Genomic DNA, 50775 nt, shown 5'->3' on the forward strand with positions numbered 1-50775 from the left:
CAGCTTCAACTGCATTTCTATTATCACCTTTATGTTACACAGCTTTCTCTTCACCACCATCGTTTTTGCTAATGCTAGTATTACAGTGATCATCGCTTCATCTTTTAACATCATTCTTTAATCTACAATGGTTTCTAAAACAGATTCATTAATTCAAAGAGCAGTATGACTTCACTGCTATAAATTAATGCTGGTCTTTTAAAATAAGGTATAGTCTTTATTATAATATTGATGCTAAACGCCGGTCTATTATAGCTAAGAGGTCACATCAAAGAGTACGTTCTAGACCGTTCCTCCTGGTAAAGTGTCTTTAGATGACTTCTGTGATGAATGGCGCTATACAAACAATGATTTAAAAAGACTGAGTGATCTACACCGCGTTCCAGATTATTATGTAAATGATATTTTTCTCTGATTTTCCTAAATATTAATGCAAATGACAGTCAGAATATTTTATATTATATATAAAATATATATATATATGTTTTATATTTTATATATATAAAATATATATATAATATATATAATATTTTTATTAAAACTTTAGTTGTGGAAAATTCACACACTCTGATGTCTTTTTTATCAGTTTTAATTTGTGACTCTACTCAAATGTTTGTATTTAATGTTTCTAGATATGCACCTTTTTTGTCCATCCAAATAAATGGATATAGAAGTTGATAATAATATTGTACCTTTAACTGATAATAAGGTTAAAGTCCCATTTCTTGTCTTAAATATGCATATGTGAAATTAGTTTTGTCTGCATTTGACCCATCCTCTGAGGAGCAGTGGGCTGCACCTGTCATGCACTCTGGGTGATCTTCCAAATCTTGATGATGAGTTCCAAGTAGGGATGTATTGGTGCCCCTTTTTTCAGTTAAATTTCAAACATAAATTATGCTATGAGCTTAAATCTAGCAAAAAATAATTAAGGTACAACGATATAAACTTTCAAACTAAAATTTATGGTCACTCCCGCAACAGTATAGTCACTACCGAAATAGTGCAGTCACTACCAAAATAGGTTATTTTGTCAAAAATAAAATATCTTTCATTATCAACCAACATTTTATGATAATGACTGTTTAGGTGTATGTCTAATTTCAACTGTCAAAAATTCTTAAGGCGATGTAATCAAATTTAGAAATTTTACAAAAAAGATGATATGGAGATTTGAATGAAGCTTAAAAATCAATTTTAAAAATTTGTTAGAAATGTGTAAAAAAAATTGATTTAAATTATTTTGAACAATTATTTTTAATTCTGAATAGAAGGTGATGTTGCAGTAGGGACAAATTTAGGGAAAGTAAAGTTATAAAGAGATAGTTTGAAAAACAAATGAGCATTGAGTCCATTTTTACTAAATATGTATCCCTTAGATATATATTGCAATAGATGTATGGTAAAATTGTTGAATGGGGCTAATTCCTTTAATATTATATATTACGTCACAATGTATTTCAAAAGTTTCCTATGTTTATTTGTTTTTTCTTACTTGTAAGAATGATGGTGGATGAATTATAAGAACAGCATAGATTTATAGGGGAGTTAAAAAAAAATTTAAAACAACAAAAAAATGACTATATCCTATGGAAATATCCTACTACTACTTCTATTTTAATGTTGATAAGACTAATTATGTTTAGTGTTGTCACTGATGATATTAACAATCAATGTTACCATTATCAATGTTGGTTTTGTTCTTGTATTACCATCACATTATTATTTTCTTCTCCTATTTCCCGTTCTATTTGTCCTTTTCCTCCTCAACCTCCCGTTGTTCTTTGTCTTAGCACCATCATCTTACCTAGTGTCCTCCACTTCTCCTCCTTTGACAATCCTCTGGGGAGAGAAAAAAACATTAATACATGAATGGATAATTGAATAAATAGCTGAATAAATTAGCTACATAAACTGAATTAAAATGAATAGTGATTATAGATAAATGATGTAATTCTCCATCCATGTGAACAGACTCCCTCCTAGAGGGTCTTCAGGTTGTTCAAGATGGTTTGGGGACAGTGAACACATCAGCCAGCTCTCTCTGAAGGGCCAGGGGGCGGTGGATGTAGGGTGACTTTCCCCGCACATTGAAGCTCATTTTAAGCGTCCAATCAAAATATGTTTTCAATACAAAATTGTGTCAAACAATAAACCACATCGAGAATCTCTGGGGAAGTGTCAAGTGGAAGATGAGCAACACAGGACTCAACAATGCAGACGAGCTAAAGGATGATAACAGAGCAACCTGGGCTTCATAACACTCCACCAGTGCCACAGACTGATTGGCTTCATGCCACATCACATAGATGCAGTAATCTTTGCAAAGGGAGCCTTGACCAATTACTGAGTGCATAAATAAGCATAATTTTCCAGAAGGTCAAAATTCCATATTATAAATCCTTTTTTTTATTGACTGATGTTTTGTGTTACTGTAATACTTTGAGATAGTGGATTTTTGATTTTTATGAGCTTTAAGCTGTCATCAGAGCCGTTTCCAGTTATATGAGGCCTATGCAAATGCATAGGGCCCCACAAGCCACTAGGGACCCCCAAAGATGAATGTTCTGCCTCAGCTGAATAGAAATAAAATTACCTGTCTTCATCCCTTATATGCTTAAAAATAAATGTAGGATACAATAATAAAATAAGCTGCAGTAATAAGCTGTGGCTTGTGTTTTTGAGGCATAATTAAGTCAAAATAGTTGAACTCCACTGTCAGTGAGTGATGTCGGCCAACAGGTAGGACAGAAGTGATTGACAGGTACCCATCATTCCCGTTAATGAGAAAATGGACGGCAAACAGCGTTATGGCATCAAAAAGAAGTTATCCTAGTGAGACAGAAAAGGTAAGAAGAATGGATTATTTATGATTAATTTATCAAGTTTAGTGTGTATTTTATAGGCATCCGATTAGAAATATGCTACTGCTTTACAAATAACATTAATTATTTAAGTGATTGATAAAAATTAGGCCTATTGTTTATTATTTTTGACAACTGTGGCCATGGATAATATCACAAACTGAAGTAAGTGTAATGTAAACTCTGCTATATATGACTGTTAGCTCTGCCCACAGAAAAACATCTAGGTTAAGACCATAAATAATTTGATATGACTGTAGCCTGTTTTGCTCATTAAGCAGAACAGACTGGCATATTCATGGACCATCTAATGGATTAGGAATCTCTAAATTGTAGTTTGGCAGACTAGGGGCCCCCAAAAAGATGGATGATATCAAAGTTAGTCAATCCAGTCTAATTTAGGTAAAGATTTTAAGAAACAAAAAGGTGCACGTCAATAAACTGTCATGTCAAAGTGTTTGTTTACAGAACTACCACAGCGGGTAATTCATAACACCTTCATGAACTGTAATTTTTTTTTTTGTTTTTTCTTATTAGCAGACGAGTATAGTTTTGTGTTACCTTTCCGGACGAGCCCCCAAGGTGACACAAAAATATTCGTCTGTCAATAAGAAAACACAGATAGAATGTACAGTCAGGCACGAGCATCATGTTCTAATGAGAGCCATTTTTCATTTATGTTTTAGAGTTTGCTGCGGGCCTATTAAGAATGGGCCAAGAGCTGCATTTGGCCCCTGGGCCATAGTTTGGACACCCCTGCTCTAAGCAGTCACACATCAATGTATTTTTTTTATTCTTTTACCATGGTAACAGGTACATCCTGGTTGTTTTCTCAAGATGTCAACTTATTTATTTCATTATCTTTGGATAATATTGATGGTTTCTCATAATAATGTTTGAAGTTATCATGATGTTTTAAAAGCAACCAAAAATGTGTAAGTTATCATGAAAAATAGAGCAAAATATACATTTTTTTTTCAATCGCATATCCTGCCAGGGCTTCTGATGTACTTTTTAAACATGTTTGTTTTATTCTGCCCCTTTGTTAGGTCAGGTTTTGTTTCAGCTACTCTCACAAAATCAATTCAATAGTTGAGAAATTCAGAAATTTGGCTCACAATTTCTCATCAAAGAGGTGGTGGTGGTTCCTGAGACCAGTGGAGACAACAGGTCTAGAGATAAATAAATCCACTGATGATTCACTCTGAGTTCAAACAAGAAAAAGTCCAAAGGTAAATCATCATTTTACAGATATGCAGTGTCAATATTATACAACTCTATAAATCAGCGGTTCCCAATCTTTTTTTCCTTTGAGCACCCCCTGCTTGTAGCTAAGAAAACTTGAGCCCCCCCTAGGGCTGACACAGAAAAAAATAGTGATATTTTGTGGCCAACATTAACATAAACTTTAATCATTTTTTGTGTAAATCCAAAGTAGCCCTAAGCATAAATTCTCTTACCCCAAAACCACTGTATAAACTATCTATACTACGCTATGATTTCTGTTAATATGTGCAGATCTAATCTTAACCTCAGAGCAGACAGAGCCTTGTGCCCCCGAGATCTCTGGCGCCCCCATAAGGGGGTCCCGGACCCCAGGTTAGTTACCAAGGCTGTAAATGTTTTAAGGGTTTTTATTTAATATGGTACAAAAAAGTAATTCTAAACCTATGCCACAACAAAGACATGGATTATAAACAGATGTTTTATGAGGAGTTTATGCTATATATCTCCAACCTCATGTTTTGGTGCATTTATAGTAAGTAATTAGTGCCACATTAAACCAGAATTTGCATCTTAGGTTGCTGTCGAACAGTAAAGACATTATTACTCAACTGATAAATATTTGACACACTGAAACTCTGTATCTAAACTGCCAGTGATAGATAACTCTGAGTCTGCTAGTATTTAACATTTTTATGTTTCAATCAAAATGCAGTGACTGCAGTTTATAAATAATTAATGTATCAAATTTAGCTTGGACTCTACAGCTTCAACAGGCACCATGAAGAAATAAAACAGCACCTGTCATTTAAAAATGAACCAGTAAATCTTTTCTGCTGAAACATGATAAAGATTGCCCAATTTTCCGTTAAGTTTAACAGAATGTCATGACAACTGTGGTCATCCTGACTATTAAACAAAGTAAGTAAACATCCATAATCATGGTGCCCTCCATGAACTTTGTAACAGCATGTGAAGCAATGAAGTTAAGCCCCAGAAAATGTCATTCACAAAAACAGTAAACACCGGTGACACAAAAACTAGAAAAATACAGAGATCTAATAAATTACATTTATTACACTTGAGTATTGCAGAAATGATCAAATATAAATCAACTTGTACTTGTTCACTTATTTTCTAGTTTTCAGACATGTCAAAGTGATTTTACACTACATGTCACACTCGCTTCACACCACATAGACAGGAGCAGATTTAGTGATTTGGAGGCCCCAAGCAGAGATGGATAAAAGGTAGCTAGAAGCAGTCATGTTATTTTTTTCTTTCTGGCAGCAAAGCCAGAGAACTGTAGAACAAACCCAAGTAAGACATTTGAAGATGAGGGGTGTAACTGGATCTCGTGGCACGAGATCTCGTAAGACAAAAACATTTCTTGTCGAGGTGAAAAATGTGTCTCAAGATTAACAGGTGGTACAAATGCAGAGCAGCAGCTGCTATGATCAAGTCCAATTGAAGTTGATAGTACCATTCTATTGCTGCTGACGATTTAAGATACTTTGTGTGGCAGCTTGTAAAGAAATGGAGCACAGCTGATCCTCCATGACACATGTGTGTTCGAGCCGCACATAACTGGTGGACTTAAGAAAATAAATCATCATACAGGGAAATTAGTCTGCTGTTGCTTAATACTTGTGCAAAGTAAAAGGGAGAAGAATACAGTATTTTCTAAGTACACATATACACACAGATTTTAGCAGATGGCTAACAAAGTGATTATGTTCCTTACTTTGTTTCTCAACTTTCACTCCTTTCATCTCCTCACAGACTCAGTTTTCCTCCGTTTATCTCATTGTGTCAGTCACTCATCTTTCAGCTGTTGGCTTCATGTCACATAAATCAAAAACTTATAGTGAGTAACATAACAACCCATTGTATACTGCCTGGGTACGTGTGTGTGTGCGATATATCCGACACTGTCAGAACTCACAGGAGAAAACAGACCACAAAATGACTGCAGACAAAAAATATCCTGCATATTATAGCAAACGTGTTATTTGCAAACACTTTTCCTTTAGTGTTTTTTATGTTGATTATCCCTGATAGAGGGTGAGAAATAGTTTAATTGAATTAATGCAGTTTTTAAAGTTTCAGTCCGTTACACTCAAAGAATAAATACAGTATAGTTCAGGCTTATCAAACTGCTTCTGTTATATTTATTTTCATTGGAATTGTAGAAATGAAAAGTGAAGTAATGAGGATGTAACAGTTTAAACATGCATGAATATTTGATATGAAGTGCTGTTAAATGCCTGTTTGAGTCATGGCTAGACAAAACAAACTATATGAAAGCGGTGATATTCAATGCAAGAGGATAAACAGTTAAAACTTTTTAAAATGGACCTGCAATCTTTGCATCATATTCTGTTATCAAAGTTTAAAAATGTGTTAAATCTTGTCTCATCTCTTGGCTAAGTGTCTCGTCACACCCCTAATAAAGACTCAAAAACCCAACAGTAATCCATTATCGGAAGCATCCTAATTTAAACTGATCACATCTTAACATTCCCCCAATGTCTGTAGGCCAGGTGTAACTTATGAAAATAAAAATATATGTTAATTCATGGTGCAATATCTGTTCTTCTGCTTTATCTTTTTATTTTTTGGATGCCATTATCACACAATAATCCATTCTGGTGCTTTTTTAGGGGCTTGGGCCTTGGTGTTGGGGTCTGGGGTCCTCCTCTGGGACTCTTTTGGATAAATAAATCAAATTATGATGCTTACTTTTCACTCTTGCCCTTTGTTTACATTCAAACACAGGTTTTTATATTTTAATGGCTAACAATCATTTTAGATGTATACCTTATAACTCTGTACATATACAATGACAATACCTTGAGGCCCCTTGGAGAACAAGGCCCCTGGCAATTGCCTACCTTTGCCTTAATGGTAAAATCGTCTATGCACATGTACACCCATGGCAGATGCTCCATAAGCTGGCCAAATGTCCATGAGTACTAATCCATTCACACATGTCTGACCATGCAGCAGGAAAAGTTTTGGGTTAAGCGTCATGCTCAAGGACAACTCAGCATGTGGTTGGAGGAGCTGAGGATTAAACTCCAAAACTTTCAATTGTAAATGACAACTCCAGCATGGAGCCACAGCCTAAGCTTGATATAAATCATGTAATCACTTTTTCCTCTGTCTTACCCTAAAAATATGTTATTTGTGTGTCTGTTTTTTTCAATCTATTTGTAAAGTATCTAAGATTACGCTTGTTATGGATCTGGGATAAACATATGTTGATTGATTGATGATATTTCTTTATATTCTATTGTGTCAAACTATCAAAATTTGTAAATACAAGGTTCAGTAATAAGCCTCAAGATGAAACATTTTCATGTAAAGTTAGGATAAAAGTGGGTATATTTGGTTTGTTTAACACATTGTTATATAATAACTTGAGAGACACAGAGCACACTGGAACATTAACTCAGGAATGACATGTTTTATTTGAGAACAAGGGCAGGTGACCTTAACTTTCCACCAATTGATACAGGTCCTGTCACCTTCTCCAAGCCAAACCAAGTTTACTTTTCACTAAAAGTTGACATAACCTGCCAATCCAACAGACTGCATTGACCAAACATGACAAAAACTCAAATCTTAGCAGGTGTTTGTTTAATGTCAGGTCAAAAAAATCTGAGTACACTTTTTTTTTTAACACACATTCACCTGATTTGAGCTTTTGTGGTGCCTGCCAAGATCTTACCAACCCAAATGACCTCCTATTTGACTTTGTCAGCAGAAATTTCCCTTTATAAGGCCAGCATGACTGCAGACGATCACAGCCTCAAGATCTCAGCCATGAGAGTGGTAGTGCTTGCCCTGGCTCTGGCCCTTGTGGGTGAGTATGAATCCTATTTTTATAGTAGGAATCTTTTTTTATTATTATTATTATTACTTTTGTGGTTCTTTGCTTATGCACTAGAAACTGGAAACTAGAAATGAGAAGAATTTTTTTATTTTCTAATTTAGTGCTAATGGAAATGATAGTGAGTACAGCTGTATATTTGACAGTTTTACAGTGCTGTTTAGCTCACTGAAGTTTCCAGCAATCCTGCTTATACAGGAAAGTAGAACAAAATTTGCTATGAAGTAATTACAGCCTATTTTCATAGTTAGTGAGAAAAAAAAAAGTATCCTGTGCAACAGAGAACTCAAAATTTTAATTTTTATATAGTTCATTTAAATGGAAAAATTCAAGCAAAAATCTTTAAAATTGATTAAAAATGCTTTTTTTCCTTTATGTTATAGACTTTATGTCCCAAAATAACAAATTGTTAAAAATAGAATCATGATTAACTGCTTGTTTCCATGTGTCTTTGTTTCACTTCAGCTGGACAGCCTCACAACCTTGGTAAGTTTTATTGTTTATTACAACTGACAATAGACAGCTTTTTCCACCAAGACAAAGCAACCTTAAGTTAATCTCTATGTGAAGATACCCTCTGTTGCATAACTTAAAGTTTAATTAATATCATCCTTAACTCAGTTATGAAGCAGATCACTTCTCACTGAATTAAAATGTTCTCCCAGCTCCTGAATTTGCTCCCAGTAAGACCTATGTGTACAAGTATGAGGCGCTGCTCCTCAGTGGACTGCCAGAGGAAGGTTTGGCAAAGGCCGGGCTCAAAGTCAGCAGCAAAGTTCTCCTCAGTGCTGAGGCCGACAACATCTACATGCTGAAGGTAAGATCAGTTTCATGCCACCTATGTTTTTTAAAACCTGTATAATACAAACGGCTTTGTAAGGAATTTAATTTGTACCCTCCAGCTTGCGGAAACAGAGCTTTATGAGTACAGCGGCATCTGGCCAAAGGATGCTCTTGTCCCAGCAACCAAGCTCACTGAAGCCCTGGCCCCTCAGCTCACGACTCCCATCAAGTTTGAGTATGCAAACGGTGTTGTTGGAAAAATGTTTGCACCCGAGGGCATCTCAACCTTGGTACTGAATGTATACAGAGGTATCCTGAACGTCCTTCAGCTCAACATCAAGAAGACACAGAATGTCTACGAACTGCAGGAGGTTTGGGAGAAATCTTTGACTAATAATTGCTAATCCACTGAAACAAGTTGAATCTCCTAAGTAAAAATTTTGCCTCTCTTATAAGGCCGGAGCTCAGGGTGTGTGCAAGACACTCTATGCCATCACTGAAGATGAAAAGGCCGATCGCATTCTTCTGACAAAGACCAGGGATCTGAACCACTGTCAGGAGAAGGTTGTCAAGGATATGGGGTTGGCATACACTGAGAAATGTACCAAGTGCCAGCAGGTATGTTCAGACTTATTTTTTTTCATGCAATAAAAGTAGAAAACATTACAAGCTTTAACAGCTGTTTTGGTTTGTTTTAACAGGAGTCAAAGAACCTGAGAGGAGCTACAGCTTACAACTACGTCCTGAAGCCAGTTGCTAACGGTATCCTCATCTTGGAGGCAGCAGTCAATGAGCTGATCCAGTTTTCACCTTTCTCTGAGATGAATGGTGCTGCTCAGATGCAGACAAAGTATGTCAATGAATAATGGAAATGTAAAAGGGGCCAGGTTGGATTCGATGGATCTATAAATTAATCCTTTTCACTTACTTTCAAGGCAATCTTTGGTGTTCCTTGAGACTCAGAGGGCCCCTATTGTACCCATCAGTACTGAGTATCTTCATCGTGGATCTCTGAAGTACGAGTTCTCCACTGAGCTCCTTCAAACACCCATTCAACTTATCAAGATCACCAACGCTCAGGCTCAGGTAGTGTTTCAAAGTGTTTGTACAAAAAGAAAATACAAAAATGTCTACAGCATAAAATGACCCCCCTTCAATGCTATGTTTTAGATTGCTGAGGTTCTGAATCATCTGGTCACCCACAATGTTGAGAGAGTCCATGAGGATGCCCCTCTGAAGTTTTTGGAACTCATTCAGCTCCTTCGTGCAGCTCGTTATGAAGATCTGGAAATGCTCTGGAGCCAGTACAGAACCCAGCCCGCCTACAGGTAACTTGTAGCATTTAAAACTTGAAAACATTGCAAAAATACAGGATATACCGTCTCAACAAGTACATTTCATCTTTCAGACAGTGGATCTTGGATGCCATCCCTGCCATTGGAACTCCTGCTGCTCTAAAATTCCTCAAGGAGAAGTTTTTCGTTGATGACCTGACTGTTGCTGAGACAGCCCAGGCTTTGGTTGCATCTATGCACATGGTGACAGCAGACATTGAGGCCCTCAAGGTTGTTAAGGTAGGTGAACCAAAATGTAGGTATTTCTTCTGCTCTAAGAAGTGGAGATATGATGACAGATTTCTTCTCAATGCTCTCCTTTAGACACTGGCAGTCAACGAAAAAGTAGCAGAGAACCCACTTCTGCGTGACATCCTCTTCCTTGGTTATGGTACCATGGTTTCAAAATACTGCACCGAATTGCCTGTCTGCCCTGTTGATCTTATTAAGGTGGCAAAACCTTGATGTGTACATCAAAATCATTCCACTGCACATTTCTGTACTTGACAAAGAGATCTTAATGTCTCAACTTTTCAACAGCCCATCCAGGACCTCCTTGCACAGGCCGTTGCCAGAGGAGAGACCAAAGATATCATCTTGTATGTGAAGGTTTTGGGTAATGCTGGTCATCCTAGCAGCCTTAAGCCAATCACAAAGGTCCTGCCCATCCATGGCACAGCAGCTACATCTCTGCCCATGAAAGTTCATGCTGATGCCATCATGGCCCTGAGGAACATTGCCAAGAAGGAGCCCAGAATGGTGATCCTCAACCCTAATGAGCACTTCAACATATATAAACTTTTCTTCATAACTTCACACTTAATATCCTTTGTCTTGTGAAATAGATCCAAGAATTGGCTCTTCAGCTCTACATGGACAAGGCTCTTCACCCAGAGCTTCGTATGCTTGCATGCATTGTGCTGTTTGAGACTAGGCCTGCGATGGGATTGGTGACAACTCTTGCTAATATTGTGAAGTCAGAGAAAGATCTGCAGGTGGCAAGCTTTACGTACTCTCACATGAAATCCCTGACCAGAAGCACTGCTGCTATCCATGCCTCAGTGTAAGAGCACTCTTTCATCCCCCTTAAACATCTAAACCATATACATTCACTGATATCTGCTCACTCAGTTCTTCAATGTCGACATTACAGGGCTGCTGCTTGCAATGTTGCTGTCAAAATCTTGAGCCCAAAGCTGGATAGAGCAAGCCTCCGCTTCAGCAAAGCCATCCACATGGACATCTACAACAGTAAGGGCAACTTCATCTGTCATCCACGCTTATTTAATTAAATGCATGTTCCTTGTAACACCCAGTTTACTGAATCTTATCCAACTTAAGGTCCCTTGATGCTTGGTGCTGCTGCCAGCGCTTTCTACATCAATGATGCTGCTACCATTATGCCCAGATCTATTGTTGCCAAAACCAGTGCCTACCTCGCCGGAGCAGCTGCTGATGTTCTGGAGGTAAAAAGGAAAAGAAAAATCCAGCCTCCAAGGTGTTCAATCAATCAATTATGCTTTTAACATGTTGAATTCTACATAGGTTGGAGTGAGAACTGAAGGACTACAGGAGGCTCTGCTGAAAAACCCTGTACATCTCGAAAATGTCGACAGGATCACCAAGATGAAGCGTGTCATTAAGGCTGTAAGCACCGAAACCCCAGGAAGTTGCAAATGCAAGAATAGAGTAGATTATAATTGCACATGATATAACACAGCAGTTAACTTGGTCTGTCTTGTTCCCCTTTTGACAGTTCTCTCAGTTCAGGTCTCTTCCTACCAGCACACCTCTTGCCTCTGTCTACATCAAATTCTTCGGGCAAGAAATTGCTTTTGCCAACATTGACAAAGCCTTGGTTGAACAGGCAATTGCGGTATGATTTCAATTAGAAGTCTGCAACCTCAAGACCAAATTCATTGTACATTTTTTGGAACATTTCCTTGCAAGACTCAACAGTCATAAAATTTGTCCCCACAGATCGCCACTGGTCCCTCTGTTCAGACACTTGGTTTGAATGCTGTCAAGGCTCTTCTGTCTGGTGTTTCCTACCAGTATGCTAAGCCAATTCTGGCAACTGAGGTGAGACGTATCCTGCCAACAGCTGCTGGTCTGCCAATGGAGCTGAGTCTTTACACTGCTGCTGTGGCTGCTGCCGCTGTGCAGGGTAAGTAGGGGCAAGGGAACATCTTTATATAGCTTCCAACAAGTTATGCCAATCAAATGCTGAGTACTTACAAAAATATTTTGTGTTAAAATATTAACAAAAAACTTAATGATTTAGGGAATTAGGGAAATTAAAATTTTCAGTGGTTCTCAACTGGTATAGTGTCAGGATCCTGCACCAGCTCATTAATGACAAATCCAATAACGTCCCATATTCCTCAGATTTTTCAACCATAGCTAAAAATTTTTAATGAAAAATGGGTCAGCTTGAACTTGAGATGGATCAAAGGATGTGATGAAATTAAGACATGGAGACATATCCTTGAAAATAAATGCACATCATAGAGTTTTTGGCCACAAATTTTTCCCAGGCATACATCTGCAACCAATCAAAAATGGATTTGCAACCCCCCTTTTAGGTCCTAACCAACCAGCTGAGAATCAAGGCATGAAAGCACCGAGTATATCACCGTATATAACCAAATGAAAAACCAATGTGACACAATGATTTATCATTTTTTAGTCAGAGCAGCCACAACACCAGCTCTGCCCGACACCTTCCATCTGGCTCACCTTCTGAGGACAGACATTCAGCTTGAGACTGAGATCAAACCAAGGTAGGTTTGGCCTCTTTAACTTAAATGAAAAAGATAGGGCATCTTGAAATCTCACATTGAAATGCTCTTTCCTTCCAGCGTTGCTGTCAACACTTTTGCTGTGATGGGTGTCAACACTGCCATAATCCAGGCTGCTCTGATCTCAAGAGCTAAACTCAACTCCATTGTGCCCGCCAAAATTGCAGCAAGACTTGACGTCAATGAGGGTAACTTCAAGATCGAGGCTCTGCCTGTTTCTGTGCCAGAAAACGTAGCTGCCGTACAGTGAGCATGACCTTTTTTCATCCATTTGTGTACCTCTAAAAACATCACATGCTACTTCTAAAGTGCACTTTCCTGAAGCACTAACCTGATGGAGTTCTTCTTTTAGTGTTGAGACTCTGGCTGTGACAAGAAATGTTGAGGATCTTGTGGCTGCAAGATTCACACCCATCATCCCTACCAAAGTCTTGGAGCCCATCTCAAGGGAGATTCTCACATCTAAGATCACTTCATCCGCTAGTTTCGTAAGCTTTAAGCATTTTGATTTTGGAAAAATCAATTGGACATTCATTGAACAATTTCCTAATAAGTCTTTCTTTTCGTAGTCAACATCCTCAGAGATTGTACAACCAGATGTGGCAGCTGAGAGGAAGATTGTGAAACCCAAAGCAGCTCGCTTTGACAAGAAGTACTGTGCCAAAGTCATTGGACTGAAGAGCTGTATTAAGGTTGCAACTGACAATGCTGCTTACCTCAGGAACATTGATCTGTACAAACTGGCAGGAAAGCACTCTATTGTTCTTTCTCTTAAACCAAGTAAGTACCAGAAACACAAAATCTGAACATTTCACAAAGGCAGTGCTCACAAAGCAAATTTTACTCACTATCAGTGATTTTTTCAGTCGAAGGTGAAGTCTATGAGAGGGTGGAGCTGGAGGTCCAAGTTGGACCAAAAGCTGCAGAAAAGCTTATCAAACAGATAAACTTGAGCAAAGAGGAAATTGTGGACAACAGACCTGTCTTGATGAAGCTGAAGAAAATCCTGGCTCCTGGAGTAAAGAATGGCAGTTTGTCCTCCTCTAGCTCCAGCAGTTCTCGCTCAAGCCTCAGCTCCAGGTCTTCTTCTGCCTCCTCCAGCTCCTCATCTCGTGTCAACAGCAAGACCGTTGATGCAACTGCTCCACTCAAAAAACTTCGCAGCAGCAGCAGTAGCCACAGCAGCAGTGTCAACAGCAGAAGCAGCAGTTCCAGCAGAAGCAGCAGTGTCAGCAGCAGAAGCAGCAGTAGTAGTAGCAGCAGAAGCAGCAGTGTCAGCAGCAGAAGCAGCAGCAGCAGAAGCAGCAGTGTCAGCAGCAGAAGCAGCAAACTAACATCCTCCAGGTCCAGCTCTGCATCCAACCTGGCATCTCTCTTCAGCGCTAGCTCAAGCTCCTCCCGCTCAAGTGCCCGTCTCTCCAAGGTAAAAGCTTTTTAATTGTCTTGTGACTTTCTGTTGACCAATAGTGATGTATCAAATGTCAGTAAGCGTGAAAAGTGACACATTTTCCTTCTTCTCAACAGCGAGTGATTTATCCACACAAATTCCAGAAGAATCACAAGAAGCAGGTAAGCTGGCGTGTTATTCTGATGATATCTGATAGAAATTGTGAACATCTTTGCTCATATTCGGTCTTTGACTCCTGTTTATATTTTCTCATATAGGCTCTTACCTCCCAAATCACCTCTGCTGTGATTTCTAAGAGCAGAAGCAGTGCTTCAAGCTTTGAGGCCATCTACAGCAAGGTGAATCTTGATCAGTTGCAATAAATAACACCCTCTTTGTCAGATCCTGTCCCTGATGGGTATGCTGGTGTAAATGGTTGAATTGACTTAATGATCTCTTGGTACCCACAGAACAAATTCCTTGGCAGTGAAGTGGCTCCTACCTTCGCTGTTATTTTCCGTGCTGTCAGAGCTGACCAGAAAGTGTTTGGATATGAACTGGCTGTCTACTTGGAGAAACCAACCAGCAGACTTCAGATTATTTTGGCTGATTTGGCAACTGATAGCAACTGGAAACTCTGTGCTGATGGAGTTGTGCTTGGCATGCACAAAGTCACAGTAAGACACTGTATAATCTATATTCTAGCTCTTAGGACATAATTTATAAATTTAGAGTAGCTTATGTTCACTTTCGTTATCTCTCAATAGGCCAAGGTTGCCTGGGGAGCAGAGTGCAAGCAGTATGACACCATAATCACAGCTGAGACTGGTCTTGTTGGTCCAAGCCCTGCGGCTCGTCTCAGAGTTGCCTGGAACGAATTGCCTTCTGCCCTTAAACACTACGCAAAGAAGTATGAAATTATCATATAACTCAAATTTAGTCCACATACATGCAGTATAGGTAAAAAAAATGTCTAAAATGAACCACTTCTTTAACAGGGTCTACGACTACATTCCTGCTTACATGCCAGCTGGTCTCATTAAAGAGAAGGATGAAAACAGCAAAAAGCAGCTCTCACTGACTGTGGTTGCCACATCAGAGAAGACCCTTGACTTTATCTGGAAAACACCAACAGTAAGAATAATTTTGGTAGTTCTCCCAAAATATAAAATAACATTTTCGGTTTCAATTTTTCTAATTGCGCATTTTTGTCAACAGACCACTGTCTACAAGATGGCTCTCCATCTTCCCATCGCTCTGCCTCTTGATGAAATCAAAGGTCTCACCCCCTTTGATGAGGTTGCCGATAAATTCCACTACTTGTATGCCAAGGCAACAGCAGGTTTGTTGCATCAAACTTCCTTGTATCACAAGAAAAGAAATGTCAGTTTCCTTTTGTGTGCCAAAGACTAAATCTTGTTTCTGTACAGCTGAATGTAGCTATGCCAGAGACACACTGACCACATTCAACAACAGGAAATACACCAACGAGATGCCACTGTCTTGCTACCAAGTTCTGGCCCAGGACTGCACCGATGAGCTGAAATTCATGGTTCTGCTCAAGAAGGATCACATCGAACAGAATCATATCAATGTGAAGATTTCTGACATGTGAGTGCCCAGTATTAACAAGAATACAACTAGGATGTCTTTTTTAGTCACCGAGTTGAAAAACTACATTTTTTCTTTTTGTTTTTACACTTGCAGTGATATTGACCTGTACCCCAAGAACACCGATGTGATTGTGAAGGTGAATGGAATGGAAATCCCCATCAACAACCTGCCATACCAGCATCCAACAGGTTAACATTCAAACTCATCCTACCCTTAAAATCTTGTACCTTAGCAGTAACATAATTCAATATCAAAAACTACACATCAGTGTCTGAAAGCTCCAAAGTTGACAAATCTCTTTTTTATTGTACAGCTAAAATCCTGATCAGGCCAAAGGGTGAGGGCATCGCTGTGTACGCTCCCAGCCATGGTCTGCATGAAGTCTACTTTGACAAGAACACATGGAAGGTAAACACAACATTAACTCAGGAATTAAATGGGTATTAAGTTTAATAACATGTTTTCCAGTTCTTTGCCTAACCAATTCTTATTCTATTCACCGTGCAGGTTAAAGTTGTAGACTGGATGAAGGGACAGACCTGTGGACTCTGTGGAAAGGCTGATGGGGAAGTCAGACAGGAATACCGTACACCAAACGGCCGTGTGACCAAGAGTGCAGTCAGCTATGCTCATTCTTGGGTTCTGCCAGCTGAGAGCTGTAGGGATACCACTGGTGAGACAAAAGAGATGTCTTACTTATAAAACAGTTCTTCTTGGTTTAATGAATACATTTTACATATCACCGATTGAACTCTCTTTCTCACAGAGTGCCGTATGAAGCTTGAATCTGTGCAGCTGGAGAAGTCAGTCAACATCCATGGTCAGGAATCCCGATGCTACTCTGTTGAGCCTGTGCTGCGCTGTCTGCCTGGATGTTTCCCTGTGAAGACCACCACTGTCATGGTTGGCTACCACTGCCTGCCTGCTGGTGAGTCTTGCACAAATTACATCTGCTTTCATACCAGGAATAGAGATGACAAGAAAAACACATTTTCCTAATTGCTTTTCTCCCTCTACTTGTGCAGATTCAGCCCTGAATCGTGCTAACAGCCTGAACAACATCTACGATAGCAGTGTGGACTTAAGGGAAACAGCAGAAGCCCACTTAGCCTGCAGCTGCACAGCTCAGTGTGCTTAAAAACAACTTCTTCTGTCAGTCACTTACATCATGCCTATGTTTTAAATATATTAAATAAACAGCATCTCAAAGTACTTTCGTCTAAGTCTTATGTCTTACACCTGAGAAAAAAAAATTACTGATGCATCACCTACTATGAAAAATATATTTTCTAAAATTCAAAAATATAATGTTATATTAAATACTGCAGTTTAACATGATGGGAAGTTGGTGTAAACAGTTTTCAATCTATTTAGATATGTGCATTGGCTTCATAGCTTCTTATTGGCACATACTGTTTAAAAATGTGTTACATTTTGAACAAGTTAGCACCTGCTTAAGTGCTAATTTCATAGAATTACCCAAGTCTACAAATATTCAGATAAAATGCTATATTTTAAAAGAAATAAACACCTCATTTCAACTTAAAAAACACATTAAAGTTATTCTCAGTTTTCATTTTGACAAAGTCAAATAATATACATATATTTAAAACATGAAAAAAATAATATAAGATTAAGAACAACACAATAAAATAGAATTTGTAATTTCATTTTCAGCACCTTTATCACACTTATATAACTAAATAATTTCAAAAATAACTTAAATATGGTCAAGTGATAAACATATGTTGTTATACCTACATGTGTTTATCCATCCATCCATTTTCTATACTGCTTATCCTGTTGGGGTCACGGGGTGGGGGTGGGGGGGCAGTTAATTGCTAGGCTTACACGCATTTAAATGTGCTTAAATAATATTCCATCACTTTAAAGCGTCAGGCCTTGGAATAACACCACGCACACACACACACACACACACACACACACACACACACCCAAACACACACTCATATCCCTTTCATTGTAGCATTACACATTTTTCTTCACATATAGTTACCGATACTGATTTACTGATTTCCCTGTTATTCCCTTGTGCCTTTTCTCCTGGTGTTGTATTAGTTTGTGTTTTTTGATGGACTTCTGTGTTTGGACATTTGAACTAAGTCCTCGTTTTTCCTTCTGGGCTTTTGATTATTAAATCATTTTTTGTTGGGGTTGCGCTTTGGTCCTTTTCTTGTTTTTTATCACATTCTGATGAATACTAATCACCACATCTGGGACAGTTCAGCTACAAAATATGATTGAAAAAAAGTGGTGTTCACATAAAATCAAATACAGCTTTCATCACAGCACCTACCTCTATGCAAGACAGTCTTGATGAAACATTTTCACTCTGCTGTTTAAGACTCTTGATTAAAACCCTGAGGCAGTTGCAGGTCACAGATGATTCAGCAGTGAAAGGTGAAGCAGTCAGTTGATCAATAACTTTAAGTTGTGACTATTAAAGCAAATACAAGTCAAATGTCTAGAGATGTTTGTTTAAAGAGTGTATAGTAAATGTTTCCAAGAATAAAAGATTGTCTTACACACATGTCACAATCCTCTGGTTAAGATTCAACCAAATGTGTAAATAACACTAGTACAATAAACCCATTCATTCAAAACATGGTGAAAGATTAAAACATACATATCAGAGTAGGCTACTTTGTTGCTGAATAGTGTGTGATATGTGAGAAATTTTAAAGCCTTATTCAACTACAACATCTTACATCTAACCCACTAGCACAACTGCATCAGTTACCAGCCGATAATGTTCTCCTCCATGTCTATGTTGAACTGGAGAAACATTACATGACCAAGTATCTTATTGCATTCAGTTGAACAGCAGCGTTAAATCTACTGGTAAAATCCGAGGGTGCACTGTTTACCATGGTGCAAAAGTTATAAAGCTGTGATATATATAATATGGTAAATGTAGGCAGGTTTACTGCAACAGCTAGCATCAAGACCAAAAAAGAGATGTCAAAATCAGGTCAAGCCATGGACAAAAGATATGACTACAAAACAAAATTTACAGTACCAAATTAATAAATAAGTTACACGTAGCATCTAAAAACAGAACAGAAAGATATTGAAAAATAAACAGTTACAGTATGCAGAGCAGCTATTCACAACTCATCCTGGCTTCCGCTTTTAACAGCTATGATCATTTTGCAGTCTGTCCTCTAGTGTTTGGCATTCACAATACAGGCATGTTTCTGAAAATCTGCAAATAATCCATGATTAATGATCATTTATGGGAATTCTGATTTAAAGATGCAGGTTTTGGCTTCATATTGAGCTGGTCATTTCCTTCCTGAGCATATCTGCTCTAGTCTTCACTTTCGTTCCGCTTTTTAAACTGGACCCCAGCACTTCCATTCAAAAAGATGCTTGATTCTGCGATGCGTTCAGTCTTTCTCTTTGCTTTGGTTGAACTATGAACCAAAAAAGAAAAAAAAATCAGGAACAGACACTCGGAGAACTCTTTTAGTGGTGCACTATGTCATAATTTTTATAATATCAAAGTAAAACCAAAAGCACTATACCTGTTTTCAGGAATAAGGCAGAGTGTGTGATACAGGTCAGCCGTGGATTTTGATTTGTGAGGAACAAATCTAGACGAGGGGGAGGATGATTCAGACGGGCATTTTATGAGCTTCCTTTGAGCTGACGCTGCACTCACCTTTGTTTCAGCTAAAAAATAAAATAAAACTTTATTGATCCTTGTCAGCCTGAAATGATTGGTCGTTAAAACACAAGTAATACCACAGTAGTTAAAATAGGAACTCCTACTGTAAACATAGAAAATAATTTGATTATATAATTCTTCATAATTATGATATGAGGATATTAATGTACCATCGTTATGAAGTTTATCAGATACAGCTGTTTCAGCATTAAGATTGGGTATCTGGCAGGAGGTTTAGTGTAAAATATTAAATACTCACATAGTACATAGGCACTTTTAGACTTTGACATCGGGGCTTTTTTTGACTCAGAAAATGGACTCATGTTTAAAAACTGGTGTTTGAGCCACATTGCTCGATCATCCTCGAAGGCCTTCCTCTGCAAGTTTCATAAAACACAAGCCATGTCAAAAACAGACCCACTTTTTAAACCTCACATGAGTACACATACCAGACTAGAAATAAATTTCATGAATCACCTCATGGCTAAGTCTTATGGCTGCTTCAGTGAAGTTTTTTCTCTCCTTCTCAAAGATTTTCCTTTGTTCCTCAAGAGTCTCCCACTCCTCCCTGAGACGCTCTTTCTCCTGCAGCATGAAGCAGTCGCTCAGCAGAGATGCAGCCTCCTCATCACAAGGAGAGCTCAGCTGCTGCTGCAAATAAAAGTAGGAGTTATTTAGTTAAGAACTTTGAATAAATAAGGTATCACTCTAGTAAGTGAGGTTTGGTTTCTGTGCTCTGCTAACACTATGAAAGAGTTGAAAGTTTGAGTCTGTTAGAGATCAACCAGTCATCTATTATGGTTTAATAGACGCTTTATGCCTCTAGGAATGGTGGTGAATATATCTTTCAAATAAAGCCAAGTGTTAGCGTTAATGACTTCCAGGCAAGACTGTCTTTTCCATGTGGTTATTTCTACAGGGTTTTTTGGTCTATATCAGGGCTGTCCAATTTGTTGCACTTCCTCTCCTGACCACAAATTAACATTGTGTTGCATTGGGAGTAGGGTGGCGCTGTTGAGCTCCAGTCAGCTCAGATCTGGAAGCCCATGACCAGAGAGTGAGTCAGTGAGAAGATGCTTGGGTCATGGCAGAGATGGGGCGTGTGAGGCAGTGGCACACTAATAAGGGAAAGTTTAAAAATAGTTAGGAACATTACTTTTTTAATTAGACTGATTTCAAGGCGATATGCCCAATTAGTATTTGTGCCATATGGATGTTCAGTAATTTCATGCTGTGAAACACAATAAAGAATCGTGTTACTCATTTTCAGAATTACTTTGTATGAGTTATTATTTTGCACAATTATGCTATAGGCATATTTAATTTCATGCACTGCAACATGAATGTTTAGTTTTGGCCTGCGACCCTCCACCCTGATTCATTTTTGGCCCTTCACTGAAAAGAATTTGGGCACCCCTGGTCTATATTATCTCCAAAGAAGTGCTGTTCACCATAAGAGCCACAGTAGAATGTCATAAGGTTAAGCAGCTCTAATTGTGCTACCTTCAGTGGTATTAGTCCAAAAACAGCAGCTTTGTAGGAAGTAAAAACTCACGCTTTACAAGGTCCCTCCTTAGAGCAGAAACCTTTAAACTGCATGTTTTTTAACCTACTTTGGGCCAATTCCATTTGATACGTTTCAGGAAGTGATAAGTTTTATTTAGTGTCATGCAGATCTCTGGCTTAAATTCAAATGTTATTATGGATTGTTAGCTGCAATTTAATGCAGGTATTCATTTATAGAGACTGATTCTTCATAAGCATACAATCGATTAGGGTTGATTTGTCATCAGGGTGGACAAAGTTCCACTTATATTGTTTTCCACATGGGTGTTTTAACAGGATTAAACCAAAGCCTGGTGATACATGATTAGTTAAGACAGCTTGGACTATAAATGCACTTCAAATGAACCCAGAGGCTGAACATCACAGATTCTACATCTCCAATGCAGAATCTGTGAATATAAATTAGAGATAAACATAAAAAATATAAAACTTTCTTAGGCTGGCTACACACTAGATGGTTTTAAAACATGGGAGACCACAGACATGAAAATAGTTTCAACTGATTTTTTACACTATAATCCTCCAACAGCAAAAACTTGATGACTTCACCAGACTGTGATAACACACACTTGCCATTTGTAGTTACAATTTCACTGAAGAGATTCCTCACACAGTCGGAAGCCTTAGTGTCCCTTTAACTTCAACTCAAAATAGATAATATTTGTTCTTAATGATATTTCATGCTGACATTGCTTTTTGGACAGTAAAGAAACTCCATGGGCCATGGTTGGTTAAAATTTTATGGTAAGATCTGTCTTACATGCAGAAGCTGCTGTTGTGTTTGAATGAATTCTTTGCACTGCTGAATCTCTTCCTTAAGTCTCTCCATCTCCTCTTCATGTGTCTCCCGAGAAACAGCATCCGTGCTTTTAATGTCACCCATCTGAACCAGAGATGCTGCACAAATATTAAAGAAAATCAGAATTTATAGTCATTGCGACATCCATTATAGTATGTCTAGGCCAAGATGCCAATATATTTTAATGTATGCTTTGCAACATGTATATAACACCATTTTATGAGTGTGTTATTAATCTAGCATAAAACAAATATGTTCTCATATCAAAAGCTGAGATATATACACTACCTTGACTGTCCAGTCTCTCCATGTGACTTTTAAGTCTTCTCCACTGGAGGCGAATACTGTGAGTCAGCTTCTCCCGGGCGTGAACACAATATTGGTCAACACTTTCTTTACTGGAATCAAACACTTCCTCATCCTCCTCAGAGTCAGCCTGTTAATGACAGTTATCTTTTACTTGGAAGACCAGAGAATATCATAGGAAACCATACAACATTAATCTATATTTTGTTAATTCTGAATGCAAAGATAAAAATAAAACAACTTGTCCAACCTGTAAGCTTTCTTCCTGATGCTCATCACTTTTTGCTGTTGATTTTTTTGCTCTGAGAATTGTCACCATGTCTTTTTTCATGTGCTGCAGAACTTTGTTTAACTCTGCATTTTCCAGCAGCAGTTCCTTTTGTCGGGCATCATAGTCACTCAGCAAAGTCTTATACATCTCCCCTTCATGCCTTGACATGGGACAGACAATCATTCAATTATTCATCTATTTTAATTTTATGAACATCATGTAACAATCAAAGCAAAAGTTACGCTCCATCAGTTTGGATTAAACCACGACACAACTTATCTTTCGTAAAATAAACCCAAGAAAAACGACTAAGTACCTCATGTAGCCCATTTCAAATACAGACCTCTCCGATTGCTTTTTCAGATTATTCATTTTATTTCTTTCTATGCCTTCAGTGATGCGACTCACAGTTAAGGCAAATATTTAGAGAAACAGCTTTAAGAAGTGAACTTACTTTGCTTCTGTCTTTTCAGTTTTCCACAGACTTCTCTTCCCATCAGCTCTTCCAATGTTGTTTAACACATCAATAGCTGAAAGCAAATAAATTAAATGTAGAAGGTCAGACTTTAAAGACTGTAAAGGCATCTATAACACTATGATCAAAGGTTTTTATTTCACGTTAAAATGTTGGTTTGAAGATTTCTTTTTCACCTTGTTTCTTCTCCTTTTTGTCAACCAGAAGTTGGTTCAAACGCTCCTTCAATTTGTTAAATTCTCGTTCTTTCCTTTTCATCTCGTGATTGTACTGGCTGGCACGACTTGCAATTATGTTCTGAAGTTTTTGGACCTGGAAGGAAAAATAAAACAAGTATTTTGTTTAAATCATCAAACTTTTCTGAATAAAAACTGCATTGAGTTTCATAAAATTTGTTGGGAACCATTTTCCTTAACATACCTCTTCTTTTTCATTTTTCAGGCAGTTTTGTAAACTCTTCATTTTCATCTGCAGCTGTCGTTCTCTTTCAAGTAACGTTGTGTTTTCTCTTTTGCATTGTTCAAGCTGCTCCTACGACGCCAGAAAAGAATGACCATTATTAAGGCGTATGAGTGAATGCAATTAACATGCAATCTTGAAGAATTTAGTTCACACTTTTTTTATTTGAAAACTGTATTCTGTAAATTAATCCAAGGGTGTAAATCTTTGCATACTTTTAGTCTGGTGCTGGTGAGCTGTAGGTAGTCCACATTGCTGCTGGACTTCAGCTGTTCTATTTCCATGTTTTCCAGAGTTCTGAGGCCTCTGCGATGTAACTGAATCAGGTCATACATGCAGTTTAGCACCGCCACAACATTCATCTCTGAGCTGCTGTCTGACTCTGTCCAAACTGGAGGCAGGCCAAGTGATGACACCTCCTGCAAAAAAGAGTCAAGAAAAACAGGATGTTGAGAAGAGAATCGTACGCTACAAATCACAAACTGTGGTAATAATACATCATTGATACTTGCGAGGTTACCTACCTGATTGATGTGCGATAGACATTCTTGTACGTTGTGCTCTGTGCAGAAGGAACTGAGCATGTGAGTGCTTCTGTGCAGTGGCAGCAATGATTGGCTAAACTGCCTCAAGGGGGATGCTCTACATTCAACGGAGCCGGTGCCAGTGTCCTTGACTTCTGGGGAAAAATTGTCAATCAAATATGAGCAGGATACCTATGCCCATGTAAGCATGCTTGACAAGGAGAGGTAACACTAAATATGGAGTTAAAGATTCAGATGTTGAGGTTACATTTAGCAGCAGAAACTAAGAATAGCACTTCTTCCCATTTGTGAGTTTTTTACCCACTACTCCCGACTCAAAGGCTGTGTTACAGAGAATAAGATGAAGGTCAAAATTATGCATGAATTTATTTTACACATCTACATGCTTCCCAAAAGGTTATCACCATAAAGCTGAAATCATGTGCAAAATCTAATGTAGCATCAGAGACAGGTGAAATAATGATACACTTTTTTTTTTTTAATTGCTGAGTTTAAATGCTCAACACGTCTCTCTCAGAGTGAGTATCAAAAGACCCTTAAAGACTTCAAAGTCTGAACTCACCCAGGGAGGACTCTGGCATTTTGGTGGTGAAGCCTTCAGGATGTGTGTGTTGATCATCTACTACATGTGCAGGATCCACCTACGCACTTCCCTGCTCCTGAAATAGAGCCTCAGATTAGCAGTGTCCATTCAACACGGTCTAATCACAGATTACGAGGCAATCAAGGCTAACATGCAGCAGTGGGGATGTGGAAACTCACAGCACCCTTCAAAACCAACTGATGACTAAGCTAAGTCATTCAATAATTATAGGCCACATTCTCAGTAGTAAATGCATGGTGGATCAAAAGCTATCTTATAGGTTATATACATTATATATATTATTATTATTTTAATCATTGCATTCATTCAAGTCCTTTAGGAGACTGATTTAGGTTGTTAAACCGTTGATGCTGTCGTGGTGGGGGTTGCTGTACCACAACATGATCACTGTGGGGGTTTTAAAAGGCTCCTCTTTGAGACCAGACTGGCTTCTTATCCTAAAGCTCTTGTCATGAGCTGATCTTGCAAATGCCAGACACACAGTGAGGGGATTTTACTGCAGAACCATACAAAAAGAAACAGTTTTTCCTCCTATGGGAGTAATGCATATATTTCTACCATTTGCCACACAATATAGTTATAACTGAAAAGTCATGGTATCATGTGCAACACTTCCATTACTGGTTTCCAGCTATCAGAGCAGACACCAAAAGCTGCAAAAAAATTTAAAGTACATTATACATATACTGATTGTATATATCCTTATATACTGATCGTAACATGAGTATTTTTTTACTGTTTACTGTTTGATATTTTTACCTTTCTATCACTGTTTTCTTTGTTTTTTATATTGTACTTTCCCCAAGTCTATATATTTTACTTACTTCTTAATATTATAGCCTCTTTTATGTTTTTATTTATCTATTCATTTCTACCTTGTTTTAGTGTCATATTGCTCTTTTCTGCCTTTATTGATTTTTGCTGTCTGTCTGTTCTTTGTGAAGCACTTTGGGCTGCATGTTTTCATGTATGAAAGGTGCTCTACAAATAAAGCTGAGATGAGCCGAGTTTATTTGATCCAATCAAATACCTTTTATTGTCCCCAAAGGTTAAATCCTCTTGGGCTGCTATACACAGAGGAATCAATAAATACAACAAAGAAACAGACACTAGCCACATGTTCACAGAGAAGCTAGGAGTTTTTTAAACTCGGTTTCATACATTTAGCTCTGGGAAGCAATAACTCACTGTTAACTCAGTGGGCCTTCCCTTTGGTGTCAGATACTTAATCAGTCTGGCTGGACAGATGGCAAGTCTACAGCCGCAAGGCTTAACAGGCCTAGACCCTTCTTAGACTGACCAAGCACAAGTGTTAACCTTTATATAAATCATAAAACTTTTTACAGTATAAAATCTCCTAAGAAAAGTTTCTACAGAATTGTGAACATATTGAATGTTAAGGTTTTTGGTCTGTCTCACTGAGACTTGCATGAAAATAACAGGCATATAATTTAGGTGACATTTTAGGCTAGACTGTAAACCACCAAAGATGCCTGATGGGGTCACAGCAGGTAGCTCAGACTAATACTTGAACACACACAGCCCTGCAGTTCACTGTGGCCCACAAGGGTTGGAGTGATTATGTTCCGATTTTTATATTAGTCTGTTTTAGTGTGTTACTGACTGACAACTGATTTCTTATGACGGACATGCTTTATTGCAAGGTTGCCATAAAGGATTGCAATATCTTTTCTTGCTGGGTATTAAGTTGTATGAGCTGGCATGGATACAAATAGCATGGGTCATTTCTATTGAACACTTCAAAAGTTCAACAAGCAGACCTGAAAGGGAAAGCTAATGTTGATGTTATGCATTGCAACTTCTAGCTACACAAGAGCATCCAGCATCCCTCCTCTTAGTAAGAATAACTCTGAAAACATTTTAGCATCACTGACAACATCATCCCGCTTTACAAACCGTAGCTGTTTATGCCAAACAAATGCCCGTAGCGTCAAAGTATTTTAGCTAGTGTTAACATTGCCAGTACTATAAACTATAGACAAATAACCACGGAAAAGCCTGGTACAAGTTTGAGTCTCGTTGTTGACGTATAAGCATTCCCACAGCCTTGGTCAGCCAGCAAATAATGCTTATTTTGTATACCGTTAAGAAGATAAGACAAAGGTCAATTAGGTGTTTCGTGACACAGCAGACGTTGAATTTACCAGACGTTGCTCACTGATCGTAAAAACATTTTGACATTGAAGCCAAACGGCTAACCTAACATGCAGACACGATACAAGGCAAACGTTAACAAACTCTGCAGAATAAATAACTGATACTCCGTGTGTTTCATGTACTTACTCGACGTTTCAGTGTGTTATGTTTGTCCAATTTGCTCCTTACTTCACGACACAACAGCTCCTCAAGCTCTGTCGGTCCAAATGACACCCCACACCACTGAACGCAAACCAAACAGGACGCTAATTGGCTGACTCGTTGTCTAGCAACCGAGCACGGCAGAACGTGATTGGCCAACGGCTGTGGGGAAGGTCAAACGTTTGAAAGGCAATCCGTTTTCAAAAATACTCTATAAATGTTGCTGTTTAAGGCGATAAAACGTGTCATACTTTTTAAATATGAACAATGTGAACGCAAAAGTAAATTTAATCAAACAAGCTATGTTTGATTAAACTATATTTTAAGCTATGTTGTGATTTACTGATGATATCAATGTATGCCACTTTATTAGCCACTTTCAATGAAATTTGTGAACTTTTTACCCAATTCGCCCCCTTCCCACTTTTAATCCCATTTTCTCTACTTTTCCTGCCATTTATGCCACTTTTGATAACCAGTCAGGCCACCAACAACCAATTTTTGCCACTTTTGAACCTTTATTCACCACTTTTTCTGTCGTATTTGCCACTTTTGACCCATTTGTGCCCCAGGTAACCATTTTTTCGCCACTTTTAACCATTTCTTTTGCCTGTTAACCCTTTTCCCACTTCTTACCATTGTATGTTTTAATCCAGTCTGCCCCTTTTAACCCATATGTGCCACTTTAAAAAAAAAAAGTCACTTTTTAACCACTTTTATTCTGCTTTGAGGAAAGCGGTTTACAGTTTGAGGAAGGTAATATACTACGGTACAAGTATATTAATAAGTTATTTGTTGCTTTAATAAGAGTGGTTGTTATTCAAGTTTTAAAAAATCACATGATTATCACAGCTTTACTTTATGATGGATCATGATTTTCATGACCTCCAGACCCCCCTCCCCCCTAATTTGGCTGCAGACACACAAGTGGAAAACTTACTTTAAACAGGCCAAACTTTAATGTAAGACAATCACTTCTTACAAGAATACATCAAAATATTGCACTTCACAGTCAGTGACACAAGCCAATACAGACAACCATAAATTCATATTTAACAAAACAGATGAATTAACTCCCTTTGTGTTAATTTTCTGAGTTTATATAATTTTCACCGGTTCCAAGTTAAATTAAAACTTTGGAAAGTGTTAAATTTTCACTCTCCCATGGTTTAACTTGTAACACCCATAGTGCTTTTTATGCATTTAAGTGTAATTTTCAAACAGTTATGTGGTATTTCCTTACCACCTTGGGTGCCAATTTGAGGTACTTATAACTGTTATTATTGACAAAGAAAATACACTTTTAATATCAAATTAAAAATGCCACCCTACAGTCAATACCTACAGCAAAATTATGTGTTTTATAACAAAGATGGAGCAAAGAGACAGACAGAGGTAGAAAAAGCATCCACTACAGCCAACAGAAAGGGGGAAACAGAGCTGCACTTTCTAATTACCTGTCTTTTATACCAGTAAATCACAACCCCCTGGGGGGGTCACGAAAAACTGAAAGGGGGTTGCTAGATGCCTTCCAAAAACCAAAGATATTTTCAGTGATTTCAAATTGTAGATTTTACCCATTTTTATAAAAAATACATAAATAAAATTAGTTCAATGTAAATTTAATACATTTAAAACGTCATTTGGTGAGATTTATGCTGAAATCAAAGAAATGTTGAAAAAAATCTTTAAAATGTTCTGAACACAACTTTTCCTGAAAGTGCACGACTGTGTTCAACTTTACTTCAACCCCCTTCAGGTATGGTAGGGGTTCCTGGTCCTTTTAACCTTTATTTTGGTGGTACCGGGCTGAAAAGTGTGAGAACTTATGTTATACAATGGCATCAGAAACAAACTCTATTCAATTTTCACCAGCAAACTAAAAGAATTCACCAGCATTAACAATGATCAGAAACTTCCTTATCTGCTTGCTGAAGTGCAACAGTGTACAAATGTTGCAGTAAATTGTGAGCTTAGGTGACTAAAGAATAATCTCAATTACCACACCACCACTATGACAGTACTGTCTGCATATTTCTTAAAAAACAATATAATTTCTACATTTGTAACCATAATATATTGTTTTCATGCCATTATTATCATACATTTGTATATTGTTTTGGTAATGAAACTGGTGAAAATGTTCATCTTTAAAGAGTCGGATTTTCAAAACTCAAAAATTTCAGGTTTTATGTTGTGGTAAATACTCGAAAAAAAGGAATTTGTTTACAAAAATTGTTATTGGCGTAGAGTTTTTAAAACATTAACATGTTTTTAAATGTTAATATGTAAAGTGAGGGGTGGGGGGTGGGGGTACTAGATTTTTACAATCATCTAACTCCATCACTGAAGACCATTTTGCTCAGATTGGAGTTAAAATTATACTAAGGGAGTTAAAATCAACTCTGACATGTTTAAGACTGAGAATTCAACACATCATATTATTTTTTAATTGTTTTGTTCCAACAAACTTGTCCATGTTTTGAGGAAGAGAGGATATAACATGGAAGAAACACATAAATGAAGTATGCTTAGATACTGTAATTTCCATGTATAATATAAGCCATGACATCTGGGCTGCTGCTGTTGCTTCCTTTATTCAGATGCTAATTCTAGGTCTAAATGCTTGAGGTTTAAGGAATTAATGAAAATTCAGCTTACTGACATTTTAAAATCATGAATCGTATAAGAGAGTACATTGGTTTTATGGCAGTAAAGTGTCCTCTAAATTTGGATTTAAGTTTGTTAAGCCAAAAGTGCATCAGGTTGAAAAAATATAAGGCAAAGGCTGTTATAGACATTAATGTGTGTGCCTATAAGAGACTGAAGGTGTGTGTGATGACCTTTGTTACTTCTAGTTACAACAATGGAACAATGATTTTTAAACACTGCTACAAAAAGCTTTTTGATTTTCATTTTAACATTTGACTCTACAGTGCTTAACAAATTTATTATACCACCTTAACCCTAACCAAAGTCAGGTTTATGCCACAGCTGCCCTAAATTAACAGCATCGGTAATTACCAAAATCATTTTTTATGTTTCTGCAATGGTTAATACACCAATATGTCGAAGGTCTTTAACCCAAATGATATTTTTAATGCTAAAATATAATTATTATTTTTATCCATGAATTTTTAAAATTTACTGATTTACAAAAAAACTGAAAAAATAGTAAAGCACATTATTATTTCTTGATTCATATGTCAAATTATAGTTATTTACTTGCATTCCTGAACAGAAAAATGAGTTTTAGTGGTTGGATGTTATGCTTGATTCATTTCGGACTTTTCAGAGAAGCCCAGTGAACCAGCTCAAATTTGGGTATAAAAAGGTGAACTCAGTTTGAAATCCCTCATTCCTGTTCAAAATGGTAAAACACTGAGAGCTCACTGAAAATGAAAGAGTCCACATTAAAGCACTTCATGATGCTGGATGGTCTTTGAGACAAATGTGACAGGTGGTCTAATAAATTTGTTAAGCACTGTATAGAGCAATATTTTTGATCCTATAACTGCAGAACTACATATAAACTTAATGTATAGCTCACTAGACACCTTCACTTAAACAAAACAGAGCAGGACTAGATGCCATACAATTATTTTCACGCCCTAATCACTGACTGGCACAGGGACTTCTCTGGATTCTGATGTTCTGAGCAGTGGGTCAGTGTCATTGTCTCTTTTTGCTTCTAGCCACCATGTTGTCATCTCGCCTTTTCCCTGTTAGGCCAAAAGAAAGAGTAGAGTCAGGGTGATAAAGATAGAGGAGAGTCATATTGCAAAGCATGTCTCCCTTTGAATTTTAAATAAAGCCATTAGGGTTTGATGGGGGGGGGCAGAGGAGCAGCAGCTGCGGCCACCTCTTAAGACATCACAAGTGTCAGTAATGATGCCTCTCTCCCTTGGGAATGAAGACTTCACCCCTCCCCCATGTCACACTGCCAACACCCAAAAAGAGGTCTAAGGTTGCGACATGAAAAGAAACCATGAAGAGGATAATACAAGACTTCCCTGAGTAAAAAGGAACAAATACCATGCAGACCCACCTTTTTTTTCTCTTTTGGAGGGAAGTGTTGAATTTCCTGTGATCTTTTCAAATCTCATGAAACAAAATAACTTGTTTTTCTTCACAGGCTAGCTTATACACTGATTTATATATACATATGATGTCACCTTCACATTAAGAGTTCCTCTGCATGTCAGAACGTAACCTCTGAGCGTGTGAAGGAGGTCTGCTGTGGCACCACTCACTTGGATCTTCAGGGCTGTGGACGATAGTTATTAATATATCTGATACAGCATGTTTTTTTTATCCTGACATTTATGGATAAATATTTTTGTATTAACATGGTGCTTCAAAATACAGCAGTTTTCATCAGTTATAAAACAGCCTAATAAAATGTTAAATGTAAAATACAATAAGCCATTTGTATTTTTATAGATTAAATGAGTCAGAATATAGCAGATTAAGAGTTACTTTTGTCAATTCTGAGTAGCTTTCAACATACATATTGAATTTTGTGTTAAAAGGTTGCTTGCAAAACGTGCAAGTACTGCACAGTGTGCAGCAAGGAACTATAAAATTGTGATTATTTAGATTTCCCCTAATATATTTGTCAGATCAAGTCTAATGTTATGTTTGCTCAACATTATATTTAGCTTTAAAGCAACCCTCTCTGAGCACAGCCTCTCAGCACTTTCCATGATCCCACAGGCTTAATGCAGATGATTAGGTGAGCACATTGTCCCTCCTCTAACTCTCCTTAGTTGTGACATTGCTGTAACCCAGAGACAATTCTGTTTGACACAACAGAAGCAGAGATACAACGGGCCTATGCATCAGTCCTGGACTATCTTAGACGACTCATGTACACAGTTCAGCATAATGGAAACCTCATCTAACCTGAAATCTTCTGACACCACTCATTCCCTTTAGGGACATTAATTGGATCAGAGGTTGTGTGCCTAATCCTCGATTACCTTCACTGGTTGACTCCATCCGTGACGCTGTGTTAACAGTGTCCCCAAATAGACAGTAGCGAGGCATTTTGGTACCAACCACGCCTGCCACCACAGGTCCTGGCAAAAGAAACAGCATGACTGCATCATCGTGACTGGGACATTGTGACGTTTTTTTATCTGCAGATATGTAGTTACAAAGATCAATGATAATGAACCATGGCAAAGATTAATGTTATGATCCAAACAAAATCCATCAGCAAAATGATGAAATATAGAGTATACAGGATGCTCTTAAAGACATCTATTATCTTGATTTTTTTTCCAACCAAAAAAGCAAATCATGAACTCCACCTATCATTCCCCGCTCTCTCCTCCCAATTTCCAACTTTATCCACAGTTCTATGTTAGTTTATGGGACTACCCTCATCCTTCAGATTAAAAGCGGGCCCAGTTTGATTGGTAAATGATATGGAAGCTGATCATTCGTGGTTGAATAAACTGATGTTGGACATGGGTGAGATTGCTGGAGTACCTGAGTGGATACCGGCTCTTATCTTCAGCTGCGTGTTTGGTTTGTGAGGGATCTTGAAACTGTGGCAGACACTGACCAGATCCAGAGCCATGCTGGCTATCTCTCCAGCATGATTGATGCCATTTTCTCGAGGGACTCCTGAGACCACCATATCTGCAAAGTTAGACATTTTTCCAGGAAAAAAGAGGTAATACAGAATGGAAAGATGGAGTGATATCAAAATGTTGCAGAAATAACTTCCTGTTACAAAATAACTGTTGCCCATTTGACCATCTTAATCATACCTCTTTCTACCATCCAGTTTGAACTAAATTCCCAGCAAAGACAGTGGTTGAATTAAGAAGTCTAGTTTATGATCCTCACTTACAGGCATCACCTATGGTTTCCACTTTGTAGACATCATAATTGTCAATAATGTCATCAAAGGTTGTGTAGAGCTGGTTGAGGAAGTTCACCACCTGGTAAGGAGTGCTGGCTCCAGACAGCTGAGTAAAGCCAACAATATCACTGTCAAAGAGGAATAATCAAGTATTTAATTTGATATTATTAAAGTTTATCTTTGTCATAAAAGTTTCAGAAACATTTTTGTGACACAGTATGATAGACCGTTTTGATACTATAAATCAAACAGAAATACAAGCATTAAAGTTGTATATAGCCTCATAATATTGTGAACAAACTATTTCATTAGTCTTGAACAGGGGCGAATTGTGAAGACATAATGATCTATAGAAGTGGGAAACATCATCAAATGGATCACAGTTTTCACATTTTCTGAAATGCCCCCGCTTTTTAGACAGGGCAAATGGCATTTAAAAAATAAAAATGTGTTTTTAAACTGGTCTAGCCTCAGGACCCACAAACACCTCCTTAACCTTTCTAGGGCATTCACTGACTTGGAAATACTAGGAAATTCACGTTTTAAGCCCTAGAATATTATTGGTCTACATCCCAATACTTTTTTCACCTTTTCACCTAATTTCTAAATCATTTTTCATTATTAATCAATGTCAACAAAGTGACCATATGTGGTTCCTTGCCTGTTTATGGTTAGAAATAAATACATAAATCACATAAAGTGTATGCATGTAAAAAATATTGAAAATAAACATATTGAGAGACCAGTGATTATTTACTTGCACATTAAAAAGTTATTTGAAAGCAAAACATTAATTTTACAAGACAAGGTGAGGTTGCCTTTGGATTCTGACCTCTTTTAGAGGAAAGACATGACCAGCTTCAGTTTAATGTAGAAGTCATGGTGGTACCACAAGTTTTATCTTAGAATTACAACAGGATAATCACAAATATTGAATAACTAAGTGAATTCTTGCAGTGATAAGGCTCACAAAAAAAATATACACTGATTTATGCAATTTAAGTTTAATAAAACTGTTATACTATTGTAAAACTCACTGAAATCACATATATTTCACAATTTATTCTACTTATTTCCTGCTAATTATATCAGAAAACATAAGACACATTACAAATATTAAATGTTTGAATTAATTTAAGCAGAAATAAGGCTTAGAGTATAAAATAAAAATGGACATAAACCACATAAGTATAATAAGACTGTTGTAATACCATAAAACCAACCAAAAATCACATCTTTTTAATTTTTATACCTTGAATTTTACACTCCTAAACAGGTGTATGTCAAACTATTGTCCCTCATGTGTCACACTAAAGTTTCAGTAATCTCACACCATTAAAACCTATCTTGCCCTTTAGCACCACTATTCACCTGTAAAATGTCTATGTTTCATCAACTTATTAGTGATATTAAGTTGTGTGATAAGACAGATGGTGGTTTTCAGGCACTTGGGACATCCACAGTACAACCAAGGGCTCGTGGCAACCCTACTACCTACCCTAGGCTGTGCTTACTTGCCACATCCACCCCTGACTATGGAAGCCCATTTTTTACCAAATAAAGAAGAAAAAATGTGAAAGTAAGGCAATTATAAAACAAACAAAAAAATCCTAAGTCACAGTCATGAGGTAAAAAGTCATGATTTTGACTTTGTATCACATAATTTTGAATTTTTATCTCATAATTATGACTTTTTATCACATAATTTTGACTTTGTATCTCATGATTACAACATTTTATTTCATAATTATGACCTAGGATTCTTTTTTGTTTTTACATTGCCTAACTTCCCCATTTTTCTCTTTAATTGTCGGAAATGGGCTCTGACTCTGCTCTAAAGGTGTTAACTTTGCTATTTTTTTTAACAGATTATTTTCACATGCCCCAGGGTTGTGTCAATCCTCCTTTCGACTGATGCTGCCCTCAGGTGGACTTACTCGCCACTACACGCCTTAAATTTGGCCAAAACATGCCTAAAAGTTCCACACAGCACTGCATTTAACCCTAATAATGGCCACTCAAATGCTTTTAATGAAAAATGTTGTTTTTTGGACATTAAATGAAATATATAGCTGAAAAAAGACAAAGATCATATCAAAGATGTTTAAAAAACATACCATCATGCCACATCCATAATATTTAACACTGTTTCCTATAATCACGTGAGCATTTTGGTTGTTTTCTAAAGAATTTAAGAAAATTAACAAACTATCATGGGAAACTCACTTTTTTATGCCAAGATAATAAGATAAATGGCTGAAAATCTTGAAAAATCAACCAAAATGTACATTATTACAGCAAAACAGAGTACAATGAATCAATGTATGTTCACTTATGGGCTTTGGTACTTGCAGACTTTTGGCCACAATTTTTTCCAGGTACACATACACACACCCTTGCTTTAGAGAACACACACCTGAAGTAGATGGTGGCGTTGGAGAAGCTCTGAGCCTCCGCTGTTCGACCTTGTCTGAGATCATCAGCCACTGGTTTTGGTAACATACCTGAAAAGGAAGTTTTATGTTCAAAGTAGGTCTGATGAAAAACTTTCAGCCTGTGTGGCAGAGAGATGAAGAAATGAAGCACCACTAGATGGCAGCAAGAACATCTGATCTGTCCCTCAACACCTTTTAGATTTTGTGTGCAAGTGGCTTATTGAATGACTAAATACAAGACTGACTGAACAGTTATAATTCTTTCAACACAAATTCCCTGAAACTGTATTAGGTATTAACATATTTGGAATCAATCATCCAAGCTGAAAAAATCTTTCACAGATCACTCCTCATAGTTCTCCTGACTCACTGTATAAAAGTCGATCTGTCTTCTGCTTCTCTTGAAGAAGGTCCTGTGTCCTTTCAGCAACTATGGCCTCCAGATGTTTGCTGTACTTCTCCATCTACAAATAATTTTTTGAGGCAAAAATATTCAAATGGAGCAGACAGCTTTATGAATTATTTTCTTAGCTTCTGTCTTTGTTGATTAGGTATTGTAATTTCAATACATATTTTGTGTCATGTGGCGTTTCTGTACAGTTTCAGGCAAATGTAACATGTTTATGACTGTATTTCATACTGAATGTTATTAATTTGATTGTATTTCAGTGAGTTATTACCAGGTTCATCATCATGTCCACAGGGCTGACTTTGTGCGGGTTCATTTTGTCAAGCATCTTCTTCACCTGCTCAAACGTGGGCCTCATGGTGACATTATGACACCAGCACTTCTTGATAAGCTGAGAAAAAAACAATCATACAGAATCAAAGCTGTGATACTTATCAAGCATTTACAAGACTAAATATTCAGTTCAGTTTGAATTTCCAACAGTTTTTCACGGCACAGACCTCACAGTACTCTCCCTGACTGGGGCAGTCTGTATCTGTCTTCCCTGCTCTGAGTTCAGGCAGGGGAGGGCGCCACATCACGTCCATCCTCACTCCTTCGGCCTGGTCCTGTCAGAGAGAAGCGCTGCTTACAAAGCAGAGATCAAAAAGAGGCTGAAGGCTGTAATCTGCAGAGTGGGCTGTCATACTCACTGAAATGAGGTCAGAGCGAGTTGCAATCTCAACCAGAATCATGGAGTAGCTGAGGAGAGGATGAAGAAACTGATTATTTTTCCTGTACTTTTCACTGCAGAAGACTGGACAGAGACACTTCTGTGAAGCTGTATGAATCTCACATGTCTAACCAACCACATTTTTTAAAATTTCTCAATATTCACCTGTAGATATCTGCTGCTGGTGTCATATTAGAGCAGCTTCCCAGTAAGACCTCTGGGGCGCAGTAAATACGATTTACAGCCCCACAATTAAAGCCATTACTGACAACATCAGAGTCCTCTCTTCTGTAAGCTGTGAGCCCATAATCTAGATACAAGCAAAGAAAAATATATGATGTTTACAATAGAAGGATGTAGCTGTGGAGTACAATGATTTCTAGACAAATGTCCTCTCTTCTCTCTTTGTTCAGTGCACACCCAATAACTGTAGCACAAAGCAATAAGAAAAAGCCTTTGACTTTACTTTACAGGCTGCACCACAGCTCATGTGTACAGATGATTATTCTTTTGTTTACCTGAGATTTTGCACACCCAGCGGTCATCAACTACACAGTTTCTGGAGTGGAGTCTCCCATGAAACACCTTGTGCTGATGGAGGTAGGACATCCCACGAGCAATGTCAGTGGCAAAGGACAGCCTGCAGAAGAAGAAATGAAGTTACTATTTGTGTTTTTGACACACTTGTATTTAACACTCCTGCTTGTGATTAGCAATAGTCAGTAGAAGTTACTGCACGGTCTTCTCAGATAAAAAATTTTAGTATTCCATTGATTTTTGTTCCAGTGAACTGTGCAGACTGAAAATGAAGTCTACTTACTGGCAAAAATTATTTCATCTAACAGTGTTCCAATCTAAAGGTTACAAATCTTGATTGTTTGTTTGTTTGAGTGCTATGATTCTTTTGTAGGAAATGTGTTTGTGAAATCGTTTCTCACCTGAAGCCCCAGTTGATGGGGATGTCATCATTGAGCAGGACATCAGACAGGCTGCCTTTGGGGCAGTGCTCTGTGATAATGCTGACGTACGGGACCTCCACTGAACCACCAATAAACTTGCACAGATTTGGGTGGTCCAGTTGCCTAATCAATATGAAAACATGACAGAAAATGCAATGTTTTTTTGTCTTCAATCAGAGCGACAAGACTTTATATGATCAGAAAATTAATATTTCTCCTCTGTATCGTCAAACAAGTTTCCACACCTTACTTCTTTCACCTCTTTCCTAATGGTTTTAGAGAGGGTGAAATGCTTATTCTGGATATGCTTTACTGCCACTGTTCTCCCATCACTGAAAGACAGATAGAGCCATTAAGTTTTATGTAGAATAGACTTTTAAAAATCTACTATCTTGGAATAAGTACATTCAAATTTCCTTTATATAAACTCATGAAGTATCTCTCACTAGATGCCTGGCTGAATGAAGCCTGGTTTGAAGGGGGCATTGACTCCAGTACACACAGTCACATCTGTAGTTCGACTGACACTGGAGTCACTCTTGAAGTGCTGCAGGCTGGCAATGCTGCCAAGGCCCAGGTAACACTCTCTGCCTGCAGACAACATACAGATAAAGTTAATGATAAAAAAAAAAGTTAATATTCATTCAAAAGAGTTTGTAGAAATCCTGAATTCCTGAATTGTAAGAGAAAGAAAATCCTGGCTATGCTTGGATGAGTTTTATAATAAATACAAAGAGCTTTCATGGGACATTTTCATTACTGATGAATTGCAAAAATGTGCATTTTTTTTCAAAAATCATTGTGCAACATTTTACCAAATATTATGCTCTTGTAATTGATGACCCAGCTTTCATCCCAAAGCATCTTCTGTTTCTGGTACTGGAGCCACTGCAGGGAGGAAATTCAAATATCTTAGAGAGAAACAGAGATCCTAATCAGGTTTATAAGTAGATTTACACATACAAGGGGGAGATCTGGAAACAGAAACAGAATAGAAATAGAATACGAAATACAAAGCATTTAACAGTAATCATCCAACTTTTGGGAAAAATCAATCAAATAAGATAAAGAATAGCGAGATCAAAAACTATTTTATAAATAGCTTGAAGTGATTTTAAAAGTAGAGGCTACTCTGAGCACCTGATCATTTTGTTTAACCCAGAAAAATTTTGTGTGTAGCACAAACTGACCACCATGGTTAGGATGAAGCCGCTGCTAAAGAGAGCTACAGGGAGCACAATGGCCACCTTGATAGCGATGGACATGGGACAGATGCCACAGTCTGCAGGGCAGGTGAGACAGGTCTCCTCCAGCTCACAGACATCATCTCCACAAACTGAAATATTGTGAAAACATTTTAGCTTTTATAATAATTACTTTGAACATGGAAGTGACTTCATTCATCAAATATCTGTCCTTGATATAAAACCAGAATAAAAGCATTGTGTGAAAATGTGGCTAGTCTCATAGCAGATAAACAGATAAACACTTATTTTGAAAAGCACATTGGAAGTGATATAAAATCTATATTTTAGGCCTGGGACTTCTTGACAGACTGATAGGATGTTTACAGTGCCGTCAGTCCAACTTAGGCACTTGTTGCTCGGGACTCTCGGTGACAACAATTGTGATCAGTTGTTCACTATTTCCAGAGGAAGCTACACTCACGTTTTATTTAGGAAACTGAAAAGTTCCATTAAATATTCATCTGAAATATGAGCATGTTTTCAAGACCTCTTTACCTGCTACTAGATGACCTTAAGTTAGGTTGAGTTAGCCTTTTCAATTTGGTGACCAACCTCAACAAACCTTCAAATGAACCCCATTGTGGAATGTTGTTATGTAACCAAGACCATACCATTCTGACTACGTGGGGGTGCCCACGGCTGCTAAGCCTGACCTTTTGTTAGCCGGCATTCGCCGGTCATTGGCCGGTAGAAAGGGCGGAAGTCCGGCAGATAAAAATATAACTGGTAAAAATGTCCGGCAGAAAACATGCAAATAACCAAATAAGTAAATACTGAATACTTGATATTATATTTGTGTAACATATAAGATATGTTGCGAGAATGTGTTAATATAAACTAAAAGTTGCCTAATTTACTACATCTACTGTCCTGCTGCTGGGGTTGTTTATCTCCTCAGGCGGCAAGCACATGGCTAATTACAGGTACATCTCAATAAAGTAGAATATCATGAAAAAGTTCAATATTTTTGTCACTCATTTCAGAAAATGAAATCCATATATTATATAGACTCATTACACATAGAGTGAAATATTTCAAGCCTTTAATTCTTGAAATGTTGATGATTATGGCTTACAGACAAGAAAACACAAAATTCAGTGTCTCAAAAAATTAGAATATTACATAAGATCAATTAAGAAAAGGATATTTTAAACAGAGATGTCAGGCTTCTGAAAAGTATGTTGATTTCTATGCGTTCAGTACTCAGTTTGGCCTCCTTTTGCATGAATTACTTCATCAGTGCGGCGTGGCATGGAGGCGATCAGCCTGTGGCACTGCTCAGGTGTAATGGAAGCCCAGGTGGCTTTGATAGCGGCCTTCAGGTCATCTGTGTTGTTGGGTCTGGTGTCTCTCATCTGCCTCTTGACAATACCTCATAGATTCTCTATGGGGTTCAGGTCAGGCCAGTTTGATGGCCAATCAAGCACAGTAACACCATGGTCATTGAACCAGCTTTTGGTACCTTTGGCAGTGTGGGCGGGTGCCAAGTCCTGCTGGAAAATGAAATCAGCATCTCCATAAAGCTTGTCAGCAGAAGGAATCATGGAGTGCTCTAAAATGTCCTGGTAGATGGCTACGTTGACTGTGGACTTCAGAAAACACAGTGAACCAACACCAGCAGATGCCATGGCAGCCCAAATCATCACTGACTGTAGAAACTTCACACTGGACTTCACGCAACGTGGATTCTGTGCCTCTCCACTCTTCCTCCAGACTTTGGGACCTTGAAGAGTGGAGAGGCACAGAATCCACGTTGCTTGGCAAAGTTTGACCAGAGCTTTCTCATAAAGCAGAATTTTAATCTAAGTGAGGTTTTCCTGGTTAACCAAAGGTTTAATATCATCAGCGGTATGAAGGGATTTTGAGTTAGTCATCACTGCGAGTAATGAAGAGGCTGAAACAAAGGGATTTGTGTAGCTCGTAAACACCGATGCAGCAGCAGAGAGAGAGAGGCCTACTCCGGGCAGAGTTGTAGTGGACTTCGATAAACTACCTATGACCAATCCTCAGATAAAGTTAGATTGTAGTCAACACAGAATCATATCGTGCAGAATGGCATGGACCGCTTGGAGCTTGTAACTCTGTCTCTCTTCAACGTAGCTGGTTGTTAATGCTCGGGATGTCCTGGCTAATTAGCAGAAGTAATCTTGGATAAGCCGTTAATGAGAGGAGGACTGGACCGACTATCTGCTGTGGAGCTTTTGTCTTTTCAGGACTAGTCCAAATAAACCAGGATGGTTGGATTTCCAGCTTTAGCAGAGGTTACAGTTATATCATCATGAGGACTGATATTAGCAACTGACGGTAAGACTCATTTTTCATTTGAAATGTAGAGTTCTAACGCAGTGTCCAGTAAACAGAGCACTGGGGAGTTACGTTTGGATGCTTCTTTGTTGTCGGTGGAGGATGGTATTTGGCTGTTGTGAGCTGCAAAGTTACGATAGCGGGCAATGTGCTAACAGGCTAACGGTGCTAATGTGAAGCTAACTGTTGTTTATGAGTTTAACGTGGGCGTATATTGTGTAACTGACTGCATGTGTAAGGAAACGCGTGCAGCTTTCATTTTGATACTTTAAACCACTTACACAAATAAAAATAAGAGAGAGAGTTATGCGTTTTGCTGCTGTAAATGCAGCAAAATAATGTTAAAACAAAAATCTGGTAGTTGTTCTAAATGGCCGAAATTCTTGAGGACTGACGGTCATTTTGACTGGGATAAAAAAAAAGTCTAGCAGAAACGCTGTTCGACTTTTAGTCGACTAAAGGCAAAATCTGACAAATCAGATTCGACTATGAAAATCCTCAGTCGGAAACACCTCTAGTAGACATATCAGCGCACGACTTTTGTCGTTTTTTTAAAAGAAAATAACTCACTGCTGTTCTTTGTTCTTCTTTTAACAAAGAAATGTCCAATTCTGAAAAAACTGGCGCTTAAGCAGCATCCACGCTAATGTCTTCCACCATAACGGCGCAGGCCTCTTGTTGCTGCTTGCTTACGTCATGACTCCTCCGTGCCTGAAAATACTGCCCCTCCTCACTGATTGGTTCTGTCACTTTCTACCTGGCCCAAACAGTTCAGACGGAAACTTTGCATGATGGATTTGCCAGTGAGAAACAAGGAAATGGGCGTATCCATCTGCTTTGCAAGGTTAGCCATTACTACTTACACTTTCACTCATCCATTGACATTCGCATCAATGTAGAGTACTATGTATTGTCTTTTGAAAACCATGAACTTATTTATTATATTATTGTCCTAATATTTGCCACCAAAATGTACCTTTACTTGCTAGTGACCAATGTCACTGTCTGGGTAATGTTGAGCTGGAGTTCCCAGAGCGATGTGTGTGGTATGTGCCTTTTCCATGGACCTCTACTCAGGACTGCCTGTGCAGGGCGGGTCATTGAAACCCTTACCCCTAACCCTGAACTTAACCCTGAAAATTACACACAAAAAAAAAAGATTCAAGAGATTCAAGAAGGAATCACTTTAATTCAGTGGGCCAAAAAAAAGAAATTCACAGGGAATTATTAAATCATTGAAATCTTATTTCTAAGATTTTTTTGTAAATTCTCAGAGAATTGCCTCTGTTTAACAAGGGTTGGGTTAGGGGTACTGGGCTAGGGTTAGGGTAAAATATCATCTAATTACCATGGAATTACCACAATATTACAAGGAATTACTTGATGATCACTACATTACAGTTGGTAAATACTGAGTTATATACTTATTACTCCAACTTATTAACAGCTAATTACTACCTTATTTCTGATAAAGTACTAGATAATTGCCACCAATTACTAAAAGATTACTAGATGATTTGAGCCCATTTAATAAAGTTCTACCAAGTTCCCCTTGAGTAAACAGTGAAGATCTGTCATGATTTACAAAGTCAATGGTTTTGATGTAACCACAATAGAAAATGGCCATACTTCTTGGTTTGTATATGAACTTTGTAAACATTCTTCCAATGGGTTTATGGATTCAAACATTATTGTATAAATAACACCTACATTTGATCAATAATGCTACCATTATGGTAAACTTGACAATAAAGCAGAGCATGATTGTCAAGTTACTTCCACAATAACTGATGTTGAATCAGTCAAGATATTTAGAGCCTAAAATCATTAAATCATTAACTTAATTTAATTAGGCAATCCAGTTGATAATGTTGCAGATTTTTTTAAATGATCTGTATTGCACTTCAAGGTCCCATACAAGTTGACTTTTGCCTCAGTGCCTCTGTATGCTTTCAGGGTGTAAATAAACATGCTCCGGCTCTCTTCAGCTCAAACTGAATTACTAAATAGATAAACTTTAAAACTTCACAAGTGTGCTATAACAGACAGACCTTGAGCACTGACAACAAGCACTTTGGCCTCCAGCGCTGCATGCATCTGTCCTATTTTAATATGTGCAATGACTGAAGTGACTCCTACATGGATCAGCACCACCTCGATGAGAAAACACAGAGAAAAATCAAATTGAACATCTGCTGTGTGGGAGCTTGTTACAGTATTACAATGTCATTATAAATCCTATCACAGATTTCAAAATCATTCAGACCACAGATTGATTTCAATTTTTAACTTGTTACTTCGTTTAAAATGTCACATAGGCAATCATGTATGAAATATGCTGCAATATACAAGACTAATATCCCCTGATATGTCTGTTATGCAATCATCCTTTTTATAAAACATCTTTTTTATTCAATTCTCCTTCAGACAAAAAATAAATTAAATAAACGGAGCTCATTCATATGCCATTGGAAAGCATGTCTTGAGAGAAACTACAGTTGTTTAATTGCTCTAGCTTGCGATGAGACAACTAGTAATAGTCTATGAATGTTAACCACACCTCATCACATGTTTAAATGAACTCTTTTTAACCCTTCTTTTTTACTAAGTTTTCTCACCTTTGAAGTCCAGTATTTTTGGGTCATCTTGCCAGCTTGAGACACAGTGTGAGTCACTATTTTACCATCGTCAGGGATCCACGGGCCACAGATTCCCCCTTCTTTCTGTTAAGAGACAACCAATGATTCAGAGAGGTCTTGATCAAAAGTACTGTTAAAGTACGTAATAAAGTTATGCAAGTTCAACAAGCTGTTTGTTCTCTGAAAGACTTGTCTCTAATTTTCTCTTCCTTTAGTGACTGTACTCTTAGCAGTGTTATGATTCACTAAACTGATATCTTTCTTGGTTGTTAAGGTCTTCACATTGGTATCGTTTTACAAAACAAATTCAGGTTTTTAAATCACAGACATATCAAAACCTCCCAAGCTATGATGTGTGGGCTGTGGATCAGTAAGTGAGTTGGTTGTCTCACCTGGAAGGTCAGGGGTTGATCCCCTGCTTCCATGATCACATTTTGATGTGTCCTTGGGAAAAGCACTTATTCCAAATCGCTCCTACTGCTGCATCAGTGGTGTACGGATGTGTATTAATGGTATTAATGAATACTGATGGACACTACGTAACAGCTTTTGCCATCAGAGTGTAAGCAATCTGCATTGTGAAAAGTATTTTGAGAAGTCAGACAATGAAAAAGATGCTAAATAAGCTTAAGTCCATTCACCATTAGGTATTAGCAAAATGATAAGAGTGAGAGTCAAAAATGTTTTCATAAGAGTGAGAAAATAAAACCATGTTTAAAGACATTAAAGGGCAACAGTAGTTAAAAAGAGTGTAATGTTTAATAGAAATGCATAGAGAACTCTAACTGTCCTTAAAGTTTCATGTTTGCTGTTTTTCAGTAATGAGAAGTAGAAAATAAAGATGGCTAGACTGTCTTTAATGAGATGAAGCCAGTGCTAAATAACTCACCATGAGACCAAGAGGACAAGAATGGATGTTAGCATGATACACGCAGCAGTTTGTTTCATCTGCATTATTCCAGTTTGACGGACACTCGTGTTCATGGCAGAACCTCTTTGCATCTGATGCATTACTAGAAAGAAAAGATAGGTGGATTGAAAAACAACAACCATCACCACAACAGGCTGGGATGCTGTTTTTAAAACAAAATCATGAGAGCCAGTTTTGATTCGTCAGAGCTAAAACCTAAAAATGAAAACATGTTTAAACACTGATTAAAGCTCCTGTGAAAAATGTTGGCTTGTGTTGATTTTGCCACCCCCTGTGGTCAAAGCAGTTCCTCTCATATCTTCAATGGTTTTGTAGGAAGTGTTTTTAAGTAATTTGGCCTTCTTTTAAGGGTCAAACTTCATCAATCAGAAATCTCTGTAGGTGCTTTGCTGATATTTTTGATTCAAATTAACATTTACCACTCTTTACCGACAGAACTTCATTGGCAGATACTGCACAAGCAGCTATTTTAAACTAAAAAAGAAAGATGAAACTATTTGGACAGAAGGTGCAGTAAGGGTCGGTCCCAATACACCTCTTGCCTCTACCTTCTTGCTTTATCCCCAGGGTTTGAGTGTTCACAGTTTGGGGTAGGGTTTCCTGATTCTCATTGGAAGGTATTGGTAGGGTGCTAAGGGTGCCTCTTCTAAGGCTCAGTGTTATTTTTAACTTTTACCCCAGTGTCTCATTTTTAGTACTTGCTTACCCCTTAACACAAAATTAAAAAGGGATAGAGAGGAAATGATGCCGTAGGAAATAGGGCAACCCTTCAAGTTCCATACACTACAGTAGTAATGGGACCGAGCCCACATGTAGAAGAGAAATCTGCCATAAATGTCCCACGAATTATTGATTAAGATGACTGTTCAACCTTCAAAATAAGTGCAAAAATATGAAAACTGTCTGATGTATTAATTGAATGTTGTCTCAAAGCATTATGGTCCTTTTGAGTTCAAAATTGAGCACAATTCATCCAAGACAGGTCACACCGTGAAACTGGTGTAGAGAATGTGGCTAACAGTGCTAGCTCCGCCATTCTTTAATTCTCTTTGCAAGTCAACATTCACAGTCCACATACTTCTCATCACTACATAGCTGCTAGACTTTGTTTATGAATAAAATTGAAGGGGGAAGGACGGGAACTGTACCTAAGAGTCAGCAACAAAGCCACTAGAGCTTCTTGCAACTTCTGCAAAATTAATCTAGTTTTACAAATACCAGAAGTCCATGTTAGGGTCTACCTTGTTGCTGATCAAGATCTCCCATTAATGCAGACAGCCTTTCAAACAAACACTGGCGCCATATCCTATCTCTGTAGCAGTCAATTTCCAAAACCCACTAATGATATCTAGGTTGATGAGGCCTCTTCATCACATCACTGGTTACACACATACAGTGCATTTTAGTTGTATAGTCATCATAAAGTGTCTTCTCTTAAGCTGTCATCTATGTCTTTCACATCAGCAATATTACTCAATGAAATGAACTGACTGTATGAGTGTGAGTTTTATGTGTGTATCATGGGCACGGCAGACGTTTAGGATTCCAGGTGTTTATGTAACACACTCACCTGAACTGGAAAATCTTGTTCTTAACTGTGTACTCGTAGAAGGAATCTGAGGCTGTCACCGTGTATGAAACATTAAACTCTTCCCCGTTTGTCACCTTTTCTGGAGGCCGCTGAACCCAGGCCATTTCCAGACCTGTGACAATGCAAGATCCACACCACCTGAACACACACTCACATAGTATTCACATACAGTCATGCTCTGTTATTTTACAAATTTCTCTTTGGCAACTCCTGCTATGATAACACTATGACACTAGGATAGATGCTGGCTTCTTTCTCTGCAGCTGCAGGAAGAAAACTGTCTGATTTTACCGTAAACTCTCACACATGAATTACTCCAAGTGACTCAAGATCAGCCGGTTCTACTGCAGTTAAACACTCAAAAGAAGAAGAACCTGGAAACACACACAAATTTAAGAAAAAAAAAAACATGCCTCCACAGCTGATCATGTTGGAATCATTTGGGTTGCTGATCGGCCAACAGTCATACTCTGTGTTGTCCAGATCATGCCAACAGAAAGCTTCCTGCACAAAAGACAAGAAACTATAAGATGTAAAGGCATTTTTCAGGTGTATGTAAGGCTTTACATGGCAAGTGTTTCATCAGTAAGTCAAGGCTGCTTGTGAGAACAAATTAATGATCTGAATACACTCAAACAGCAGCAGCATCACTTTTGCAAATATTAACGTGAAAAATTCAAAATATGAATCCTTTTCATAAGGGATGGGTTATTTATTTTAAGGATATAAGCTCTGCAAAAAGATGCAATTAGTCTGATAAACACAGAAATAACACAAGCCCATGTCCACACGCCTGCAGCAGCAAGTGTTTCTGACAAGACAACAAAGACAGAAGAGGTTCCTTTGCAGAAATAAGAAAATGTTAATATTATACACTCTGTTTTCACATTAGCTCATATTCTTTACTTGATTTTATACAAATATAAGTAACTGCCTCAGCTCTGCCCTCTATGCACTTCATTGTACCAATCATCAACAGGTAGCCTTAAACATCAACTTTAAATCCACACATGAACCAGTCTGTATTTAGTTTAAATCTATAAAATCCTCTTCACTGTGAGAACTTACCAGCAGGAGACAAAGGTAAATGCACAGTGCTGTCCACAGAGCCATGAGGTGGTTTGTTGCTGTGATTAGTCCCACTGTGGATGGTCTGACCGAGTGAAAGACTTAATGTGTGAGGTGCGTGTGTGTATGTGTGTGCTCACACGTAAAGAAAAAAATCAAAACAAAACCCTAAAGCACCCTTCTACAATCTTATTATTTGAGATCTTTGTCTTGTTCCAATCAACAGAAGAGGCTCTTCAATCACAGTTTGATTAAGTGCTTGTTCAAAGGGTGCTTTAGTTTCACCTTCACTGACTGTCCTGCAGGTCAGACTCACCCAAAAGTCTCTGCTGCTCCTGAACAGACCACCTGGATCTGAATCAATCTACTCTGTGTTTTGCTGAGTGATTTTTACCAGGGTGTGTTTTTTTAATCAACATGAACTTAAATGGACACTATTGTAGACCATTTGTTTTAATGTAGGCTGGGTTCTATATAGAGCCAGCTCTGAACTACATAGAGTTTCTAATATCATTTGTAGTAGTATTTTTTTACAGATTGTATCTCATTCGAGGGTTTTTCATGGCAGTTGTGGCTCAGTAGAAGAGCCAGTTGTTTCTCAACAACAATGTTAAGAGTTCAATCCTCTGTTCCAGCAGTCTCATGCAAGACACTAAACATAATCTGCTCCCACTGCAGCATGTAAATATACAGTGTCTGGTGGATCTTACAACCCTTTTATCGATTTTATAAAACAATAATGTTCAATATGATTTGGCTTTTTTTTCTTTTTTGAATTACAAAAAAACTCCTTACTGTCAAAGTGAAAATAGATTTCTACAAGAAATGTCAATTAAATAAAAAATATGTAATGTAAAATCGTCAACTCCCCTTCCAGTCAGTATTAAGTAGATGCACCTTTGGCTTCAATCACAGCACTGCGTCTCTGTGGATAGGTCTCAATCAGGCCTGTGCATCTGGACAAAGCAACTTTACTTCTTCTTGGCAAAACTGTTCAAGCTGTATGCTTCGGGTCATTGTCTGGCTGGAAAATAAATCTTCTCCCAAGCCACTCTTGCAGACCGAATAAGATTGTCCTCCAGGAATTTCCAATATTTTGCCACATTCATTTACCCTCCACCTTAACAAGCCTTCCAGGGCTGGCTGCCAAGAAGCATCCCCACAGCATGATGCTGCCATCACTGTGCTTCACAGAGGGGATAGCGTGTTTGTGGTGATGTGCAGTGGTGCAGGTGTCCAAGCAAAGCGTCTTGTCTGATGGCCAAAAACACCCATTTGGTCTCATCAGACCAAAGAACTTTCTTCCCCTTGACCATGGAGTTTCCCACATGCCTTTTGGTGAACTCTAGTTCAGATTTACTTTGAGTTTTCTTTAACAGAGGCTTTCACTTTGCCACTCTCCCATAAAGCTCTGACTGGTGAAATCCCAGGCGACAATTGCTGCAGAGTCTCTCCCATCTAAGCTGCTGAAGCTTGTATCTCCTTCAGAGTAGTCATAGGTGTCTTGGTGGCTACTCTAACTAGTCACAGATTTACAAATGTGCCATATTCCTTGTCTTGACTTTGTAGAAATATGTGTTCACTTTGACATTAAAGAGTTTTTTTTGTCAAACAAGTAAAATTATATTGACCATGACTGATTTATAAAATCAACAAAAGGGTAAAATATCTGAGGGGGTGAATACTATTCCTAAGCACTGTATGTGAGCAGAGTAGTAGTGACGATCAGACACTAAATGTAGCAGCCTCTTTTAGCACTGTCTGAGTGTAAATTGTAGGGTAAAAGCAGCTATTCCAGTGCATTCCTAAGAAATATTTCTCCACATTTTTTTCAACTGTTTGAAAAGTAAAACTATATCATAATGGTCCTTAAGAGTTAGTTAAAAGGCAACAGATTTAATTAGACATTATGACACATTTTGATATAAGACATTTATTATTAAAGTATGACAGTCAATAGTTAAGGTTAGTTAAGGACACACATTTTTAAGCTACTGTGTATGATGACAGATACATATATATACATATATATATATATATAATATGTATGTCTATATGTATGTATATATATATGTATATATATATGTATATATATAAAACACATTTTAATTTGTTGACTTATTTTTGATTATGAACTATATTTTGGTTATGATAGACTTTTAACTTAACCTCCTTTTGTAGTCTTTATGACTATGATTTATGATGCTACATTTATACCATATGTAACATCATACATCCTTAATGCAGGGGGATATTTTACCCGCTCTGCCTGCATCTGTTTGCACCAAATTTAAGACCAAACCAAAAGACTGAATTTCTGAACATCTGTGAAATTTAATTGGCTTTAAAAGAATGCATAATTACAGCACAGCTGTTGGAAAAGGGCCTGCCTCACCACACACTTTATAGTTCATGTTTAGGGGACAGAAAACCCAAGCAGCAGACAGATGTCACAACAGGTCTGCAACGGACACAGAGGGTATACAGTGCTCGCTTTAATGTAAGATGCTCTTTATAGACACCACATGACTGTAATGAAATCAAACCACGACCTGACACATTAACTGAATGTCATTTACATCCTTGGGAGTTTTCTCTGAGCTGAATGCTCAGTGTTGGACCTTTTCTTCTGTTAGAGGATGCTGGTGGTGTTCTGGGGAGTAAATTATGGTGGGATTTTACTAAATATGGGGAAAACATGTGATTAGGATGTTTTAAAAGTGGGTTATCTAGAGAAAGAGGGAAGGAAAAAAACTGCTTTGGTTTTGTGGCTCCAAAGAGTGAAACGTTATGAACAATTGGCTTTCACTTCAAGCATGTTAGCTCGAGTAAATTAGAGGGGAGATTTAAAACAAACAGAATTCAAAAGCTTTTTCATGAGAACAGAGGAACTACAAGCACAGTGCATGGTATAAAGCAGCACCATTTTCAATGGAGTTTCAACTGCATGCACAAAATGTGCAGTTTGTAAATGTACTGATGCTCAGGATCAATAATTTTATTTTCAGGATGTTGCTTGGTGATATTTTAAGCAATTTAAACAATGCCACATGGCTGTTTAAATGGAAGATCAGTTTTTTGATAGTTATTTTATACTACTTAACATTGAAGAGTTGTGTGATTGCAACAAAGTGCAGTGAGTTTAGAGCACAATGAGAGGTCATTTGGAACTAATCTGAGGTTTAAGGCGCTGCACAAAATATGTGCAACTGGTGAGCTGACTTCACCTTACTTTCTAATATTTAGCATGTTAAAAAGCAAAAACAGGTAAAGACAGAGTAGTAGATGAAGAACACCCAATAATTAGGGTTGAAAAGGGTCAATCATCTTAAAGTGTCCATTCTTGAGCAGCAGCACCTCATCATCCATTGAATGTCAGGTAATCTGTAGTGGGTTTTTTCAGTACTCCAACATCTACATTTCATTTACTTCACTAAAACAATAATTTTTTATCAGTTTGTGATGAATAATTTCAGTTCAAAGCAGGTGACAGTCTAACTTGGTCAACAGGATTTACAGGCATCTTTTTGGTTAGGCTAATGTAGGTGCCAAGTGGGTGGTGTGACCTGGATTAAAAAAATGCTGAGTCCAATTTGGTGACGTGAGGCTATGTTACATGCTAACATAACACTGCTAAAATCCATAATAACAATATTTGTATGTGAATG

General features: G+C 37.8%; 3 protein-coding genes across 5 annotated transcripts; 1 reads left to right on the plus strand and 2 right to left on the minus strand.

Annotated features, from left to right (window-relative positions):
- The first annotated feature begins 7916 nt into the window (after nucleotides 1-7916).
- LOC121511880 (vitellogenin-1-like) lies at nucleotides 7917-17040 on the plus strand. Its single transcript, XM_041790723.1, has 33 exons — nucleotides 7917-7980; nucleotides 8649-8800; nucleotides 8886-9137; nucleotides 9223-9384; nucleotides 9468-9616; nucleotides 9702-9852; nucleotides 9937-10094; nucleotides 10175-10340; nucleotides 10425-10550; nucleotides 10641-10859; nucleotides 10946-11163; nucleotides 11254-11351; nucleotides 11442-11566; nucleotides 11646-11747; nucleotides 11857-11976; nucleotides 12081-12267; nucleotides 12790-12883; nucleotides 12962-13147; nucleotides 13254-13355; nucleotides 13470-13681; nucleotides 13768-13981; nucleotides 14108-14324; nucleotides 14606-14647; nucleotides 14759-14965; nucleotides 15056-15198; nucleotides 15287-15422; nucleotides 15507-15630; nucleotides 15719-15899; nucleotides 15996-16090; nucleotides 16216-16310; nucleotides 16410-16575; nucleotides 16669-16830; nucleotides 16928-17040. Exons 1-33 carry the CDS (start codon nucleotides 7917-7919, stop codon nucleotides 17038-17040), a joined length of 4938 nt encoding a protein of 1645 aa, XP_041646657.1.
- Nucleotides 17041-18386: 1346 nt separating this feature from the next.
- Nucleotides 18387-27007, minus strand: LOC121511850 (afadin- and alpha-actinin-binding protein-like). 3 transcript variants are annotated; one of them, XM_041790681.1, is made up of 14 exons: nucleotides 26923-27007; nucleotides 24577-24673; nucleotides 23994-24145; nucleotides 23685-23888; nucleotides 23431-23541; nucleotides 23187-23322; nucleotides 22990-23065; nucleotides 22515-22695; nucleotides 22247-22394; nucleotides 21920-22056; nucleotides 20071-20244; nucleotides 19853-19970; nucleotides 19451-19598; nucleotides 18387-19339 (listed from the first exon to the last, which is right to left on the minus strand). In XM_041790681.1, exons 2-14 carry the CDS (start codon nucleotides 24593-24595, stop codon nucleotides 19234-19236), a joined length of 1710 nt encoding a protein of 569 aa, XP_041646615.1. In that variant the 5' UTR covers nucleotides 24596-24673; nucleotides 26923-27007; the 3' UTR covers nucleotides 18387-19233. The 3 variants fall into 3 exon arrangements, with proteins under 3 accessions (XP_041646615.1, XP_041646616.1, XP_041646614.1); XM_041790682.1 differs by having other exon boundaries at nucleotides 20071-20241; nucleotides 23994-24148; XM_041790680.1 differs by having other exon boundaries at nucleotides 23994-24148.
- Nucleotides 27008-30548: 3541 nt separating this feature from the next.
- Nucleotides 30549-46143, minus strand: LOC121512238 (atrial natriuretic peptide receptor 2-like). Its single transcript, XM_041791408.1, has 21 exons — nucleotides 46019-46143; nucleotides 44403-44530; nucleotides 43497-43597; nucleotides 42930-43032; nucleotides 38518-38663; nucleotides 38143-38215; nucleotides 37774-37918; nucleotides 37573-37659; nucleotides 37307-37450; nucleotides 36887-37008; nucleotides 36534-36678; nucleotides 36349-36397; nucleotides 36157-36258; nucleotides 35928-36047; nucleotides 35618-35711; nucleotides 35229-35316; nucleotides 32801-32940; nucleotides 32434-32586; nucleotides 31920-32018; nucleotides 31113-31204; nucleotides 30549-30659 (listed from the first exon to the last, which is right to left on the minus strand). Exons 1-21 carry the CDS (start codon nucleotides 46141-46143, stop codon nucleotides 30549-30551), a joined length of 2367 nt encoding a protein of 788 aa, XP_041647342.1.
- Between the last annotated feature and the right edge of the window lie 4632 nt (nucleotides 46144-50775).

This window comes from Cheilinus undulatus, linkage group 7, assembly GCF_018320785.1.
Source record: "Cheilinus undulatus linkage group 7, ASM1832078v1, whole genome shotgun sequence".
Classification (NCBI taxonomy): domain Eukaryota; kingdom Metazoa; phylum Chordata; class Actinopteri; order Labriformes; family Labridae; genus Cheilinus; species Cheilinus undulatus.

What these genes read in the sequence shown, in the direction of transcription:
- LOC121511880 (XM_041790723.1), top strand. Translation starts at nt 7,917, where the DNA reads ATGAGAGTGGTAGTGCTTGCCCTGGCTCTGGCCCTTGTGGGTGAGTAT. An exon ending in TGAAGCGTGTCATTAAGGCT is followed by an intron (nt 11,748 to 11,856) that starts GTAAGCACCGAA and finishes CCCTTTTGACAG; the next exon opens with TTCTCTCAGTTCAGGTCTCT. An exon ending in TTGACAAGAACACATGGAAG is followed by an intron (nt 16,311 to 16,409) that starts GTAAACACAACA and finishes TTCACCGTGCAG; the next exon opens with GTTAAAGTTGTAGACTGGAT.
- LOC121512238 (XM_041791408.1), bottom strand. Translation starts at nt 46,143, where the DNA reads ATGGCCTGGGTTCAGCGGCCTCCAGAAAAGGTGACAAACGGGGAAGAG. An exon ending in CCCATCAACTGGGGCTTCAG is followed by an intron (nt 37,009 to 37,306) that starts GTGAGAAACGAT and finishes CTTCTTCTGCAG; the next exon opens with GCTGTCCTTTGCCACTGACA. An exon ending in AACGCCACCATCTACTTCAG is followed by an intron (nt 32,941 to 35,228) that starts GTGTGTGTTCTC and finishes CCTCTTTGACAG; the next exon opens with TGATATTGTTGGCTTTACTC.
- LOC121511850 (XM_041790680.1), bottom strand. An exon ending in GTCTATCGCACATCAATCAG is followed by an intron (nt 23,889 to 23,993) that starts GTAGGTAACCTC and finishes TCTTTTTTGCAG; the next exon opens with GAGGTGTCATCACTTGGCCT. An exon ending in GGAGAGACTGGACAGTCAAG is followed by an intron (nt 22,057 to 22,246) that starts GTAGTGTATATA and finishes ATATTTGTGCAG; the next exon opens with CATCTCTGGTTCAGATGGGT.